At 43.6% G+C, this 60,948-nt stretch overlaps 1 long non-coding RNA gene across 1 annotated transcript; it reads right to left on the minus strand.

Annotated features, from left to right (window-relative positions):
• Positions 1 to 26,298: 26,298 nt before the first annotated feature.
• LOC311604781 lies at positions 26,299 to 60,667 on the minus strand. Its single transcript, XR_014781675.1, has 2 exons — positions 60,138 to 60,667; positions 26,299 to 27,738 (listed from the first exon to the last, which is right to left on the minus strand). It is a non-coding gene; the product is annotated as an uncharacterized lncRNA (long non-coding RNA).
• Between the last annotated feature and the right edge of the window lie 281 nt (positions 60,668 to 60,948).

A 60,948-nucleotide genomic window follows, 5' to 3' on the forward strand; every position in this document is an offset into this window, starting at 1 on the left:
AAGACAAGATCTCTGTGAGCAGCACGTTCCAGGCCTGCCAAGGCTACATAACCAATCCCTGTCTCAAAAATAAACAAACAGAAAACATCATGTGTGGTGGGGTGCTTGTACTAAGGGATGGAGAAGTGGGGAAAAGAAGGATTTCTTAGGTTCACTGGACAGTCAAACTAGCCAAGTCATTGAGTCCGTGACTACTCAGAGACCCCCATCTCAAAACCCAAAGTAGACCATTCTTGAGGAACCACACTCAATGTTGACTTCGGCTTAAACACAGGTTGAGGGGGGCAGGGGGTCCTTTAGTCCTTTCCTGGGATATTTTTTTCAAGAACTGAACCTCCGTACTTCTCCAGCAAAGAAGCTGTAAGGAAGCACTTAGAAGCCGGAAGCAGCTGGGGTCCACTCTTGTGGAAAGGCTGCACGTGGTGAGAAGCAGCGAGAGATGCAGGCATTGTGGTTCGCACTGAGAAACCTGCCAAGGACCCTGAAATCCCAGTCATTCTCAAAGCTCTTCTGTGTGCCGTGTTCTTCCAGTCCCCGAGTCATGCTGGTATCCCGGTATCCCTCTTGTGACCAGGCCTGTCAGGCAGCAAATGCTGCTTGTCCCTGAGGCTGTTTTTCATTATTGTCTGCCACTTGACAACGGGGGGGGGGGGGAACCCCAATATACACACTCTTCTGTTGTCTGATCTCCCTCGTTTAAAACTGTATCTGCTGCAGACAATGTCCACGTCACCGTCCATCTCCTGCTTCCTTTTCAGTGGTTAATGCTCCAGTGTCTGGATTAATGTTCATGACCTTCTCCTAGAGGCAGAAGCACAAAAGCTTTTTAAAATGAGAGAAAACTCATCAAGAAGTGCTATGGCCACATCAGGGGCGGATGACTGATATGCAAATGAGAGGTTGGCACGGACGAAGTTCAAGTGATACTTAATTCCCTAACCACCCACACAATATGCATTACACCTGCCTCCCAGCATTCATTATTTCCATCACCTACACAGAGGACCAAATACTATGCTGCTACACACTCCAGTTTGCCAGCACATTGAACATAGTGATCTTGACCTCATCTTCTCACTCAAAGGGTCTTTAAACCAGTTTGGGGGTAATTGAGGAGAGATGTTATTTGGGCTAGATGTTGGAGCCTGGGACCGTAGCTACAATCACCGATGGATTTAAATTTGTCTAAAGAGCCAATACTCCAAGTTCCCATCCTGTAGCTGCCAAAACGAGGAGCAAAGTGTACTAGAAGGTCAGATTTGAGTTTCGCCACCAAGTCTCAGTTGGCCCACTCACAAGCTATGGAAGCTTGGGTAACTTAGCTCCTGTAAGGCTCCTAAGCGTGAGGAGAGGGTGCAGAGAAACAGTAGGGGGTGGGGGCCTTTATCTAGTTGTAATTGCAGCATCCATGAGGCTAGATTATAAGGCAAGAGGATGACAAATTCAGAGGGCAGCTTGCACTACAAAGTGTGAGCCTATCTCCAAAAAACATAGAAGAATAATTAACAGGACTCAGCTCCTTGAGCAACTAGATAAGAAATTGCTCGGAAAGATCCTTTGGCTGGGGAGACCTATAGTAAGTGCTCAATACATGAAGATTAGCATCATCTTGATGCACAGTAAATTCGGCTGTCAAGGCTATATACTGTTTCTGCTTGGCAATTTCCTCAACTGCCAATGTGACTTTCAGAAACTGTTCTTCCTAAAGTTTCAGGAACACACATAAAAAGCTGGGTGCTGGCCAGAAAACATTTGGAAGCAAAAACAATCCTAAAAATAAGGAGAGGAGACATGCCTTTTAAAATGTTGAGTTTCTCTTTAAGAGCAAAATAATCCTGTGAGTAAAGATCAAAATGCATTCTTCCTGTGACCTTGTTCCAAAGTGAAGCTTATTGAAGCGTGATGCATGTCAGATGTTGTTCAGAGTGGCATATGCCCTTCCCAGGGCATGTTGAACACACATGGCACGTCTCAGGGAGGGGGTGGGTTCCAGCAGGTGTTTCAGGGTGAAAGAGGAAAAGGGATCCCACCTTCAGTGCATCCACAGTGCTCAAAACTGCCTTGGGTTATGGACTGCAGAGCACAAATAGGGACAAAAAGAGTGACAGCCTGAATCCATAAGGCAAATACTTTGCAAAACAGAATTCAACAGCCTTTCCCTGCCTGGTTCTGAGGCTTGGAAATCCAGACTAATTATTCATAGAAAACACACAAGAGGAAATCTTGCAGCTTGGATTGAGCTGCAATTTAACATCTTCCAGGAACCGGTTCCTTCTTATCATCCCCACAACTTACCTCTACGTCCACCACTACTTTACCTAGAGTGCATCCATGCAGCCGCAACTTGGCTGCACATCTCCTACAAGCTCTTGTTACAGACTGCCTTGCTGGCGACTTTGCTGCCTTCTGTGAGTCTCCTTCATAATCGCAATCATGTGGAGGGGCCGGAGAGATGGCTCAGCGGGTAAGAAAGACCTGAGTTGGGTTCCCAATACCCATGTCAGGTGGCTTACAACTGCTTGTCATTCTAGATTCTGGAGATCCAACAACCCTGTTCTGGCCCCACCAGCACTATACTCAGATGCACAGACACACACAGAGGCACGTAATTACAAATACAATAAATCTTAACAAGATAACAGTGGAAGCCAGGAACATTGGCATACACCTGTAATTCAGAACCCAGAAGGAGGATTTCAAGTCCAAGTCCAACCTGGGGCTACATAGAAGAATACTATCTAAAAGAAAGTCTAGGGGTTGGTACAATGGCACCCCGGTAAAGAGCACTGCTGCTCTTACAGAGGACCAGAAAACCCAGGTTCAATTCACAGCACCTACATGGTGGCTCATAACCATCTGTAACTGCAGCTCCAGAGGATCTAATGCTCTCTTCTGACCTCCCTGGGCACCATGCAAATACATGGGACACATACATACTTGGAGACAAAACACACACACATAATAAATAAAGGCGGCACTCAGAGGAAGGATAGCAGGCTACCAAGAAGAGACTTGATGCCCTATGAGCATATACAGGGGGAGGAGGTCCCCCTCAATGACAGTCATAGGGGAGGAGAGTAAGGGGAAAATGGGGGGGAGGGAGGAATGGGAAGATACAAGGGATGGGATAACAATTTAGATGCAATATGAATAAATTAATAAAATATATTAAATAAATAAATAAATGTCTTTATTTTTAAAAAAAAAGGAAGGAAGAAATAAAGAAAGTGTAGACTCGAATAGCTGACTCACAGACTCGGTGTTGTCCCCCCACACACACCTATCTGCTCCACTTTTACCAGAAACTGGGCCATTCCATTATGTCAACCCCAATGTCAAGCCCTCGACAGTGTCATAACAAATATCTGGAGATTTTAAGGAAAAGTCTATTTATTCAATAAATTTTGATCATGGCCTTTGGAAACTCAGTAAACATCTTTGCTAAGAAACTTTCCTTGCAAAGGTCAAAGACATCTTTATTTCCATGTAACCAAAAAGCATATTGATGTCTTGTCATCTACATCCTATAAAATGACTTGGTTGTCCGTTTCAGGAAAAAAAAAAGTGATAATTATAACAATTATCACTAATTGGATATATAATTGACCAGACTTAAGTAGGAAACTCAGAGCGAAAAAGAATAGAAGGGTCTTAAAAGTTCTATCTTACCCACCTGTATAGTCACACCTGAAAGCCAGAGTATGTCACAGGGAAGCTGGTGGCACTGTTCACCTTCTCAAAGCACCTTGTCTTAGTTGCCTTTCTGTCACTGTGAAGAGACATCACGACCAAGGCAACTTATAGAAGAAAGAGTTTACTGGGGCTCACAGTTGCAGAGAGTTGGTAGAGTCTGTAACCATCATGGCAGGGAGCATGGCAGCGAGCAGAGCAGCCTGGCGCTGCAACAGCAGCTGAGCTTTTTTACATCCTCACAGAAAGTAGAAGGCAGAGAAAGATAACCAGGAATAGCATGGGCTTTAAAACCTCAAAGTTGCACACCTCCTCCAACAAGGCCACGCCTCCTAATCCTTCTGAAGCAGTTCCACCAACTAGAGACCAAGATTTCAAATATATGAGCCCATGAATGCTATTGTTATTCAAGCACACACACACACACACACACACACACACACACACATACCTATAATATGGGGTTCTTCAAATTGTTCACTGAAAAAAAAAAACCCAAAAACTTCTATGACAATCTCTTTGCCAGAGCTAGTTAGCTTCAGCAGGGGATCCTGTGATACAGGGCATTGAATGGTTCAAATAAAGTTGTTTTTATCTGGGATGGAGTGATGACTCAGAGGTTAAGAGTATTAGCTGCTCTTCTAGAGGTCCTGAGTTCAATTCCCAGCAGCCACATGGTGGCTCACCACCATCTACAATGTGATCGATCTAATGCCCTCTTCTGGCATGCAGGTGTACACACAGATAGAGCATTCATATACATTAAATAAATAAATCTTTTTAAAATATGTTTTTATCCTATATTAACTGCTAACATATATGATTCTAAATTCTATCTGTTAAAAACATTCTGCTCCCTGATGGATGTCCCAAGCAAAACAGTTCCAGTAAGACAGTTTCATGGTTGAATTTATTAGCTGGGATAATCACAGGCAAAATTGCTTCGTTCTTCTAGCCAGTTTGCAAAAGTAGACACTTTATCTTCTTTTTCAGTTTTTTACTGTTATGGAATTTTCCCTACATGTATGTCTGTGTACCACTTTCATGCCACTATTAGATATCCCGGAACTGGAATTATAGGCAATCATGAGTCACCATGTGGATGCCATAAAACAAACCTGGGTCCTCTGCAAGAGCAGCCAGTGCTCTTAACCTCAGAGCCATCTCCCCAGTCTCTAGCCTCTTAATATACTGTCAAGCTTAAAAGACATTTGCCTGGGCATGGTTGCTTAATCTGAGGTAGATGGGTTGCCTCAAGCTCAAAGCTGGCTTGCACTACATAGTGGTTTCCAGTACAAGAAAAAGGCAGGGGGAGGGGTGGGGGTAATCAAAAGCAATTAGCTCAGTGCACCATCTATGAAAAAGAGATACTGGTACCCTGTTTATTCCTCCTTCCACACTGTAAGCATCCAGCCACCAGAAGATACTACGTCATCCCATCTAGGCTTGTGCAGATGAAGATCCCAGCCTTCTCAGTCATTTCTTCTACACAAAAGACATGACATACAGTGAGTCAGTGTCACATCACAACAGAATTGAACCAACTCTGTAGGAGATAGTTGTGAAGAGCAGAGCTACGGCAGTAGGGAAACCCAGGAGGAAAAAGCCACATTCTCCACAGGTGCACTAGAGGCGTGTGAAGGCCATATCTGTCCCTGGAATGGAAATGAAGAATTTCAAACTCATTGGCAGTCCCATCATGCTGGCGACTTACGCCCAACTGGGACTCTTCTAAAGGTAAAGTTTGTTCTGCCAGTGTTCTGGTTATAAAAGCAGCATATACTCAGGAAATATGCAGAATCCTGAAAATAAAAAATAAATAAATCTTCCATGACTCTACTACCCGGGGACAAGTTGCCATTTGCATTCGCTGTGTCTCCTCCGATTTTTAATTTACAGCTAGATAGACCTCAAACAGCTTCCACTTATATCTTATGTGTTTAATAATGTCACTTTTACCTTCAAGGGGAACTTGAAAGTACTGCTTTATTTATTTATCTGCATACCTTGCTTTTATTAGTGAAACTTGGGTTTTATTTATTGGGAATATGGAATGATGGACAACGAGTGGGCTGTAGGCACTGTCTGCTCACCACTCTTATTGGACACTTGACTCCTTCCCAGTGCTTGCTCCTCAAAGTAGGGCCTGATGGGAAAACTAGAGCACTGGAGGTTCTGTCCTGAAAAACTATTCTCTTCTCTTTTCTTCTCTTTTCTTCTCTTCTCTTCTCTTCTCTTCTCTCTCTCTCTCTCTCTCTGTCTCTCTCTCCCTCTCTCTCTCCCTCTCTCTTTCTCTCTCTCTCTCCCTCTCTCTCTCCCTCCCTCCCTCTCTCTCTCTTCCTCCCTGTTTCTTTCACTCTTTGTTTCTGTCTCTCTGTGTGCCTCTGTCTCTCTCAGTGTCTCTTTTTCTCTCTCCTTTCCTCCCTCTCCCTCTGTTTTTCTCTATTTCTCTCTCTCTCTGTTTTCCTCTGTGTTTCTCTGTCTCTCTGTCCCTGTCTCTCTTTCTCCCCTTCCTCCCCCTCCCCTTTCTCCTCCCCCCCCTTCCTCCCCTCCTCCTTCTCTGTCTCCCCCTCTTCCTCTCCATCCTCCTCCTCCCTCTCCCCCTCCCCCTCCTCTTCCCCCTCCCTCTCCTTCTTCTTCCTTACCACCATGAGATGGGCTGTTTTGCCACGCCTTTCCTACCATGCTGAAACCATGCACCAAAATACATGTCCCTCCTTTAACTTGGCTTTGTGGGACAATTATCTCAGCAGCAGCAGCAGCAACAACAAAATCTAGCTGACACAGTGTATAAGGTTCTAGATGGTTGATTATTCCACTCTAGTTGTTTGTCTGGCCCTGTGTGCTAATGTTCAACCCTTTAGAACATTAGTTCTAAACAGTGAGGTGGCTCAGCAGGTAAAGGCCCTTGGCGTGCAAGCCTCATAACCTGAGTACAATTCCCAGAGCTCTTTAAAGGTAAAACACACACACACACACACACACACACACACACACACACACACACACACACACACCATGGGTATGTACATAATAATAATCAAATTTGAAAACGTTTAAAGATGTTAAGTAAAATGTCAGTTATTGATAGAATAAAGCCACCTTCAAAATAAAACAAAAATTGGGAAAAATTAATATTTTTCATGTTTTTCTAAAATCTTTCTTCTTTGGGTAAGTAAATACTTACACTATGAGGACTAATCTCTAATTGCTTCTAATTAGATCAAATGCCCAACTCATCCTGGGCGTCTGGGAGCGTGACTAACACTTGCCTCACCTCAAGTGACTGCAGATGTAGCGTGGGTGAGGGTGTAAAGAGGGAGGATGGCACTCCACACTACCGCCTCTAACCTTACAGCTGAAGTCAGGTACCCACCAGCATCAGTGGGTCCCCAAGGCTCTTCCCAGAATGTGTGAGAGAGTCAGAGACGCTCAGCTATTGAGTCACTCTGAAAACAGATTGGAGAGGAAATAGCTTAGTGATCAGGAAGGAGTTCATGAGATCGCTGTGTTCCACAGAGGTGACACTTCTAACATAATCAGGGAATCCTGGGTGGCTTCCTCAGCTGCCAAGGAGAATGGGGGCGAGTGTAACTCAGATGGTCCTAAGGAGGATTCCGTGAGCTAATTCATAGAAAGCCCCAAACATATGCCCTGGAAAGTAAATAATCAAAAGTGTTAGCAACAGATATCCAACTCCACAGATAGACTTACATCAACAGCAAAGACTTATATATTCTAGACTGTCCATCAGATAAATATAATGGGCATCCAAAATTGAGCAAACCTAGTTTACATTTGAACCAAATACCAACAAGACTGAAAAGGAGATACCTTCTATCCTTGACTGAGCAGCATAGTAAATAAGTGATTTCTCAGAAGGGGAAGATATTTTACTCAAGGAAAGTGAGAGATAAAGAGAAGAGGCCAGCAGAGCATACACAGTAGCGTATACACTGAAGAAGACAACACGAAGCCTACAATAGTCTTAGGGCACAAATGAGATGGTGAAGGCAGCTAAGACTGTTTCAAATGCTAGTGTAGGTCCCCTTGCCCTCCCTTGGAAGCTATATCTGGGTCTCCTAAACAGGACATGTCCAAAAGGAAAGTGATGGAGCCAGTTCTAATGGCTCATAGGACCAGGGAATAGAGGCAGAGCTGATCCAAAGTCCAGATAATACCATCAATTAATGTTATAACAGTGCCCGCCCTTAGTGTTTATATTTGCACCAAGCACTTCATACACATCAGTAGCAACAGCTGATACTCACGGAGCACTTACTGCCTAGCAGTAAATACTAATGCATGCAATTTATAGATGCACTCTCATTTAACCTTCATCACAAGCCTCTGAAATAGCTCTCATGTGAGCCACACTATAAGAGTATTCAGATAAGGGAGGTGACTTGCCCAAGCAGGAACCGCTAGTAAGTTCAGGCTCCTTGGATCCTTCCCAGAGCTCATGTAAAAGCGGAAGAGGGCCAACCTCACAGAGTTGCCCTGTGTCCCAGATCCAAGGTCTCAACTCACCGCTAGACACCCAAACCTCCTACGATCTAGCATGTTCCTGATGATGCCTCAGTGCCCACCCTAGCCTTCAAACCAGCAGCTGGCTCTTCAGACTGTGCTGCCCACACAGCCGCAGGATATAAATTCGTACCAACCTCCTCAGAGTGGGCTGTGGTTGCGTGTTCCAATTTTAATCGTCGACAGCACTGGAGTTCTGGCCATTCAATCCACTTTGTCAGAGAAAAGGCAGGCGCGTTCTGTCAAAGCAAGTCCGGCGAACGCATGAAGGGAAGGGTAGGGAGCAGATGTGACCCCTGCTGGTAGCACCTCTCCCATAAGACCCGCCTCTAGAACATGAGGAGACCTGGGCTTCGATATAGTGGAGACCTTTCCCAGTTATCAACAACTGTTGCAAAATATCCTTGTGTTTTGAGTGTCTCCGTGCATCTTCGTTGCCCTGGCCCCATTAATTTAAGAAAGTGTATTGAAAGTAGCCCTGTTTCTAGCATCTCCATTCCCCTGAGTGAAGGACTTCTGTGTCACAAGCGAGCCAGAGGGACAACAAGATTTCAGGTTAGCTTCTGCCTTTTGGACGTGACTTTTGACCTTAGATGAGTTAATTGTCCCACTGGGAGTTCATTAAAGCAGAATGTCTGGCCCTTCCGGGTTGGCCCTCCACAAAAGAATCACCGAAGATAAACAGGAGAGATTTCACTCTGCCGCTGGGCTTCCTTGAGGTCTCTTGTGGAGAGCACGTCCTTTTGCAGCATTTACAAGACCATAGAAGGCTGACATTAAAGGCGGCACAGTGCACATTTTAGCTTTCCATTTCTTAAAATTCATTTCATCCTCCTAGAACACTTTGAAGAAATGAGTGCTGGCATTATTCCCACTTGACAAATAAGGAAACTGAGGCATAGAGCTTGCCTGGTTTGTGTGGTTGGAACCAGAACTGGGATCTCTGAGCTCCCCCAACAAATGCATAGCTGGCTGTACGTGTATATAAGATGATATAAGTCCCGGCTGTGAACTGTTACAAAAAATATTACAAGAGGGGCTTTAGGTAACTGAAATCTCATGTGAAAGCAAAAGAAACAGGCAAGAGGACTCTTGAGCTGAACTCAAAAGCCTATAATAATAATAATAATAATAATAATAATAATAATAATAATAATAATAATAATAATAATAGAAACAACCAGATGACACTCACTAAACATTTCCTGGCACCAAGCATAAGACCATAAACTTTATGCATGTACAGTCTTGCATTCGGCAGTTCGCCATGATTCTACGTGGTAGAGGATAGTATTCTCCCATCTCCCAGTTTGTCAACAATGATTGCAACATAAGATATTCCCTCCAGAAATTATATTGGAGCACCCATAAGATAGCCTTCAAATGTCCACAGGCAGGGGCTGGCTTTCTTGTTTAAGACAAGGGATCACATTCCATAGTGACTCTTCTTCCCAAACCTGGGTACTCTTGTCCTCAAAGCCATTACTGATCACCAGAATTCCAATGACACTTCTGGTAGTTAATAGACTGGGGAAAAGAAAGGCATTCCTTCTGTGTTTGTTTCTTTGAGGGAGCATCTCAGGTAACCCAGGATGGAGTTCTACCCACTATGTAGCCAAGGATGACCTTGAACTTTTGATGCTCCGGCTTCTACCTCCTGAGATAACAGGCATACAGAAGAAGGACATGTCTTGAAAAATAAATCACAGCTGGGCACAGTGGCACATGCCTTTAATTCCCAGCACTTGGCAGGCAGAGGCAGGCAGATCGCTTTGAGTTCGAGGCCAGCCTGGCCTACAAAGCAAGCCCAGGACAGCCAAGGCTACACAGAGAGACCCTGTCTCAAAAACAAACTAATAATAATAATAATAATAATAATTATTATTATTATTATTATTATTATTATTCAGTATTCTTAACCTTAAAATATTTTTTATTTCACAAGTCAAAAAGAAAATAAAAAATTCAAGGGACATTTAAATTACTGCTGATACTACATTCACATTGCTGTGTATGGAATGGTAGAGCAGTTAAGCAGCTGGCTGGCTTTGAACCATAGAATCCTAAGTTCCAGTTTCCACATCAGTGAGTGAAATGGGTATAACATAACTAAAGCACACTCTTGTTATACAACAGGCACTCAAAGGAAGACGGGTGCCACACAGCACAGCAACACAATGCTATTTCTGATAATAAATAGGAGAAAGGCCACTTAAGCAAAATATTTTGAGTTCATATTCTAACTTTTCTGTCTCTTCTGTTATAATAACAGTTTCTCATTGAGAGGTACTTTGAAGGTAGTTTCTTCCTTAAAAAAATAAAACTCTCATAGTTGAGACTTTTTTTGCTGAGGAAGGTTCTGGAGTCTTTCCACAGTGATGGTGGAAAGGTGTGATTTATTAGCTCTTGTTCTATTTGCTGAATCAGCCTGTGAAATCCAGATGTGCCAGATGAGGACCAGGTAGAAGATGCCAGCCTACTTTCACTTCAAACGTTGCACAGGAGCATCCACCAAAAGTATCTAAATCCTCAGCGATGAGGGTAGCTTTCTTGTTTAAGATGAGAAATGGTGATAAGGACAGGTGAGGAACAATTTAATACCCCCCCCCCCTTTTTTTCCCTTGAGACAGAGTTTCTCTGTGTAGCCTTGGCCATCCTGGACTCATTTTGTACACCAGGCTGACCTCAAATTCACAGAAATCTACCTGCTTCTGCCTCCCCAAGTGCTGGGATTACAAGTGTGTGCCACCACACCCACCTCACAATTTGATTTCTTAGCACCCCGAAGTATATAGAAAGAAACAGCAGCAGCTAAAGCTGGTTAGCTTCCTGGTGATCCCCTGTTGCGGATCAATGCTTTTGGAAATGTGTGGATCCCCAACACTTGTTGATACCCCTCAATATTCCAAACAGAAAGACATCACAGTATACCAATGCCTTGTCAGTGGTCACTGCAAGGAGCCAGGAATCTTATAAGCTTAAAATGTTCACACTCATCTCCGAGACATTGGCTTGCCAGTCTGTAAATTGCAGATAAGAGAAAAACCAGGTGCTGTTTAAAAATAACACATCTCTAAAGATATCAGAAGTGAGGCTCCTCCAACAATGTGGTGATGATATGGACCTGAAAGTTCTCTGATGCCTTAATTACCTAAAACATGGGAATAATTCTCTGCTGTCATTGTTTCCTCCATTTAGAGCCACGTTTTCCCAAGAGCCGAAACGTCTTCTATAAATGATGCCAATCCCATGAGATGCTCCCAGAAGGGAAGCTGGGCACCACCAAATTCTCTCAGCGATTCCCCAGGCACACGAGCAGATTAAAGCTTCTGAGAAAATGACGTCCCTCAGGAGAAGAAACTCTCTGGGTGATACCTCACTATCCCAGTCTTTGGTTCCTTGGGCCCCTTATCCATTACGATTCATTTAACCCCATGAAGCTATTGCTCCTGGATTCACCCCTTAGGATGATGCCTCCCTAACCTGCACACACATAACAGGGCAGAGCGCTGGGTCCTGTGCCAGCAAGTCCTCTACCACGCCCTTATACTGTGCACTCAGGGCCCATGCTTCACTCCCTTTGCCTTAACGAAGGCCCTGAAAGTTCTGCTTGCTTTAAGTCACTATATTCTAGATCTGTCTTCTATACAACAGTAGATAGCTAATATGCCAGCAGTGGGTTCTTGGGAAACTTTGCCTACCCTTTCAAAGTTTCCTAATTTGTGAAATTGGAAGAATATGTTTCGCGTGCTTATTTCAAAGATAAAAGGAACCATTTCGGGCAAATTCAGTCATGTAGCACTTCAACTCAGTGTGTCTATAATATCATGAGTAGACTCAGAAGCATGAGGTTATGTCAGCTTCCTGTTGTTGGGATGAAACAGTCCCAGAAAAGCTACTTCAGGGAGAGTTTGTTTTAGCTCAGCGTTCCAGGCATGTCACGGTAGGGAAGCAAGGAGCAGCCTGAAGCCGCGATCCGGAAGCAGCAATGGATGAATGCATGCTAGTCTTCAGTTAGCTTTCTGCACGCTGTACAGTCAAGGATACCCTGCCCAGGAAACTCCCTCCCTCCCTCCCTCAGGTGGGTCTCTGGAGACAGCAAGATGCACAGCAGGTGAAGCCGCTTGCCATTCAAACATCATGACCTGAATTTGGTCCCTGAAACCCTCAAAAAGATGGAAGGAAAGAACTGATCCCACCGACCTTCACATGTGCCCCTACCCAAAGCACACACACACACAATAATAACAATAAAATTTAAAATGTAACAAATTTTAAACGAGTCCTCATGTATCAATTAATGTAATCAAAATAATCCCCGACAGGCACACCCAGTGGCCTGTCTCCCAGGTGAGTCTAGATTCTGCCAAGTTGACAATTAGCACTGACTGTCACAGTCCAGATCCTAAGATTCTAAGTAGGGACAAGAGAGATGGTCCAGTGGAAAACAAGGCTTGCCACCAAGGCCTGAGTTAGGTCCCTAGGACCCACAAAGTGGAAGGAGAGAACTGACTCCTGAAAGTTCTTCATTGACCTCCATATACGCACCATGACATGTACACCACACACATACACAACACACACACACACACACACACACACACACACACACACAGAAATAAAGTTTTATTTTAAAACAGGATACCAGAGCAATATTGATTCCCCTCTCCCTCGGAACACTGGAAAGAACATGCTCTAGTCCTTGAATCAGTTTGCTTAGATGTCTTGCCAGGTTGCCTGTGAGCAAGCGGTTATGCTTTGGGCTACTATGTTAGCTACCATTAAGTTACGGGGTACTCACAAAGCATCCGGGCACCAGGCCAAGCACATCACATGCCAAGCAACCTCTGGGACACCTATGCAGCAAGCGACCCTCGTGTATAAGCTTCTTGTTCTGTCCCTGTGATAAAGAACCCTGACAAAAACAACTTCTGGAAAGAAGGATTTAATCTGTCTCACAGTTTAAAGGTACACGGTCCACCGTGGCAGGGAAGTCATGGTGGTGGGAGCCTGAGACAGGTGGCCATGCTGCATACATAGTCAGGAAGCAGAAGAGATGCTGTCTGGGACTCAAGCCCAGGGAACGGTGCAACTGCCCTTTAAGACTGTGTCTTCCCACTTCAAGTATATAATCATGATAGCCCCTCACAGGCAAGTCCAGAAACTAGTTTAATCTAAGTAGAGATGTGCCTGGTGATTTGTCTCCTAAGTGATGACTCTGCCAAACTGACACAAACCATCACACTTCACTGCCCCAAGTTATTCCCCCATTTGGCAGATAAGGACACTGAGACAGGCTTAGAACCAGTAAGCACTGTGGCTGAGGACTCGGCTGCAAGCACTGCTGCCGAGGTCTTCACTGCTCTCTCTCCCTGTACAGTCTGCCACTGGAGATAATGCTCCCAAGTCCAGTCTCGCCCTTGATTGGGCAAATGCTCTTTTCATTGCCTACAGTAAAATTCACATCTGGATGTGCTCGCCCAGAAGCGGTGTAGCTTATCATCCTTTAAGAAGTGAGTCCTTGCAAGGGTTTCTCCATCAATAATATGGATAGCAGGCTGACACTGAGTCAGCATGTTGAGTCTTACTGGTACCCTGCTCCATGCACGCGCTGAGTAAGAGCTTTGGCCTTGCTTTAATTCCCTCCCTGTGGCTTTCTGCAGGAGAATTGGCTTACTCTACTGCTGTAGGCTGATATACCAGCACAGAGCCACAGCCTTCTTGCTTGAAGGACTCTAATTTTTCAGTACCTTATGCGTCTCTTTCTGCCCTTGAGCGATAGCTTTGAGTTTCCACTTTAATGCACATTATCTCAAGAAATTCATGGCCAAAGGGAGATATTCCTCAAGGTCTGTCTCTGTGAAAGTGGAATAGGGTAGAAAATAGAAGAAGTGTGTGTGAGAGCTGTTTGCCCTCAGGAGACCAGATTTCCTTGCATACCTGGGCAGGGGATGGGGAGGATGCTTATTTTGGGAAGAGGCAATGCAATTTTTTTTTAATCTGGAATTTTTATTTATTGTATTTATTTATTCTGACATGGGTGTGGCACGCATGCCTTTAATCCCAGCACTCAGGTAGTCTACTCTACATAGCAAGTTCCCAGCTGACCAGGGCTATATAGTAAGACTCTGTCTGAATCAATCAATCAATCCATCTGATGTTTGCCAGACAGGATGGAACACGCACATGTGGAAGGGTCACAAGTTTGAGGCCAGCCTGAGCTGAGCAGAAAGACCCAATCTCAGAAAAGGAACAAACCAGCAAATGCAAAACCTGGTGTTTTCAAACAGACTTAGTATACACTCTGCTCTTTGTACCAAGGAAGCAAGAAGTCTATTGGGAGAAGAGGCTGCTGTCTTAATACAGGTTACTAAAATGTTGATAAACACACATCAGTTTTCTAAACACCCTTCATTTATCTTACATTCACTCTCTCTCTCTCCCTCTCTCTCTCTCTCTCTCTCTCTCTCTCTCTCTCTCTCTCTCCCTCTCTCTCTCTCCTAGGAGTTCAAGTTATTATAATACCTCCTTTTAAGTTTTAAAACCTCTCTGAAACTAGCCTCCTTAGTGGTTAATACTGTTTTGTTCTATTTTATTTTTATGAGATGGGCTATTGCTCTGTAGCCCAGGCTATCCCCCCTCATAACTCACTTGACCACGCCCCTGAGTGCTGGGATTATCAGCATATGCCACCATGTCCTGCCCTTATTTTAAGTCTTTGTACTAGATTCAGTTATTTTCTGACTTAATATACCCTTTCACATATCACTTCATCAATGTATTTTTATTTCCCAAAGCACATCACTAACTCGTATGCTATGGCTTAAATCCGGAATGTTCCTGAAGAGCCATGCTAAGGCTCGGTCCCCAGGGTGTCACTACTGGCATGAGACGGACACTAAGAGGCAGGGCCTAAGTGGGAACTTACTAGTACTGCTTAACTACACTGGCATAGCGTCGATTTGCCTTCTACATGTCTACATTTGTATCCATAGATGAAAGCTACTCTCAGCCCTAATCAGAGAGGTCATTCTTCACAGTGCGTGGTGGTGAGGGTAGAGACTATTGACTACCCAAGATGACAAAGATACTGGGCTGTGGAGGGCTCAGCCTTATACAACACATTTATTCCACTCTTGCCCTCTATGAGCACCTGCACTGCACAAGTGCATACATTCATGCAAACACACACACACACACACACACACACACACATACACACACACACACACTAAAATAAATCCTCTAGTGACAGAGACCAGCTCCACGAACGTCTTGAGTACAGGTGGACTACTGCTCTGATGGCAAGTAGCCTTGAACAGGCGGACTACTGCTCTGGTGGCAAGTAGCCTTAAGAAACGGGTGGACTATTGCTCCGGTGGCAAATAGCAATGGTTTATTTCTTAAGTACAGCTTTTATACTATTCTAAAGTAGCATATTCTGGCTTGGCACGTAACATTAGTCATTCATTAATATTACCAATAACAAACTTGGTTCTCATACCTAATAGACTAAACACATTCTGGGAATCAGTCAAGGGAGAAAATTTCACGAACAAGAAAGAAGATAGCTATAAGCCTTCCCTCACCTTGAACCAATAACTGTTTTAACTTTATCAAGAAGTTCTCAAGGAGTTACTGCCAAGACTTCTGGGAGCAGAGCCAGAGCCACCCAACCCTTCCAGGAGGGGCAGCCCCTGAGCTCTTCCCCAGAATCCTCAGTTAACCCTTTCAGGCTGATACTAAGTAGCAGTTCTCCTCACTCTAGACGTGTCACATGGCCCTTTTTCATTCTTAAATCTCTAGAGGGAATATGTATCATCTCTGGGCATCTAAATACCAGATCACTAAAATAGGGATAATTAAACTCCCAGTTACCAGTTTTGTAACCTTGGATCAATTGATCTTTGAGTATCTTATCTATGAACAGGAAATAAATTCTAAATTCTTTTTTCTAAACCTGGTTTATCTAATGATGCTATAATGAAGAGTAAATAAGATAAAACATGGTGAAGACCCATTATTGTGGGCACGGTGGCTCAGATCTATAATCCCAGCACTGGGAAGGCTCAAGAAAGAGACTCCCTGTACATTTGAGACTAGCCTGTGCTACATATTTAGGACATCCTGACCTAGAAAATAAAAGCTTATTTTTTTACAGCCTCTATTACAAAAGAGAACTATTACTATTGTCATCATTGTTTTCTTCTGCAACTATATCTGTAAAATAATTATTTCACCTAAAAAAATTGCCACAGATTCATTTGTTAGTACCCTGTGCCTTCCATTGTCTCTGGGTTTGAGATGAGCCAGATAGAGCTGTGCTAATTGGAAAAGATAAACAATGGAGCTTTGGTTTCTTCACTGTCATTTCAGAGGGGACTGGCATTGCCTTCTGGTTCTTTTAGTTGCATTTTGTCTTAAGTCTCATCTACAATCTGCTTTCTCAACCAAACCTATTAAAGAGTCAATACAGGTGAAGAGAAGCTAAAAAGTGGACTTGCCAATTCCAGGTACAACAACCCTTGTTTTTGCTTTGTTCTAACTTTAAAAAAAAAACCACAAAAAAAACCTCAACATCTGAAACATGGTTCTGAACATATTGTACAGAAGGGCGAGTTAAGAGTAGCAGCCTCTTATTGGAAAGTTTCCCACTGCCCACATTGCAGATTGGCATATAATCTGTTAAAGGATCCCAGGCCTTCTGTGGTTCTTTCCCTCCCCACACTGACATGTTTCAAGGACATCATCTCGTGAGCACTGTGCGGACTTCAATAGGTGCAGTGCCCTAGGTCACTTCCACAAAGGTCTACTGCAAAGCTCACCATCTAGTTTGTGATCTTCGCAGAGGACTTCTTTTGTGGCAGCCCAGGAGTCCTTCTGACAACTAACCAGATTTCTTACTCCCCCAAAATTCCCCCTTCCTCTTCCAAGGTCAAGGGTTTCATCAATACTGAATGAATTTGCAAACCGAAGTTTAAAGTTGACCCTTAAGACTGAGCATAGGCTGGGGGAGGGGGGGCGGAGTGGCGCACGCCTTTAATCCCAGCACCTGGGAGGCAGAGGCAGGTGGATCACTGTGAGTTCGAGGCCAGTCTGGTCTACAAAGTGAGTCCAGGACAGCCACGGCTACACAGACAGATCCTGTCTTTTAAAAAAAAAAAACTGAGCATTGGCACACAATCTATGTCTTCTCACACCCACAGACCCCGCACGCTGGCATCCAAAACATTACAGCCAAGAAGCTTTGAAAAGTAGTGTATCAAGCCAGGTGCGGTGGAGCACACCTTTAGTCCCAGCACTTGGGAGGCAGAGGCAGGCAGATCTGAGTTTGAGGCCAGCCTGATCTACAGAGAGAGTTTTCTGGGACAGCCAGGGCTGTTACACAGTTGCAGAAGGACTTGTGAACTGACCTAGTCAGCTGACAATGGACTTTTGTGATTCAGTGCTGGCTGAAAAATATCCAGGGTGATGCACATTTCACATTAAAAAGGGAGAGATAGGAGTTTTGTGTAAAATCTCTGATGACCAAAGGGGGTAAAATAATGGAATTTCCTAGTGGCATTAAAACTAGAAAGAATAAAAGTTTTAAAAGATGCAATCAGAGGGAACTGCAAGATATTTACCCCAATATTCTGATTTATGCTGTATCTTTTTTATATTTTAAAGAAGGTAACATGCTACCTGCCCACAGTGTTTGGATAGTAATGAAAACGTATAATCAATTTTGTAATGTACATCAAAAAGAGATGTCCCACTCTTTGCCCCTTGGCATCTGTTTGAAAAAGAACCTCTGTTAATATTTCATCCTGTAGTCTTCTAGATTACTCTGTGGGGGATGTGTGCATGCAGGTGTATTTATCTAAGCAGACTATACTATGTTTATTACTCCTTATTTTTTCTTCAATCCCCAAAATGTTAAGGCTGTGTTTTTTCTATTCATAAGAAATTTGTCAATTTCTAATTAGCCATGTGTCTATTAAGAAGCCATAATTTAACCTACCTATTATGAATAGCATTTAAGTCGATTCCAATAGTTTCTCATAACATTGATAGCATCGCATCTGTGTAATTGCAATAGAAAGATACCGTATAGCTATCCATATTTCTTCAGGAAATGTTAATCAAATCCCTAATATGGAATTGCTGACTCCAAAAGAATATCCACTAACATTTTGATATATAATAATAAAATTTGCTCTGAAAGTTAAAAGCTCAAGAGAAATATACAACCATAGTAGTCCAATCCATTGCCTTCTTTGAGCACCACAGGAAGTTCATCTTACCAATGCATTTTCATCTTGGCATTTATAGTCTCTTAGTAAACACTAAAAATGGGGTTTGAAGGGTGGGTCAGTGGGCAAGACCACTCACTTTGTAAGCATAGGGACCTGACTTAAAATCTCCAGCAATCACATAAAAAATCCAGAGCACAGAAGGACCACTGTGGATTGCTAACTGCCAGCCTAGCTCCACCCTAAGTGAGAGACCCCCATCTCAAGGAAATAAAGGTGGGGAGTGCTAGAACAGGACCCCTAAAATTCTCCTCTGCCCTTCACATGTGCATGGGCAAGCACATCCACATATGCACACACATTACACATATGTACCATACACAATCAAAGAAAAAAATTAAATCAATGGCACGTCTATTGCTTACAAGCAATGTAAAAACAGATGTAAAAGTTTTTATTTTTTTTACTTCAGTTAGTAAAATCGTCAAAACAGCAGTTTTGTTGTCCTTTCCTAAGCTGTATCCACTCCCAAATATTCGAAAGCTATGTAGGAATTCGGGTCCCTATTTCTGGCTGATGTCTGTACCTTGAGTGTTTGTGCTCACAATCCCACTCCCCTACCCCTGGCTTTTTGATGGTGGTGTCTTCTCTTTGGAGGGAGAAAAGCATGTTGTTTATCTTGCCCTTCCATGTTGCAGCCGATTTAGGATGGAGTGATAGGGAAGCAAAGAATTTAGTGCAGTCCTATACTGTGCATTAGCACTCAACGCCGATGCATTTCCAGCACAGAGCTCGCAGTGGCTTTCTAGACACCCCCAGAGACTCTGTGGACAGTTTCAGAAGCTACATACTTCAGCACCTGGACAGTTCCTCCACCCAAGGGATGTAGAGAGAGGGTGCTGGCAGTTTACTGAGCCCCCTAGCGGTAGCTTTACTTGTTGCACAATTATTCTTAAATTGCCCAGAGGGGGAAATCTCCAATGTTGTTAGAAAAGATAAAAGCATCCTTTAAGAATATACAGAGTATTTTTTTATTGTGAGCCTAGCCTCTAACAGCTGGCGATGGGGATATGGAGGAAGAGAGTACTGGGAAAGACAAATGGAACTGGAATGGGGATGCATTTCAGGGATGATGTAAAAATCTAGTGCTACAGAAATTCCCTGGAATCTATAAGTAACTCTAGTGAAAACTCCCAGCAATGGGGGGGTGGGGGGGTGGGATACAGAGTCTTAACTAGACATATCCTACTACCAGGTAAGGCTTCCAGCAGTGGATAGGACATCAACCCAGCCACAAAATCTTCAGCCTACAATCTGTCCTGCCTGCAATACGTGCTGGGGCAGCGGTGGTGTAAAACCGGTGAGAATGGTTAACCAATGACTGCTACTGTCGCGCCTCGCTTGACCGGCAAGAAAGACGCGACCACCGGTTCTTCTCCTAAGCAGCTTTATTCAGGCCTTTCTTCTTCGCTTCGGTGAAAATCCCCCCAAGCCACTCCCCTCACATTCATTTATAGCACTCAAACAGCCAATCACACTAAGACACGTCTCACGCTCTGATAGGCTGCATGCCCGGCGCCCTGTGGAGGCGGGGGTCCACAAAGGGCTCCGTGGCTCTCCACATGCTACAACTTGAGGCCCACTGCAAGAGGAAACGCATGCCTGACACGACACTGCCTGGATAGCCAGGACCCAGAGGCTTGATAGCCCAGAGACCTAGGATAGAACCAAAAACAATGGGGCAAAGATAACAGTCAATGAAATGTTTCTAATGATATTCTGCTGTACTCATAGATCTGTGTCTATCCCAATCATCAGAGAGGCTTTATCCAGCAACTGATGGGAGCAGATGCAGAGACCCACAGCCAAACACCAGGTGAGGCTTGGGGAACCCCACAGAAGAGGGGAGGGAGGATTATAGAAACCAGTGGGCTTGAGAACACAACCCACGGAAACAACTAAGCAGGGTCATGGGGGTCACAGAGACCAAAACAACAATCATGGAGCCTGCAAGGGTCTGAGCTAGGCCCTAGGCATATATGTGATGGTTGTGTAACTTGGAGTTCTTGTGGGACTCCGAACAGTGGGAGCGTTGGGTGCCTCTGACTCTTTCACCTGTTCTTGGGACCCTTTTCTTCCTCCTGCCCAGTCCTGACATGAGGGTTTGTGCCTAATATCACTGTAATTTGTTATGCCACTTTGATTTTGTATCCTTAAGAAGCCTGCTTTTTTTCTGAAAGGACGTGGAGGCAGAGTAGACATGGGAGAGAAAGGAGGTGGGTGGAATGGACAGAGAAGAGGCAGCAGTCATAATGTAATCTATGAGTGAAGAACGAATTTTTAAAAAGAACATGGAGGGAAAACATGCAAGTTCCCACAATTCTTTCCTCAGTGGTGATACTGACAACACAAATGTACCTGCACACATGTATACCTACATAACAACATCTTTTTTTAATTCTAGACACATTAGCCTTTTTAAAGATTTTTAAAGATATATTTATTTATTATGTATACAATATTCTGCCTGCAAGATGACTGATCGCAGCCAAGGCCAGTGTCTCGTTGGAGTGTAATTAGTCACTCACAGGTGTGTCTCAAGGCTTTTCTCCTAGAAGGTTCCAGGCTCCATCCAGCTGCCAATCAACACTGACCATCACAGCTCTGGCTGCCCTTAAACTTACAGAGATCTGCCTACCTGTGCCTCCTGGGTTTAAAGTCATGTGCCATGCTGCCCAGCAAAATAGATACTTAGATGTGGAGGAAAAAATGTCAGTCACTTTTCTAAAATGATGAGTTAGGAGAACCTGGACCTTTAAGTCATGTCATCATGGACCAGAGAAGGCCCCGTGAGGCCACCTCAGTCCTCCACAAAATTCTTTTGGTCTCCACAGTATGAGAGCCCTCATCTGCCTCTTCCTCCCAGGTCTCTGGTTTGTTTTTCCTCAGAGCAGACCACGTTATGGGTAGCCAGCCCTGTGTCATGGCTTCTATTAGCACACCTAGGAACACTGTGTGATGAGCCAGCCTGGGTGGTTACCAAGGCTAAATTATCGCCGCACACGTTCCAACAGAGCGGCAGCCAACTAACTCTGAGTGTCATGTTGAAAAGAATCAAAATGATGTATCTCATTCTTCTGAGGTGGAAGACAAGAAAGCTTTAGCACTGGAGCAAGGCAGTAGCCAACAGGGACACCTGGTAGCACCTTGTCTCCTGACGTCAGTAGTGTTGTGGATCCCCGTGGTGGGTGTCCAGTGACAACAGGACAAGCTTCACATCCACTCCCATTTTGTATGCATTAGAGTTGCACGTATGTGCACACACATAGAGAGACTAGAGGGCAATTTCAGGTGTCATTCCTAGGAACTATTGACCTTTAATTTTGAGTCGGGGGGAGGGGGAAGGGGTCTCTCACTGACCTTGGGATCGCCAAGTGGGCTCTGCTGGCTGGACAGCAAGCCCCAGAGATCCATTAGTCTCTACCTCCAAGATGTAATATCACAAACACATATAACTGCGCTGGCTTGTTTTTTTAATGTATGTTCTAGGAGGGATTAAATTCAGGTCTGCAAGGTTTCCAGACAAGGACCTTCCTGGCTGAGCCCTATATGTCCTTAACCCTCTTTTTAAATAACTTGGTTCTGTTTGGACAGTTGATAAGTATACACAGAATAATTCCAAAGTGATGAAATAGTATATACTCTTAGGTGCTAATTGGTATACACAAAATGTAACTTCATCCTCTCTGGCTATGTACTATTAAGGAGGCAAAGCTTTAAGAGGCTAAACTGTTTGCCCATGCCTCCTGGAGCCTGTGGAGGAGTGTTAGCACCGCGCTCATGTTTGGCGGCTCAGTCACTTAGCGGTTAGACTTCCCTGCTCCCAAAGGAAAGGAACATGGATGAGGGCAAATAAACCAGGAAGTGGGGAGAGGACAGCAGTTAAGAGTGCTGGCTGCCCAGAGAACCCGGGCTTAATTCTCAGCACCCACGTGATGGTTCACAACAACTTATGACTCCAGTGCCAGAGATCTGATGCCCACTTTTGGCCTCTATGGGCACCATGCATACACTGGTACAGAGGCATAAGGTAGGCAAAAGCACCCATATACATAAAGACAAATAAATCAAGAAAATCCGAAAGGAACAGACAGCATCCCCTAGCATGCAGGAAAGCATGCGCAAAAGTCCAAAGGTGGGAATAAGTCTAATACAAGATAAAAGAAAAGGAGGTAGCCAGGTGCAGTGGTGCACGCCTGTAAACCCAGCACTCTGGGAGGCAGAGGCAGGTGGATCTCTGTGAGTTCGAGGACAGTCTGGTATACAAAAATGAGTCCAGGACTTCCAAGGCTGAAGAAAAAAGAAAGAAAGAAAAAGAAGAAGGAAGGGAGGTGGGTGAGACTGACTAATAAGGAGTGAGAATTTAGTAGGAATTAGGAGCCACTGACTCTGGCCTTGAAATCATCCAGGAGGTTTGGAAAGTCTAAACAGACTGTGGTGAGCAACAGGGAGCCACAGGAGGCTTGGGACACGGACGTTAAACCAGAGGTCACTGCCTAGGACCTGGATGTGAAGGACACCCCTGTATCCAGCCCTGGGGAGGCAGAGGTAGGAAGATGTCAGGTTTAAGGCCAGCCTGTTGCTATGTTGTGAATCTGAGCCCCTTTCTATGACAGGAAAAAAAAAACAAGTCATAGTTTATTGCTGGTGTGTGTGTGTGTGTGTGTGTGTGTGTGTGTGTGTGTGTGTGTAACTAAACAATAGAGTGTATGCTAGTATTCAAAAGGCCCTATGTTCAACCCCAATGTCCAAAACAAGAGAAGTCAGTGTAGGGATGGAGAGATGAGCACAGATGCTCTTACAGAGGATCCAAGTCTGGTTCTCAATATCTATGGCAAGTAGTTCACAGTAACATATGACTCACGGTGTGTATGGATATTGTATTGTGTGCACATATGTGTGTAGCATATAAGTATATGTGCACTTGGGTGTGCAGATGGGGATCCACAAATATGTTGTGGGGTGGAGCACCTATCCCTACCCTCATCCTAGAGATAAAGATGCCAGCAGCCACACTCGGTTTGTTTTACAGTGTGTGCTGGCGATCTGAACTCAGCCCTGGCGCCTGCACAGAGGCATCACCCCAGGCCTTGTAATTAAGTTTTTATAGGCAAAAATTGTTTTTAATCTCTTTTGACCCAGCTAGAGAGTTCTTTGTGTTTAAATACCTTGGGTACATGCTCTCAGCTTCACCTGTCACCTGACTTCTCCCATGTAAAGCCAGGGACAGCTATTTAGATCACTGTCCCACATTTAAGTAAATATGATGAGGTCTCTTTGGAGACAGACCATTTTGATAAGAAATCTTCTTTATATGAATTTCCATCTTTCAAATTCGAAAGGGATCTAGAAAACAGTTCTGTTCAATCATCAATGTTTGCCTGGTTCCCCTTGCTATGTTTCCTCTGGAGACAAGTCTAAGCACAGATTGGAATTTTTCCTTTTAGTTCATAAATTGTATTTTTAAAGCAACAGCTGTGGCTGGAGAGATGGCTCAGCAGTTAGGAGCACTTTCAGAGAACCCAGGTCCAGGCCCAGTAGCTCATGACTGCCTGTAACTCCAGAGGTTTGGTTTGTTTGTTTGGTTGTTTAGTTGGTTGGTTGGTTTGGTTTGGTTTGTTTAAGCCTGCAAGATAGATCACCAGTAAAAGCTCTTGCCACCAAATGTGATGGTAACCTGAGTTCCATTTCTGGATCCCACATGGTGGAAAGTGGGAACTGATTCCTGCAAGTTTTCTTCTGACTTCTACATGTTCAACATGCCCGCCACACACACACACACTCTCTCTCTCTCCCCGTATTTACATAAATAAATAAATATCTTAAAACTTCCAATCAAGAGCCGGGCATGGTGGCACATGCCTTTAATCCCAGCATTCAGGGAGGCAGAGGCAGGTGGATCACTGTGAGTTTGGGGCCAGCCTGGTCTACAAAGTGAGTCCAGGACAGCCAAGGCTAACACAGAGAAACTCTGTCTCGAAAAACAAAAAACAAAACCAAAAAACCTCCCATCAAAAGGGGACTGGAGAAACAGCTCAGCGGTTAAGAGTGAGTGCTACTTTTTCAGACCTAAATTCAGTCCCCAGAGCACTTACGGAGCAGCTCACAACCCCGCTGTAACTCCAGTTCCAGGGGATCTGATGCCCTCTTCTGGCCTCTACAGGTACTGCATCCACCCACATGCACACTCACACATACAGTTTAAAACAACAGCAAACACTTTCCATCTAAGATTTTTTTTTCTCTAAGATCAACACAAAATTACAGGAGTTGCCTGTGAGCATGCTGATCACCATCCTTCCATGAACCCAGAGACCATCTCTTTCCCGTGTGAGATGTTGGCTCTGATATGATTCCTTTGTGTGTACTTGCCTTACCACTATGGCTGCTGAAGTGTAGCGACAGACACTTGACCTTGGCCATGTAAGCACCAATGGAAAGCTTTCCTCAGGACTTAAGGGTTAAAAATGAGTTTATTTCCCAACTACTTCGCATATGGGATTGCCAGACAAAAAATGTCTCCTGATATTGCAGGGGCAAAGTGTCGCCTTACTTAAGCAATCATAAAGTCAGTCGTAGCTGACCACCTTCCAGATTTGAATTCCCAAAAGCACATTTGAAGCATAAAGAAACTAGTTTGAAGGAAAATGTCTATCACTGAGTTGCTCACAGGCAGGTCTTGGTTATAGATATTTGTTATTAACAAACAAGCTGGTATTAGTATTTGTGTTGAAGATATGAGGGAAAAGTCCTAGAGAGGAGTACTGTGATAAATGATTGCTAAACCATGGGTCTTTAGTACCAACTCCTGGGCTGTTTTACCCCACCAGGGTTTCTTTCTTCTTATCCTGGGGATTCAACCTGAGGCTTTGCACATGCGAGGCAAGTGCTCTCCCCTTGAGCTACAGCCAATGCTGCTCTGTCCGGCTTATGCAACTTCTTTCCAGGCTCAGAAAACCTAAGAGTAACTTCATGAACTACAAGACATTTATCTTTTTGGCAAGGAACCAAACTCCTCAACAATTCCACTTCAGCCATTTGCCAGACAGATTAACAAAGGAGTATCCCTCAGGATGGAGTTGATGTGTCCACAAACTCCCCCTGGTTGAGAGACCTTGGCAGCATTTAGTCTCTGTTCAGTAAAGAGCCCCTTCCCATCTTCCCTTATAGTTTAGGAATCAAGGGTAGAAAATGTGAAAAGTGTGTGGCCCCTACCTGCCTCGGTCAAGCAAGAATGCATTAATGATTTCTTGTGCTTGCCACCTTCCCTACACAATTCAGGCTCAGCCTCAGACTCCTCCGGTTCAGTGTGCCATGACAGGCAAGCCAAGCAGCAGAAATTGGCAAGTAAGCTAGATCTGATGGGGTCCACCTGTAACCCCAGCACTCGGGGAAGAGGATTTGATGCAGAGCAGTCTCACGTTCCGGGCCAGCCTAGGTACATGGCGAGATTCCGGGTCCGATAGTCAAACAGCCAACAAACGAAAGATGACATTCACTTACCATTGCCGGTACTGGAAAACATTCTTTGTGCTTACTCTATGTGGCAGCCTTTCTTAATTAGTAAAATGTCTGATATGCTGAAATGTTTCCTAAAATAATAGCTCCCAAGTATACCCAGCTGGAATTCAAATAGTCTTATGTAAGTCAAAATTTAAGTCATAATCAAGAAGAATCTGTAATTAAACCAGAGTGTGGACTAAATAGGTGCTTGTGTTTGCTTTGAGTGTAACCATGGAAGCATCGAAGGCTACTTCCCAGAAATGAAATTATCCGAGAACTCAAATTGTTGTCTCCTTTTATTGAGCGTTGGGTCTTTAGTATACCAAAGGCAATCTAGAATCATCCAATTAACCAGAAGAGCTATTAAAGTCATCTGATTACAAATCTAGGAAGATTACATTTTCTCCTATTCAAAGGACATTTAATTTAAAAAAAATAAAAATAAAAGTTAGGTTCTCCAAATATAGACTCACAACTGGAAAGTGTGCAGAGTGAGAGACCTTGGAACACTCAGTTCTAAGTAGAATGTGTCCATCAACCCCCTTCCTTCAGGCCTCAGAGAACTCTGCAGAAGAGGAGGAAGACAGGTAAAAGCCAGGGTGGGTGGAGCACATCACAGGGAAAAGGCTTTCTAGATACAACAGGACTGATGCACCAATGAACTTATACAGTCTATGGCAGCATGCACAGGGCCTTCACAGGCCTGGCTACACTAAGCCAGATTGGGGGGGGGAGGTGAGGGGGTGTCCCAGGGCTAAGAGGGGAAGGGACATAAGCCTCCATCCTAACCTAAGCTAGCTCCAATTGATATATGATCATAAAGGAAAAATTAGTTTTCTCCAATGGAATCTTGTTGGGAAACAAAACACAGTTAAGGACAGGCCTCCTGCCCAGCATAGATGGCCAACACAAAACTAACTCAAATGTAATTGCAGGGGGCGGAGGGCAGTGTCTCATATGTTTTGTCTGGGCATTTTTTTTAACACTACAGGTCTTTTGTTTATATATTATGATCTCTGATTTTGTGTCTATATGGGGTTTCTGTATTTCTGCACCTACATATGTTTCTTGTGCTTTTTCTTTGGCTCTTTTTTTTTTTCTGTGTGTTTGTTTGTTTTTATCATATTTTTCTCTTTCTTTTCCTTTAGATGCTTGCTTATTTTCTAATGTGAGAGGGAAAAAAGGATGTAGATTTGGGTGGGAGGGAGGAGGGAAGGATCTGAGGGAAGTGGGGGAAGGGAAAACTGTAATCAGAATATATAGTATGAAAAAATATCTATTTTTAACTTTAAAAAGAAAGAAAAGACAGGTTCTCATGCAGCCCAGGCTAGCCTCGAACTTGCTACATAGCTGAAGATGGCCTTGAACTTCTAAGTTGCATGCATGAGTCACCATGTGCTGCTGGGGATTGAATGCAGAGCCTTATTCGTGCTAGCCCCACCAACATTGAGAACTTGGTTCATTCATGGAGTGCCGACTTCCTGGGGCTCCTGTTCTTCGAAGCTACACTGTTCTGTGCTGGAGACAGGTGGCAACAGTGACCATGGCAGAAAGGCTCTTACAGAGTTCAATTCACCAGTCTTCAGTCTTCTTCCTGCCCCTGGCTAGGGGTGCAGAGGAGGGTCACAGATTTCCAGAGTCGCTTGTTGTAGATGCTGCTGCGAACAGCTCCAGAAGCCTCCTGGTCTGACTTTTGAACAACGTGGAACATTTAGCAGCCAGACTGTTATGATTAAAGAGAGAAATGAATTCACTGATTAGTTCCGTGAATGCCATGCAATGCTTTGAAAGCATCTCTTTATGATGGTTGAGGGCAGCCGAGCATTATGCTTTAGATATGAAGTGCTGTGCCCTGCAATGGCTCGTGGTTTTGATGTTAGCCCCCAGAAGGTGGAGACAGAATTGGATCATGAGAGCTCTGACTTAAACAGTGAACTAATGCACTTCATGGAACTGCATAATTTGATGGCACTGGACAGTAACAGAGACTTTGAGACCTACAGCAATGGACCAAGCTGAAACCTCTGTATCTTTGAGCCAAAAATCAACCTTACCTTATTTTAGGTTAAACCAATTATTTTATAGCAGCAAAAGGCTGATAATATACAGACCCAAACCCACATACTTGAAACTGTGACCTCCACTTACTATAAAATCAAAATATGCAAACTTGGAAAAGGCAGAAATATATGTTTAAAATGGGGGGGGGGAACAAATAAGTTAGACTAACATGTATCACCATGACGCAGCATAGCACACGGCACAGAGCAGGCTCCTGATAAACATTTGATGAGCAAAAACATAAGTCAGTGAACAACTTGGAATTCTAGTGACTACATTTCACTTTCTATATTTATCACTCCCATTTTACTTCCTCGTCTGATTCTAAATCGCTTGCTTCTGTGCTTTTTATAACCTTTTCCATGTTTGTGCCAATTTCTCTAGGTGTTCCCAAGCTTAGGTGATTTCCTTTTCGACATTTCATGCTGTGATCGGGGAGAAAACCTTGGCTGTAGCTTTGAAGAATGCTATATCCTTGGCGATGCATTTCTATGTGCTGACTTCACAGTTTGGGCCTCTGAGAAGGAAAAGCCTAAGCCTACAAAGTGTAGTCGTGTCTCAGAACTCTGGCCTTCTGGGCATTGCCCTGGAGATTAAGAAACTGTAGAGTCAGAAGCTGTCCTAACTCCTGCCCACCCATTCGCTTGCACATCCAGTTTGTATGTGCACATCCTCTTTGTGTGTGCACATCCTCTTTGTGTGTGCACATCCTCTTTGTGTGTACACATCCTCTTTGTGTATGCACATCCTCTTTGTGTGTGCACATCCTCTTTGTGTGTGCACATCCTCTTTGTGTGTGCACATCCTCTTTGTGTGTGCACATCCTCTTTGTGTGTGCACATCCTCTTTGTGTGTGCACATCCTCTTTGTGTGTGCACATCCTCTTTGTGTGTGCACATCCTCTTTGTGTGCGCACATCCTCTTTGTGTGCGCACATCCTCTTTGTGTGCGCACATCCTCTTTGTGTGCGCACATCCTCTTTGTGTGCGCACATCCTCTTTGTGTGCGTACAACCTCTTTGTGTGTGCACATCCTCTTTGTGTGTGCACATCCTCTTTGTGTGTGCACAACCTCTTTGTGTGTACACATCCTCTTTTGTGTGCACATCCTCTTTGTGTGTGCACATCCTCTTTGTGTGCGCACATCCTCTTTGTGTGCGCACATCCTCTTTGTGTGTGCACATCCTCTTTGTGTGTGCACATCCTCTTTGTGTGCACACATCCTCTTTGTGTGCGCACATCCTCTTTGTGTGCGCACATCCTCTTTGTGTGTGCACATCCTCCCAGGAAGTAAAAGACTACTGTAGACTGAATGCAGAGTAGAACCCTGTAACTTACAGTAACGGAAAATGACTCTGGTAAGTGAAGTGAGCCAGGCACAGAGTGACAACTACTGTACAATTTCCCTGACATGTAGACTCTAGAACCGGATAATCTCACAGAGGTTGAGTAGAGTCACGTGTGTAGAGGGATAGGAACATGGTGATGTGTGAGTGCTAAGCTACAGTGGGACAGCAGTGAGATGGTCGGCAGCTCTGTTCCACAGGGTGCTGACTGTGATAATAATGTCCTGTGTTGCAGAAGGCTAGACAAAAGGATTTTGAAGATTTTTCTTTTGCCATAAAGAAAGGATGTGGTTGAGGAAACAAGTTTGTTTAACTTGATTTCAACTCTGTATAATTTGGTACTGGGGAGCTGGGCCAGTGATTAAGAGCACTGGCTGCTCTCCCAGAGGATTCTGTTTCAGTTCATAGCAAGCACTTGGCAACTCACAACCATCTGTACATCCAATTCCCTTCTTCTTACTTATGTGGACACCAGGCATACAAGTGAAACACGACACTGGAGCAATATCTGAAAGCTTACCCGAGAGAGAGAGAGAGAGAGAGAGAGAGAGAGAGAGAGAGAGAGAGAGGAGAAGAGAATGCCAACTGGGAGAGTTATGAGCTTTTTAAATCTCAAAGCCCACCCCTAGTGACACGCCTCTTCCAACTAGGCCACACCTCCTAATCCCTCCCAAACAGTTCCACTAACTGAGGAGCAATCAGTCAAACATATGAGCCTTTAGGAGTCATTATTCTCATTCAAACCTCCACAAGGCATATGGGCACTCACAGCAACGTGTTGATGCACAGCTTTCATTAGATGATTCAAGGAACAAGCTCTGATAGAGCAAGTAGCAGAGGTTTGAAAGACCGTGAGCCTCCAGGAAGCACACTCAACTCCCACGCATGAGGTCAGAGTCTACAAAACCAGCCCTGAAGATTTTAGGTCAGCTAGTAAAAGAAACCCTAGACAGAGAAGAAATAGTCAAAGCTGTAAGGTGAGAGGGTAACCTTCAGATTTGGAGCAGAGAAAAGGCAGAGGAGGTGTTCTGCTTCTTTTTTTTTAAACGCTTGACGCAAGTTAAAGTTATTTCACAAAAAGGGAATCTCAACAGAGAAATGTGTCCATCAGATTGGCCTGTGGGCATATCTGTAGAGCATTTTCTCAATTAATGATTGGTAAGGGAGGACCCAGTCCACTGTGAATGGTGCTACTCCTGGGCAGGTGGTTCTGGGTTCTATGAAAACATCAAGCTAAGTGAGCCAGAGAATGGCACAGCCATGTCTAGTGGGAACAGTGAAAGGCATAAAGCCAGCACAGCTGCTTGACAAAGCTCCAGCAAAGCAAAGCTGAGTGGTGCAATCACTATGATGCAGTCTCCCACTTTTTGGCCTTGATCTCTGCATGTGGCATGCTTGGGGGGGGTGGGTCTTTTATTATTTGTACAACTTGGGTATAGCACATTGATGGGAGTTTTCTTAAGAATCATTTATTCCCTCTCCCAGGAATGCTACTTCTAAGTTTCCCCAGGAATGGCCTGACCGTACTGTCCCTCCTGCTTTTAGGGAGATATCCTTATCTGGCCCTACTTAAAAGTATTCCTGGCCCTGGAGGTTGTGACACAAATAAAGATGCCAGAGACATCCTACTGAGGCCCTGACTCAGAGATGCTCTTACCACATCTGCCCCTGCACTTACTCAGGAACAAGATAATCAGAATAAAGTAAATTTAAGAAGGTAAACAAGATCCAGTAATCTAGAGAAGTTGTCAGCAGAGCAAAATTAAAAGCCTCTTCCTTAAAATGATGGACAAAGGTGCTCTGGATAAATGATAAAATTATATAGGGTCACTATGGTGTATGACCAAGAAACAAATAAAAAATACCAAAATTACACATAATAAATAAACTATACAAAAATATAAAATATAAATGTTGTATTATGCCAGAAATGAATAATAACTGTGGTAATTTTGGCCTGAAGATTTTCTTGGGCCTAATGACAATTAGCATTCTAACTATTAAAAGTTGATAATACACAGCCTGCCTAGGCTGGCTTGGAGATTTCCTGTCTAGTGCCCTTAAAACCACAAGAACTGCCAGCCTGAGATCACACTTTGTCAAAATGTGTCCTTGAAACTACAAGACTGCTAAAAGTTGACTTGTGGGGTTAATGAGGGAAAGTGGTTGAAAAAAAAATAGTAATTCTGTTCTGTCACAGTGTATCACTGATGACTAAACTTATGACCAAAAGGAAGTTAAAACACGTGTCCAGGGACAAAAAAAAATGATATGATCTATGTTTCGGAACAACACGCATCGCTCTGTGCCCACTAACATTCTGTGTAAACAAGGAAGCACTTTGACTGCACCCAATCCACATGCCCGACTCACTCCTCCCTCACCGTTCTTGTATCTGCCCTTCTTCAGCAGACAACCCTGCCTGAGGCTGGACCCGGCGATGGAGAGCAAGGCAGTGGGCAGTGTTCTTCCATAACCTCTGCTTCTGTTCCCACATCCAGCTTCCAGCCTGGGTTTCCCCCCATGGTGGACTGTGACCAGGATATGTAAGGCAAATAACCCCTTTCCATTTCACAAATGTAAACTAGGAAGGGAGCTTGAGGAAAAGGGTTTTGGGACAATTTATTAATGCTGCATCAAATAGTATAGTGGCAAGTCTGAAGGAAGAAGTTTCAGTCCCACCAGACAGAGCAAGGCGTCTACTCCAGGGGAACATCCTGCACCATGAGAAAGAAGGCATAGATAACATGGGACTATATTATATGGCCAAACCATGGTGTTGAAATGGGCATGCTGTCCTTGCCTAGTTTTATGTCAACTTGACACAAGCTAGAGTTATCTAAATGGGGAGGACCTCAATTGAGAAACTGCCTCCATAAAAGCCAGGTGTAAGTGTTCTTAATTCATGATTGATGGAGGAGGGCCCAGCCCATGGTGGGTTGTGTCATCCCTGGGCTCCTCCTGGGTTCTATAGGAAAGCAGACTGGCTGGACATGGTGGCTCACATCTTTAATCCCAGCACTTGGGAGGCAGAGGCAGAGGCAGGTGGATCGCTGTGAGTTTGAGGCCAGCCTGCTCTACAAAGCAAGTCCAGGACAGGCAAGGCTACACAGAGAAACCCTGTCTCAAAGAAAGAAAGAAAGAAAGAAAGAAAGAAAGAAAGAAAGAAAGAAAGAAAGAAAGAAAGAAAGAAAGAATGAAGGCAGTCTGAGCAGATCAGGGGAGCAAGTCAGTCAGCGGCACCCCTCCATGGCCTCTGCATCAGCTCCTGCCATTTGAGTTCCTGTGCTGACTTCCTTCAATGAGGAACAGTGCTGTGGAAGTATAAGCAAAAGAAACCCTTTCTTCCAGAAGTTTCTTTGGTCATGGTGTTTCACCGCAGAAATCATAACCCCAAAATACATGTCTTAGTCTACATGACAGGGGCCACTTTTTTCTTTGGATACAGAGTGAGTCCTGATTAATCCATGACCTATAGGATATGACAGCAGTGAGACAGCCTCTGACCTCTATGAGGTGGTATGGAAAAGCTGGGTCCTGCCCTGCTCATAGCAGAAGGGGTCTAGGGTGTTTGTACCCTGATTGCAGATGTAAGGGACAGAGGACTCTCATAGTAGTCAGCTACATTGGTGTGGTGAAAAGGCAGAAATATCTACTTGGAGAGAAACACCAGAGATGAAGACACAGACATAGGTAAGAGGTGACACCGTGGAGTGTTGCCCTATAATTTTATCAAGGTGAATTGTAACTGTGAGGGTACACTGCAAGGCTGGAGAGATGGCTCAGGGGTTAAGAGCACTGGCTGTACTTTCAGAGATCCTGAGTTTAATTCCCAGCAACTACTTGGTGGCTAACAAAAATCTATAATGAGATCTGGTGCCCTCTTCTGGAGTGCAGGTGTACATGAAGGCAGAACACTGTATACATAATAAATAAATAAAATCTTTTTTAAAGAGTACATTGCAATATTAAAATCATATAAAAAATCATATAAGGAGAGGGAGTAGAGAGCTGACTCAATGGCCAAGAGCACATTCTGCTCTTGTAAAGGACCTAAATTTGGTTCCCAACACCCTCCTCAAGCTACCTGTAACTCCAACTACAAGAAGATCTGATGACCCAGGCCTCTGTGGGCATCTGCACTCATGTGGACATACCCACACAGGTAACATAGCCACATGCATTCACATAATTTAAAAATGAAAATCATTTTAAAGTCATACTAGGGAAACCAGGCCTAGAACTTCTTGAACACACTGGAAGAAGGAGAGACATAAATCCCTCACCTGGACCCCTTACAGAGGTGAACACTTATCCACAAGATGGCAACAGCCCACACTGACCTGTCAACTCACCACTCAGTATATGTATCAAGAACTAAAAGGCAAAGTACTCCCAACTATCCCTGGAGCTTCAACTCAACTTGGTTGGTGCTGGTGACACAGAGTACTCAAATTTCTTTCTTCCGGTCCTACTCTTTGCACCTTCTGGATCTGCCACACATACACTTATTCCTTCCTTCCCATTGGGCCATCCTGCCACTTGACATAGAACTCAACTCTATTCCTTTGCTTCCAAACTTGTGGCTCACAGAGCTCGACTCACAACCATCAGCCATCACAGCTTCTCCAGCTCCATTCCAGCATTGGCTTCTTAGGTCTCCTTGAAACTCCTTGCTACTTTACCTTTTTACAGCTACTCCATAACTTAGACAGATAGACTTGCTGTGGCATGTGTAGTCTGTCACCTGAGAGTTAATACTGAGATAGGCTCTACGGTGTCCTGTGGGCTAGTCACATAGCACAGTCAGCCACACCCCTGAATGAATAAGCAGCTCTCTGGCTGAGCCAAGGGAGCTTGCATAAGGCATATGGACTCCTTACTGGCTCAGCCCATGGTGTCCTCAAAACTGGCTGGCTCCAGAAAGAATTACCACAATCTCCATAGAGTTCATGCCATGGACCCATAAGACCATGAGTCAAGCTCCCCTGGAACCCCTGCCACTCTCAGGAAGTTTTCTCATCCCCCTTAATAAATCTGTGGTTGTCTGCTCACTGTCCATGTTTCCTCATTCTTCCTGGGCATGACACAATGAGCATGGAAGCCACTGGCTCGGGGTTCTTTCCATGTCCATGACCATCAGGCACCTCAGTTTTCCAAGTGAGGTTCACCAAGAGCCGAGATAGTCTCTCATTAAAAACAAACAAACAAACAAATAACTCTACTAATTAAAAGTAAAGAAGCCTGTTTACCTTGGCCAAATTTACCAAGAAAAGTATATATGACAGAATTACTGCCGTTGAAACCACTGTATCCTGTGAATTTACTGTTATCCAATACATTCTGATGTTGTAGGAAGACGCAAATGTGGCAGGGCAGTGGTGATGCACGCCTTTAGTCCCAGCACTCGAGAGGCAGAGTTAGGAGGATCTCTGAACTCCAGAATAGCCAGGGCTACACAGGGAAAACATAATCAGTAACACCCAGGACAATATGTTTCCAATAGAACCCAGCAACCCTATCACACCAGGCTCTGCATATTCCAACATAGTTGAAACACAAGAAAAGGACCTTAAAACAGTCTTTATGAATATGATAGAGATCGTTAAAGGGGAAATTAATGAATGCCTTTTAAAAATATATAAAAACACAGACATTGAAAGGAAATTAATAAAATGGTTCAAGACGTGAACATGAAAATAGAATCAATAAAGAAAACCCAAACTGAGAGAAACCTGGAAGTGAAAAATTTAGGAACTCAGAAAAGAACCACAGAGGCAAGCCTCGACAACAAAATACAATAGTAAAAAGAATCTCAGTCACTGAAGATGTGATAGAAGAAATAGATGCATTGGTCAAATAAAAGGCTAAATCTTAAAAACTTGTGGCACAAAACATCCAAGAAATTTAGAACATTATGAAGAGACCAAAATCTAGGAAAATAGGAATAGAGGAAAGGAAAGGAACCCAGTTCAATAGCATAGAAAATATGTTCAATGAAATCATAGAAGAAATTTTTTTCTAACCTAAAAAAAGAGATGCCTCTCTAGGTACAAGAAACAGACAGAACACCAAAAGGATCGGACCAGAAAAGAAAGTTCCCTAAGCACACAATAAAACACTACTATACCCAGCAAAACTTTCAACCACCATAGATGGAGAAAATAAGTCACTCAATGATTAAAAGCTAAATTTAAGCAGTATCTATCTACAAACACAGCCATACAGAAGGCACTAGAAGGAAAACTCTAACCTAAAAAAGTAAACTATACCCAAGGAAACACACACACACACACAAATACACACACACACACACACACACACACACACACACACACACACACACGCAAACAACCCAAACAACAAAAACATAACAGGAATTAACAAACGCTGTTCATTGATATCTCTCATCATCAATGGTCTTAATTCCCCAATAAAAAGATACAGACTAATAGAATGGATGCAAAAAACAGGTCCCATCCTGCTTCATCCAAGAAATAAATTGTAGCATCAAAGATAGCCATTACCTAGGGCAAAAAGGATGGAAAAATATATTCTAAGCAAATGGACCTAAGAAGCAAGGTGGTGGTGTCATTTTAATATCTGACAAAATAAACTCAAACAAAAACTAATCAGAAGAAATAGGAAAGGACACTACATACTCAAAGAAAAACTCCACCAAGAAGACATATTATTCTTAACATCTGTTCACAAGGGGCACCCAAGCTCATAAAAGAAACACTGCTGCAGCTCAAATTGCATATTGACCCTCACACCCTGATAGTGGGAGGTTTTAATACCCTACCCACCAGTAGATGGATCATCCAAACAAAAACTAAACAGAAAAATGCTGGCACTAAGCTAACTGATCTTATAAACCAGATGGGCCTAACAGATATTTACAGGAAATTGCAGCCAGACACAAAAGAATACACTTTATTCTCAGCACCTCATAGAACTTTCTCCAAAATTGGCCACATACTTGGACACAAAGCAAGAGAGAGAGAGAGAGAGAGAGAGAGAGAGAGAGAGAGAGAGAGAGAGAGAGAGAGAGAGAGAGGTAACACCCTGTATCCTATCTGACCACCACAGATTAAGCCTGGAAATCAACAACAAAAAGCTTACAAACAACTAGTGGAAACTGAATAACTCACTACTGCATGAAAAATAGGTAAAGAAATTAAAGACTTTCTAGAATTGAATGAAAATGACTACACAAAATACCAAAATTTAGAGGACATAATGAAGGCAGTTCTAAGAGACAAGTTTAAAGCACTAAATACCTACCTAAAATATTGGGAAGACAAGTATTAATAACTCAAAAGCATACCTGAAAGCTCTAGAACAAAAAGAAGAAGTCATACCTAAAGGAGTAGATGAGAAGAAACAATCAAACCCAAGGGTGAAATCAATAAAATAGAAACAATATAAAGAATGAATAAACAATAAGATTGACAAACCCTTATCCAAATTAACTAAAAGGCAGAGAGAGAGAGAAATCCAAATTAACAAAATTAGAAACTAACAGGGGGACATAACAACAGACACCAAAGAAATCCAGAAAATCTTAAGTATATTTTTAAAAAATTTATACTCCACCAAATTGAAAAATCTGAAAGAAGTGGATTATTTCCTTGATACATATCACTTACCAATGTCAAATCAAGGGCCGACAAGCAATTTAAACAGACCTATAATCACTAGTGAAATTGAAGCAGCCATTAAAGTCTCCTGTCTTAGTTAGGGTTTCTATTGCTGCAACAAAGCAACATGACTAATAAGCAAGTTGGGGAGGAAAGGATTTATTTGGCTTACACTTCTGTACCACTGTTCATTATGGAAGTAAGTCAGGACAGAAACCCAAGCAGGGCAGGAACCTGGAGGCAGAAGCTGATGCAGAGACCATGGAAGGGTGCTGTTTATGGGGTTGCTTTCCATGGCTTACTCAGCCTGATTTTTGTTTGTTTGCTTGCTTTTTTTGTTTGTTTTATAGAATCCAGGGCCACCAGCCCAAGAATGCACCACCCACAATGGGCTGGGTCTGCCTTCATCAGTCACTAATTAAGAAAATGACCTACAGCTGGGTTTTATGGATACATGTTCTCAACTGAGGTTCCCTTCATTCAGATAACTCTAGTGTATATCAAATTAACATAAAACCAGCCAGCACATCTCCCAACCGAAAAGCCCAAGGCCAGATGGGTTGATGCAGAGTTCTACTAGACTTTTCAAGAAGAGTTTATGCCAACTTCCCTCAAATCATCCCACAAAATAGAAACAGAACATTGTCCAACTCATTTTATGTGGCCACAGTCACCATGATACCCAAACCACATACAGACACATCAAATAAAGTGAATTACAAACCAGTTTCCCTCATGAACATAAAAGAATTTCTCTGTGTAGCGTTGGCTGTTCTGGATTTGTAGACCAGGCTGGCCTTAAACTCACAGAGTTGCTTGCCTCTGCCTCCCAGAGTGCTGAGATTAGAGGCGTGCGCCACCACACCCAGCTGATGCAAACATTCTTAATAAAATACTTGCAAACCAAAACCAAGAGCACATCAAAAAGATCATCCACCGTGATCAAGTAAGCTTCATCCCAAAGATGTAGAAATGATTCAACATACATAAATCGATAAATGCAATCTACCATACAAAGAAACGGAAAGACAAAACCACATGTTTATCTCATTAGATGCAGAAAAGGCCTTTGGCAAAAGTTCAACACTCCTTAATGATAAAGTCCTGGAGAGATCAGGGACACAAGGGGCATATTTCACCATCATAAAGAAAGCTGGTAGCCAACATCAACTTACGTGGAAAGAAACTCAAAGCAATTCCACTAAAACCAGGAACAAGACAAGGCTGTTCACGATCTCCATACCCATTCAGTATAAGTCTTGAAGTCTCAGCTAAAGCAATAAGACAACTGAAGGAGATGGAGGAGATACAAATAGGAGAGGAAGAAGTCAAATATCTTTATTTGTAGGTGATATGATAGTATATATAAGTGACACTAAAAATCAACCTTATTCAACAAAGTAGTTGGATACAAAATTATCTCACAAAAAGCAGTAGCCCTTCTATATACAAAAACAAATAGACTGAGAGAGAAATCAGGGAAACAACACCTTTCATAGTAGCCTCAAATAATATAAAATATCTTGGGGTAGGTCTAACCAAGCAAATGTATTATAAACACTTCAACACATTGAAGAAAGAAAATGTCAGAAAATGGAAAGATCACCCATGCTCCTGGATCAGCAGAATTAGTATAGTAAATATGGCCACTAGACCAAAAGCAATCTACAGATTCATTGCAATCCTCATCAAAATTCCAAAGTAATTCTTCACATATCTTTCAAGGACTATTTTTCAGCTTTATACTGAAACACACAAAACCTAGGATAGCTAAAAAACAATCCTAAATGAGAAAATACTGTAGGAAGTACCACTATCCCCAATTTCAACTTGTATTACAGAGCATACTACTGGCACAAAAACAAACACATTGATCAGTGAAATCTATTGAAGATGCAGACATAAATCCATACACCTAATTTTGTGTGGACATCTAATTTTGATAAAGACAACAGAAACACTGGGGAAAAAATACACCATATTCCACAAATGGTGTAGTGTAACTGAATGGCCACATGTAGAAGAATACCCATAGATCCATACTTATCACTCTGCACAAAATTTAAGTCCAAGTGGATCAAAGACATCAACAGAAAACCAGACACACTGAACCTGAACAGGAAAAGACTTTCTGAACAGAATATTATTAGCAGGACTAAGATCAATAGTTAGTAAATGGGACCTCATGAAACTGAAAAGCTTCTGCCAAACAAAAGACACTATTATTCAGACAAAACAGCAGCCTACAGAACTGGAAGAGATTTTTGCCAGCTATATATGCATTACAGGGCTAATAGCCAAAATATATAAAGAACCCAAGTCAAGAAAACAAATAACCCAATTAAAAGCGAGGAACAGATCTAAACAGAAATCTCAAAGGAGGACACTCAAATGGCTGAGAAGCACTTAAAGGAATGTTCAGCATCCTTAACCATCAGGGAAATGCAAATCTAAAAACTTTGGGGTTTTATCTTATACCCATCAGAATGGATAAGACCAATAAAACAAGTCATGCTGATGAAGATACAGAGTAAGGCAAACACTCATCCATTGCTGATGGGAGTGCAAATGTGTACATCCACATCTTAGTTAGGATTTCCATTGCTGTGAAGAGACATCATGACCAAAGCAACTATTATAAAAGGAAACATTTAATTGGGGCTGGCTTACAGTTTCAGAGGTTTAATCCATTATCATCATGGCGGAAAGCATGGCAGCAGGCAGGCAGACATGGTGTTAGAGGAGCTGAGAGTTCTATGTTGAAGGTTGGTCTGATATACTTTGCTAATTACTGCCTATTGTCTCTGTACCCCAAGGTTGCTATGTAGCCTTGCCTCAGGAACTTCCGGTTTTGCCAATAAAGGGCCATCACACCTGGGCATGGCAAATAGGATAGATGTGGCTAAGGCTCCTAGGCTTTGGGAGAGAGAAAGAATCTTGGGAAAGAAAGAGACTTGGGAGAGGAGGAGAATAACAAGGCTTCGCCAAGGGTTAGAGGAAAGCACATGCCCGTGTGGATGGAGATTTGGTCCAGATGATGATAATTAGCAAGAATTTGGGATTATAGATGGGAGGTAGCTCAATAGAAATTATTAGAAGCAGATGACATGGGATTGGGGCAGGTATCCCATACCTGCCACAATATGGGATGTAGATTAGGGGATTAATATCTGCCCTACCCCAGGTTAACTAAGACTATTTTAAAATATAGTGTGTGTGTGTGTGTGTGTGTGTGTGTGTGTGTGTGTGTGTGTGTGTGTCTTGACTGACTGCTAGCAGGTTAGAAAATACTGTTGTAATAATAATTATAGGCCTGATAATAAACAGTATTAGGCCATACTGATAAATTAACCACAACAGTTCTACATCTTGATCTTCAGGCAACAAGGAGAAGACTGGAATTCTACAGTGGGCAGAGCTTGAGCATATATATCACCTCAAAGGCCTGCCTCCACAGCGACACACTTTCTCTAACAAGGCCATACCTCCTCCAATAAGGCCATACCTCGTCCAACAAGGCCATAGCTCCTAATAGTGCCACTCCCTATGGGCCATGCATTCAAACATATGAATCTGTAGGGGCCAAGTCTATTCAAACCACCACAATCCACTATGGAAATTAGTGTGGCAGTGCCTCAGTAGGTGGAAATTTATATACCTCAAAATCTACTCTTGGGCACATATCCAAAGGATGCTTCACCTTACCACAACCATGTTCATTACTGTTTTATTTACAGGAACCAGAAAACGGAAACAACCTAGATGTCCCTGAACAGAAGAGTGGATTTTTTTTTAAAAAAACTTTTTAAAAATCCACTCCAAGTAAATGAATGGACCTAGAAAATAAATCATCCTGAGTAAGGTATCCCAGACCCCAAAAGACAAATATGCTATGTATTCACTTATATGTGGATCTTAGCTGTGAAGTCAATGATAACCAAGCTACAGACCCACAATGATAAACAAGTTACAGAACCACAGAGGTTAGGTATAAAGTAAGGGACAAGTGGGTACAGGTAGATCTCGTTATGAAAGGGAAATAGAATAGATAGTTATGGATAGATGGGGGGGCTAGAATGAAAGGATCAAGGCAGGGGGTGAGAGGAAAGGGGGAATATGTAGAGGGGAGACAGCTGCAATTAAGGACCATTTGAGGGGTAGTGTGGAAACCTAATACAGTAGAAAGTTTATATACATATGTGAAGGCAATCTAAATGAAATCATCAAATAACAGGGGTCCAAGTCCTACCTACCCATCTTTTGTCACCAAATGAAGCTTCCTGTACTGGAAATATGTTACATCCAATGGAGTTGTGGGCCAAAGAAGTAGCCATAAAAGTCCCCAAATGACCCAGGCTTTGGCCAAGACTATAGGTTGCTCTCCACAAACTGACAGAAAGGTCCATTGCTGAAGGCAATATCTATACAATTCATTGAACATGGAGAAGTTGAGCTTGTGCCTACATAAAGACTTCACCTCTATGGTCTAACATCTTTGGTACAGGAAGGTACCCTGCACGTTACCAAAAGAGAAACATAAGCCAGCCACAAACCCTTTGGTATACAATGGTGTCCTACCTAGAAGGTATGCAAGAGCAATGGTGTCACAAACTTGTAGGAGTAGCCAACCAAAATCTGGTTTGACTTCAGGCCCACTCCATGAGATGGAACCCATACAAGGTACTGCTTTGGTGATGAAGAACTACAGAATAGATAGGCCAGGGTCGTAGGGCAAAACCCAAATACTGCTGTTCTATAAACAACAAAACCAAACAAAACCCCACAGCAATAAAGTGACTCCTAGGGCATTCTGCTATTGCTTAGACCAGTGCCTCGCTCAGCCATCATCAAAGAAGCTTCCAGGCATTACAGAGAGAGTGAGGAACCTTGGAACATTTAGCCCTAAGTGGGATGTCTTTATCTTATCTCTCCCCTTGAGGCTCAGAGAACCCCCAAGGAAGAGGAGGCAGAAATAGTATAAAAGCCAGAGAGGATGGGAAACACCAAGAAAACAATGCCCTCCAAATCAACAGGATCACAGCTCATATGAACTCACAGGGACGGAGGCAGCATGCACACGGCCTGCACAGGTCTGCAGCTGGTCCTCTGCATATATAGAATGACCTCCAGTGCAGTGGGTTTCTTGGGAACTCCTGCGTGTGGGAATGAGTGAGTCTCTGGTTCTTGTGCCTTCTCTTGGACTTTTCTCCTTCTGTTTACTTGTCATGTCCAACTCTGCAGTGTTAGTTTTTGTGTTATCTTATTATATTTTATTTTTACCATATTTTTATTATTATCCCTTAGAAAGTTTGTTTGTTTTCTAAGGAGAGGCAGAAAAGTAGATCTGGATGGGAGGGCTGAGAAGGAATTGGGAGGAGTAAAGGAAGGGGAAACTATAATGAGGGTATAGAATGTGAGGGAAAAGATCTATTTTCAATATAAGGGAAAGCATGTATGAGGAAGGCTTGGAGGAACATGCAGCGAGGCACTATTCAGTGGAGACTGTAACATGAGTGAATCCTGAAAATACTAGGCTATGGAATAAGGCCATTGCCAGGAGACAAGCAGCTTTTGTGACCTATTCAGGTGAGTCTGTAGAGAGAACACAGACAGCTTGGAACCAGGGGTCAAAGGAAGACAGCAGACACTGCTCCATAGTAAGGGCTTTTCCTTTGGAGAAATAGAACTGTTTTGCAATCAGATTGAGGTATTGGCCACACAGACTGCGAGTGTAACTAATGCCACTGAGTTGTTCACCCTGCACTGGCTAATTATGTTACAAGAACTTCACGTCAATAAGTCTCACAATTAAAATACAAAAATTTTTTATTTTTTTAAAGGTTTGTTTATTTATTATTTATATAGTATACTGCCTGCATGTGAGCTGGAAGAGGGCACAGGATCTCACTATAGATGGTTGTGAGGTACCATGTGGTTGCTGGGAATTGAACTCAGGACCTTTGAAAGAACAACCAGTGCTCTTAACCTCTGAGCCATCTCTCCAGCCCACAAAACTTTTTTAAAAAGCACCTCAAGGAAACCTTCCTATGAATTTGCTGTTTCAAAAGATACCTTATTAAACATTTATATGAATGCAAAAAATGAATCCCAAATTAAATAATTTCTCTTGGAAAAGGGCCCAGGAAAGAAATATAGAACTGTGTATGACGTATTAACTTGCAGATAGGCTGCATCTCTGCCAGGGCTTTGGAGTAATGTAATTCCACTGAGTGCTTGGTTCATTGGGAGCTATTTTTCCAGGCTAGTGGACGCTTTTCACAGAGTGACTTTTCACAGAGTATTTATAGTTAAACGTCCATCTTTGTCTTTCAGTTTCTGTGAAGACTTCCTTTCTGAAAGCCTCAATTTGTGGCTCATGAAACTGGAGGATCCTTAGGATGTGTCTCATTGATGTGTGAAATTTACCTCCCCAGCCTGTTTCCTGGGGGCTTTCATCACAAAATACTAGGGCTTCGATAGCTTACAAAGCAGAAGTTTAAAACCCCCTGGGGCCAAAAGCCCAAGGTCAAGGCATTGGCAGCTTTGCTTCTCTGAGACATCTGTCCGCAGCCTGCAAATGGCACGTTCATCTCTGGAGGTTCTTCTGTTTCAATCTCCTCTTCTGCTAAGGGCACCAGTAGGTTGGACGGAGGCCTTTTTAACTTAATTACTTCTACAAACGTTCTTGTCAATCACACAAGGTAACATTCTGAGGTACCGGTCAGGTAGAGCCTCAGCCTATAAGCTTTGAGAGAACACAGTTCAGCCTGTCGCGAGCAATTTCTAAGGAGACTAGGAGAGAGGGAAAGAGCAATGCGATGTATGTGAGTGAAGGCAGAACGGAAGTTCTACTTCAAGGGAGGAAGGCAAGCAGTAAGGATGAGGGTGGTCAGAGGGCCAACTAAGAGGAAAGAGTGACAAACGCATTCTATGTATGCATGGATACATTGCATTTTTAGTTAGATGGTTGATAATCAGTTGATTTGGGGGAAGCATAGCTAGACTACCAGTCTGGAGATTCACTTTGGTAACCTGAAGCCGGAACTGACGTCATTGGCTTGCCTGGAAAGTCACGGAGATAGTGTAAAATAGCAGCGGTTCTACTCTAATTAATGGTGAAACGATGAGTACAACAAAGTGCAGCAAAGGTGATATAGTTACATGAGAAATAAGTTTAAAACAGAAGAGCTTCTCAAGGCATGCATTGCCAGCTCAGTCAAATTTGCATACGCTACTTATGAGTGCGGAAACTTACCTATGCGCCATTCAGCAAGCTACTCCTCTCATTGGCTGAGAAAGATCCGGAGGAGTGGGGTTAGGAGGGGAAGAAAACCACACTGTCCTTTTTCTCCCTTTTATGTATGCATTTTTTTTTCATGAATGTGTTTGCTCTCAATCAACGCTCATTTTGTGAAATGTGTGAAGAGAAGGGAATTTGGGTACTAGCACGTGTCTATGGCAACACAGCCATCTAAGGAGTGTCAGAGAGTGCCAATCTGCTACAGATGCCGCCTGGAGAGAGGAGGCAGTCAGCTTTAGTTTGTCTTGTTTGTCTTCTGTAGAGAAGGATTTTCTTTCTTTCAATGGAGGTTTGAAGTTTTTTTTAATTTTTTGCCTTTCCTATCTGCACAAGCAGAGCTGAGTCAAACAATTCATAATTATTTTCTTTTCTCTCTCGTTAGTTGCACATTGTGAACACTGCAGGAAGGCAGAATTGTTAATGCTAATTATTTTCATCCTGACATATTATTCAGCTTTGGAATTGTCAGCCTCTCTGTGTCTCTTCCTCTACACTTGACTTTAGAGGTTATAGGTAAAATAAAGATTCATGTGTCAAAAATGTCCATAAACATCTAGTTTTAATTTTATATAGCCTCTTCAAGAGACTTTTTAATTCACTTTACAGCCTAATCAAGCCCCCTCCTCTCCTCCTATTCCCACACTCACACCCTTCCCTCCATCCCTCCTCCTGTTCTCCTCAGAGAAGGGGAGGCCACCATGGGTACCAACCCACCCTGTTACATCAAGTCACAGCAGAACTAAGAACATTCTCTCCCACTGAGACCAGAGAAGGCAGCCCAGCTATGGGAAAGGGATCCAAAGGCAGGCAACTGTGGAGAGCTGCGAGGTGCGCACCTTAACAAGGCGCAGGCTTCCGCCATCCCGACGGCGAGCGCTCTCTAAGATAAACAAGTCCTTATATGGCAAAAGGCTGTGCAAGGGTAACTGGTGATCTGATGACGAGCAGTCCTGCTCTGACGTGGACCTATGAGGAGGTGGCACCTGGCATGAGCTGATTGGCCCTTGAGTTGTACTTAAGCTTGGCCCTTCCCTTCTTCGGGGCCATTCCCACTGAGCTTAATCCTGAGTAAAGATCTCAAGAAGAAGTCTGGTTGTTGGTGTCTTATTTCCACTGGACGGTGCGGCGCCGACAGGCAACAGAGTCAGAGACTATCCCACCCTCACCAACCCACTCCAATTGTTAGGGGACGCACATGAAGACCAAGCTGCACATTTGCTACATATGTGTATGGGGCCTAGGCCCAGTCCATGTATGCTCTCGGTTGGTGGTTCAGTCTCTGTGAGACCCCATGGGCCCAGGGTAGTTTACTCTGTAAGTCTTCTTATGGTGTCCTTGAACCCTCTGGCTCCCTCAATCCTTTCCCCAATTCTTCCACAAGACCACCCCAGCTCCACCTATTGTTTGGCTGTGGGTCTCTACCTTTGTTTCCACCAACTGCTAGATGAAGCCTCTCAGAAGACATTACGCTAGGGTCCTGTCTGCAAGGATAGCATAATATCATTAATATTGTCAGGGGCTGGCTCTCTCCCATGGGTAGGTCTCAAATTGGGCTAGCCATCGGTTAGCCATTCCCTCAATCTCTGTCCTATCTTTATCCCTGTACTTCTTACAGGCAGGACAAATTTTGGGTGGAAGGTTTTGTGGGTAGGTTGGTGCCCCTCCCTCCACTGGAACTTTTAAAAGGAAAAGTAAGGCTCTATGCTGGTTAATTATTTGTCTACTTGACACAAACTGGGGTCATTTAGGAAAAAGGAACTATTGCTGGTGTTTGCTACTTTATGGGTTCCTTACTCTCTTCCATCTTTATTCCACTTTTCCAACCCCCCAACATTAGGTAGGAGAGAAAGAGGGAAAGTAGGGGGAACGAGCATCATTATTGTTTGACTACTTCCTGCTAACTAGGGGCATCCGGTTCCTTTGGACAAAGTTGTTCTTCACAATCAAGTATTTAATTTCTTCTCATTTCTTTGTATACAACTAATTAACGAACAGCATCAAACCACAAACCAGCCAACAACCGCCACCAGAAACCAGAAAACAGCTGCTAGAAATCAACAGCAGCCACAACCATTGCTGCCACCACTTCTGCCACAGCCACTCTTGAGGGCTCTTGTATTTATATACCCTCTCAAGAATCCCCAGAATTCCAAATGCCATACACTTGCAGAACTATCTGCATCTGGCAAAATCACACCCCTACTAGAAGACAAGGCAAATCATAGCTAGCTGCTGTAGACAATCTGAAGTGGCCCCATATCCCACACCTGGGATTAAAACAAAAACATATTCCCATAATATTTTGGGGGGAGTTGTTTGCTTTCTATTGTTTTGGGATTTGTTTATTTGTTTGGTTGGCTGGTTGGTTGAGTTTTGGTTTTTTGAGACAGGGTTTCTCTGTGTAGCCTTGGCTGTCCTGGACTCGCTTTGTAGACCAGGCTGGCCTCAAACTCAGAGATCCGCCTGTCTCTGCCTCCCAAGTAGTGGGATTAAAAGCATGCACCACCACTCCTGACTCATTTTTGTGTTTTTGAAGAAACCAAAAATTCTTACTGTAAGGAACTGAGGGCAGTCACCCCTGAGTGGGTAGGAAGCATGCTTAGCAAGCCAGTAAGCAGCATTCTGCCATGGTCTCTGCTTCAGTTCCTGCCTCCAGTTTCCTCCCTGCAGTCTGCCTTTGTCTTTCTTCAATGATGAACTGTAGTCAGGATATGTAAACTCCTTCCTCTCCAAGTTGCTTTTGGTCATGGTGCTCATCACAGCAGTGAAAACAAACTAGAACAGGCTCAAATCATTTTATAAAGTTCATTTAACCTCAGTATGAGAACAAGATTAAAGGAATACAAGAAAGGAAAATTCCAAGCCAATTATCACCATGTACACCAAAAGAAGAAAAGGCATATGTAGGGAATGGTAGTGTACTCCAAACATCATGCATATGCATTATGACCAATATGTTTATATGAAAACATAAGTTGCTCTAATGTTAGAAAAATGCATTAGTATCCTTATGAAATTTATAGATCAAAAGTAAGAAAAACAAATTAATCCAATAGATTGAAGAAAAAAAGAGTTTGATAAAATTAGCATAACAAAAATTTTCATCAGTGTCTTAAGGAAATGAGCTTTTTTTAACTCAAAAGGATAAGTCCAGGTGTGGTGGCGCATACCTTTAGTCCCAGCACTCGGGAGGCAGAGGCAGGAGGATCACTTTGAGTTCAAGGTTAGCCTGGTCTACAAAGTGAGTCCAGGACAGGCAAGGTCATGCAGAGAAACCCTGTCTCGAAAAACCAAAAACAAACAAACAAACAAATAAACTCAAAGGGATAAATATAATACATCTCTGGCAAACATCATCCATAATGGTGAAACACTGAGCTTCCCTGTAAAAACAAGACGGACATTTGTCTTCCCAGCATTGGCAATCTCTCATTACACCTGTGATCCTTTCTAAAAGTTAGCTAAAGAAAGGGAAGACACTAAGGGAGGTAAGGATAGTAACATATAGGTAAAATGAAGGCGAGGTTGGGGAATAAAGACAGACACACTCAAGCAGGGAGAAGGGTGGGGGTTGGGAACAGAGGAGACAGGAGGCGGGTTAGACAAAACAATCTGTGTATGGTAAAGATATGTAGAAACTTACAACCTCGTAATCCAAGTAAAAGGTAAAATAAGAGAAGACAATAGACTGCTGGAGGTATGAAAGAGCAGGATGAGGAATACAGAAGGAGGTTAAAGGTTTAAGTGGGATGGGGAAGCAAAAGTGGGAAAAGTAGGGGATGAGAGGATTAACCCAAACTAGGGATGTGTAGAGAAGCTTTATGAAATCCCACTAATTTGTAAAAAGAGGAGTTTGAACAGAGGTCCCATTCATGGGTGGACAATACTTTCCCAGAAGCCATGACTTTTTCAATGAACACTTCAGAAGCAGGCATGGGTTGTATCTCTCTGAGTTACTGGTCATAGAGGCTCCATAAGTACCCCCCAAACAGCATAGCTATCACTCTTGCTCTTGGTTTCCTGTCATAACTAGATGATAAGCCCCTATTGGAGAAGATACCACACACTCTGGGTTGCAGTAGGCATAGAAACCAATCTTGAACTAACCAGAAAAACCTCTCTCCTTGCTGGATAGATTTCATAGTGCCAGAAAAATGTTATGCCGAACACTAAGGGAGAAATGATCTTACCCAGTGCTGAACACTACTGCTAAAATATCAACATAATAGGCAAGAGGTGTCCACTGGTACAATAACAGCATAAACAGCATAAGAGTTACCAACAGCTTTCTGATTTTTTCACAGCAGAGAATTTACTCTTGATACTGTAAATCTGTCAGGAGGGCATGGAGAGGTAGTTTGGATGGGTATCCAGTTGTGAGCCTGTTTGGACAGGCTTAGCAGGTATGGCCTTGCTGGAGGAAGTACGTCACGGAGGGGTGTTTTAAGAACTTAAAGAACTGGTTGTGGTGGCCTGATTCCAGCACATGAGGAGACAGAAGCAGGCAGATTTCTGTAGACCAGCCTGGTCTACAAAGTGAATCCAAGACAGCCAAGGTTACACAGAGAAACTCTATCTCAAACCATAACCCCGCCCCCCCCCCAAAAAAAACAGAAACAAAACTTAAAGACTTGCAGGCACAGATAGAGAAGTTTCTTTTTGTAGTAGTTAGTGGGTAACGCAGAAATCGGTAACTGCTCAAAATGGGGTGAACAGGTGCCTTTAAGTGCACATCCATACATGGGACCTCTGCATCACTCCCCCTCTCTGGCAAGAACCATGGAACATTACAGAAGAGGGAGCAAAAAAGCATAAAAGCTGGAAGATGGGAGAGAGTGGTATGAAATGCTGCCTGCTGAACATGGCAAAGCTCAGAGCAGCTGTGGTACCCACACAAGATCAAACCAGAATCTACTGATGAATCACTGAAACTAGTCTAATAAGAGATACCAGTAACAATCACCTAATATTGTTTAAGGAAGATGGTATAGAAGCAGAAGCCACTGTGAAAATACCATCTGTAAAGCCAAAAACTATGAGAGACTTATAAGTAAGTCCAGAAAATGTGTGCATCTTTATGAACAAAATAATATTTAAGACATTTGTAAAAAGATTCAAGTGAAATGGTATTCCCTACTCATGGGTAGGAAGACTATGCCATAAAGCATTCAGTTCATCAACATGATTGTAACTAGAGACACTGACACGCTGGTGTTAAAATAGAGAGAGGAAGGCTGGAAAGACAGTTCAGTGGTTAAGAACACTTACTGCTCTTCCAGAGGACCTGAGTTCCAGCAACCACATGGGGGCTCACAACCATCTATAATGTGATCTGATTCCCTCTCTGGCATATAGATGTACATGCAGGCAGAGCACTGTATATATACTAAAAAAATAAATATTTTTAAAAATAAAATAAAATAGAGAGAGGAGAAAAAAGCCTTCCAAGACATAAAGACTTGCCTGGGTATCAAGACTTGCCTGAAGACTTAAATCGTCAATAATCAATTAAGACAATGAGATTGTCTTAAGCAAAATATAGTATACTTTGGGGAAAAGAACTATGCCCCAACACATATTAAACCTTGATGCTTGATAAAATGGCTTTAAAGTTCAAGAGAACCCAGATTCACACCATACATTAAAAAAAAAAAAAAACCAACTAGATCAAAGATTAGATATGAAAACCTAACTTGGAAATTTCCTACAAGATGAGATAATATATACAAACAATAAAAGAAATATTATATCTTTCACTGTACTAATATATGAACCTGTGATAACAAATACATGATGAAGAAGAAGAAAGTAAATCCAGATGTGGTGGTAGATACCTGCCACTTCAGACCTTGGCAGATGAATCAGTTCAAATTCATTCTCAGCTAAGTATTGAGGTCAAGGTCAGCCTGGGTACATGAGACCTTGCCTCCCACCAGGGGGAAGGGGGGGGGAAGCAAGAAGGAAGCAGGGAGGAAACTGGTACGTTAGCACATGCCTGTGAAGCTGAGCTAGGAAGATTGCCTGGAAGACGCCTGGTCTACAAAGCGAGACCCCCATCTCACAAACCAAAGAGACCCCAGGATGTTGGAGGTACTGATACAGTGGGATAGTTGCCTAGAATCAGGTGTGGGGATGAACTGGCCCAAGATAGATCAAGAATTACCTAGGATACAAATCTCTGGCACATCTGTGATGGTGGTTCTAGATTGGGTTAGCTGAAGTGGATGTCCCAACTAAGTACCATTCCTTAGGACCTGGGACTTATTAAAAAGGAGGAAGTGAATACAACATTAGCCCCTGACCCCCCTTCTCTCCCTCCTCCTCCTCCTTCTTTCTCTCTCCCTCCCTCTCATCTTCCTTCTCCTCCTTCCTCTGTCTCTGTCTCTCTCTGTCTCTATCTCTCTGTCTCTCTGCTTCTGTCTCTCTTTGTCTCTCTGTCTCTCTGTGTCTCTCTCTGCGCCTCTCTCTCTCTCTCTCTCTCTCTCTCTCTGTCTCTCTCTCTCTCTCTCTCTGTCTCTCTGTCTCTCTCTCTCTGTCTCTCTCTCTCTCTCTCTCTCTCTCTCTCTCTCTCTCTCTCTCTCTCTCTCTCTCTCTCTCTCTCTCTCTCCTATGTATGCAATGGCCAACTGCCTCACAACATACTGCATCCTCAAAGTGTACGCCGAAACAAACCCTTCATTTCTAAACCTGGTTTTGTCAGGAATTTTGCCACAGTGATGAGAAAAGTAGCTAATACTTTTTGAATGAGGCCATGAGTTGGGCAACTGATATAATTAATCTTGACCATGTGCTCCTTGGGCCTTTGAAACTAGTTTACAGAAGGAATGTAGAAGAGTTTGGAGCTTAAAGGGTCATTTTGTTGAGCATTTGGAGAAGTAAACAAAAGCTCTAGATTGAGGCCGTTCATGTTGTATCCTAGAGAAGATTGTGTCTTCATTCTGCCCGTGTCCTGAGAAGCTAACTGAGGCTGAACTCAATAGATATGGGCTACTTGGTCTGGCAGAAGAAATATCAAGACAGGACAACATTCAGGCTGTATAACAGTTACTGCTCACTGCTCTTAGCCAAGTCTGCAGGGAAGGAGGGCACAAATGGAGCAAAGACAAGCTGAAAGCTGTGCTGTTTGCTGGGGAAAAGGAGAGAGTATAAAGCCGAGGACAAGGCTGGTCTGAGAAGGCAGCTTTAATTCATCAAAAAGTTATCACCAGTAAAGGGACTCTCCTGTGGCACTGGGACAATAGGCAAGGCACCCTGAATGCAAAACTACTCATTGAAAGCTCTATCTTGTGAAAACTGAAATTCATTTCTAAGGAGAGAATCTTAACTAAGAATGCTACTGAAAGGATTCCCTAGGGGTAGGAGGGAGCGAGAATACTTGCAGCTTTGGTTCAAGGGGATGACACTACATACTGAGTTGGCAACAGAACTTTTCAGAATCATCCACACGGTACTGGTTTTGTAAGTATAATAGTTTAAGACTGAAGGAACCATGGAGTGTGCCACTAAGATTCCAGAGACCATCAGGGCTGGAGAGATGGCTCAGTGGTTAAGAGCACTAACTGTTCTTCCAGAGGTCCTGAGTTCAATTCCCAGCAACCACATGGTGGCTCACAACCATCTACAATGTGATATAATGCCCTCTTCTGAATAAATAAATAAATCTTAAAAAAAAAAAAAGGTTCCAGAGACCTTCTATAGCTGAGCAGTGTATGGCAGGGTCAGAGTCCCTCAAAGAGATCTTAAGAGGCCATTTTATTAAGCTAAAGAGGTGGAGCCTCTCAGCAGACAGCTAGCTTGGCTCATGTCTGCAAGCACAGCAGAGTATCATTAATAGTGACAGGAGGTGGGTCTCTCCCATGAGGTAGGTCTCAAGTTGGGCCAGTCATTGGTTGGCCGTTTCCTCAAATTCTGGTACATCTTTATCCCTGTGCATCTTGTAGGCAAGGTAAATTTTGGGTCAAAAGTTTTGTGGGTGGGTTGGTGTCCTTCTTCCTCCATTAGGAGTCCTTCCTGGTCATAGGTGTGACCACTTCAGTCTTCATATACCCCGCTGCTAGGATTCTCAGCTAGAGTCACTCTGAGAGGCCATCCAGTGGATTAAAACAGATGCTGAGACCCACAGCCAAACATTAGACAGAGATCTGGGATTAAAGGTGTGCACCACCACTGCCCAGCTTTTTAAATTTTTTTCTCATTGCCCACTTTTTTGTTTTGTTTTGTTTGTTTGTTTGTTTGTTTTGAGACAGGGTTTCTCTGTGTAGCTTTCACTGTCCTGGAATTGCTTTGTAGACCAGGCTGGCCCCGAACAGTGATCTGCCTGCCTCTGCCTTCCAAGTGCTGGGATTAAAGGCGTGTGCCACCACGCCCAGCACTCACTGCCCACTTTTAAAGCCCTTTTATCAATCCAAATTGTTCCCTCTGGCCTAAGGGAGGAAGGTAGAGGCAGCAGGGCGCTGGTAAGTCCCACCAAGGGAAATCTGCTTCATTCTGGTAAAGCATGGCTATTTTATAGATTTTTAAACTTTTCTTTAATTCCCTCTGTGCTTACACACACAGAGACACATGATTAAAAATAATCTTAAGAAAGTAAAATAAACACTACATTGGGCCTTATTTGTAAGTTCATATGATTTGGGGAGAGTCTTTTTGAAAAGTAATTTTCTCCACTGCCCACTTTTATTTTGTTTGTTTTCTTTTTGTTTTTCCGAGACAGCAGGGTTTCTCTGTGTAGCCCTGGCTGTCAACCAGGCTGCCCTCAAACTCACAGATTGCCTACCTTGCAGAAGGTTCTAGCTGGACTGAAAGGCCCAGCACTGACTAAAATGAAAAGAGGCAAAGAGGAAGGAGAGAAGGAGAGAGAGGGGGGGGAGAGAGAGAGAGAGAGAGAGAGAGAGAGAGAGAGAGAGAGAGAGAGAGAGAGAGAGAGAGAGAGAATATATGTGATTTGCTTTTGGAGCAACCATAACGTGGAAAATGAAGACATAATTTATACATGACTACAATACATGGCACTGAAGCTTGGTAAGGCACACCTTTTATCCTCAGCACTCAGGAAGCAGAGACAGGTGGACCTCTATGAGTTCAAGGTCAGCCTGGTAGACCTAGTAATTTTCAGACTACCTGGAGCTATACCTACTGATATCTGGACACTATGTCATTTGCCAACAAAAGGGGAGGGCTCAGGAGATGGTTCCACAGTTAGGAGTGCCTACTGCTGTTGTAAAGGACCCGAGTTCCATTCCCAGCACTCACATCTGGTAGCTTACAATCTCCTGTAAATCCAGTTCCAGGAGACCCAACGTATTCTGAGGGTACCCACACTCATCACCTGCACAGAGACACACACACTACAGGGCTGACGACAGAAAGCCTGTGCACACAGTCTCCCCTGTGCAGAAAGATGCTGCCATCATGCCTCTCATTAAAGGACCTTCTGTAGAAGTCAGGCTCCTCTTCCTTTTCTTTTCCTATAGCCTCAGCCCATCTTGACGTAATACATGAGGTTAAAAATAGTAAAGAATGTACAGTCTACTCACCAGCCCCAGCCTCAGGCCACCATTGAGCTCTGTGATCCTATTTAATACAACTCTACAGTAGCAAAATATGCAAGGGATTTCTTCTTCTATGGCCTGGCATTTATTCCTGGCCCATAGTATATGCTCAGGAAAAGGAATCCTCAGTTCATACTATGTAGGAAGGGTTGTTCTCATCAAAGGACGTTTGAACTTTTTCTCCCTTCTCGTGTCAGCATCAAAAGTACTGTACCATCACAGGTTGTAAAGGGAAGTAGAAAATTGTACTTCTGATCCTCCAAACACCTTGTTCAAATCCTGAATAGATTTTTTTTCCATCATAAGCAAGAACCCTTCCAAACTTTCATTGCATCAACCATCTCTGTAAAGCAGAAAATCCTGAAGCTATCGCTAGGTTTTTATATTACTATTTGGGTTTGCCTGGCACTCTCCGTATAGCCCAAGCTGGCACTGGAGTCACAGCAGTCTTCCTGCCTCAGACTCCCAAATGCTAGGATTATAGGCATGGACCACCAAGCCTGGCTTACTGGCTTAACTATCTGATTGTTTGCATTTTTAATCACGTGTGTGTGTGTGTGTGTGTGTGTGTGTGATATGGAACTCAGGACATCAGGCTTGGCCACAAGGACTGCCTGGACCCCCCTGAACCATCTCAACTGTCCATTGAACAGTTTTGTTTTAGTCTGTGTTCAAGATTACTATGATCAAATTCCTTTTTCCAATCCAGTGATATCTTCAGAAATAAAGTTAGATAATTGTTGCTGGGCTGTATCTCATGCCTTCAAAAGTTTAGCGAAGCTATCAAGAGTATGCATGTCGCCTTCATGAAGTGCAAAATAAAATGTCAAGTTGAACTGCCATGAGTCTCTCTGATAGACTGAAACCTGTTCTAGTCAGTGCTTCCAAGTGCCGTTGTGAAGTGGCCAGTTTTTCAAATGTTTCTAAGATGGGGGTGGGGTGGGGGAGGGAGGGAAGGGGAGCCATCTGGTGCATCGTCTTGTGAACCCTGGGGTCTCTGAGTTCTCCAAGCCCTTCCCAGGGAACACTAGGAAAGGTGGTTGGCCGAGAAATGTGTCATTGCCAGTGAGAAGGAGTAAGCAAGATCTGTCACGAATCTCTGTGGAAGTCACTGTAGACAGTGTAGACATCCAACAGTGAGCAGAAGAGGAGAGAGAGCTGCATTTGGGGGGGGGGGCAGGGAGAGGAGACACAGGAGAGGAGGCTCGGGGTCTAACCTGGGCAGTGTGAGGCAGGCATACTGTGGTCAAACTGAGAAAGACCAACTGGGGACTGTATGTTAACATTCCTGAAAATTGTAGGGGGGGGGGCAGGTAGGGGGGTGAGGGAGCCGGGACCCAGCAATCCTCCCTAATATTCATCCCTTCAAAATCTAATGCCAAGTTCTACTGTTGTCTCATTTTGTAGGGAAAGAAACGGACACTCGCAGGAGCCAGTTAACTCTTCCAGTACCTGTGGCACGATATTTGATCCCATTGAGATTGTAAATGATAAAAACCTGTTTCTTGTGTGGCTCTCAACCCCAGCACACACCTTTAATCCAAAGCTTTCTGTACACAGGATTAGATAAAGTTAATCCTAAATCAAGAGGTGGAGCAAGAAACCAGCTGACAAAGATGAAACAGAAAGGAGGGACATGTGAGGTGGGTATTTAAGACAGCTGGGACGAGGGGGAGGAGGAGGGCCTTTTCCTTCTGGGACTCAAGCAGAGTAGAAGCAACTTTTTCCTCAGGGATGTCTGCTGAGTAGGAAGGCCAGCTGGATGCGTTCTCTGACTCTCTGAGCTAGCAGATTTTCACCCCAATATCTGGCTCCTGGTTCTTCATTAGTAAGAAGCAAATGGCTCGGACTTTTATTTAAAACAACAGGTACCACACAGCAAAATTTGCTGAGGAGCAGGCAGTCTGTTTAATCAGAGCTGCATTCTGGCTTCTGGGTCTTAGTCATGCAAAGAAAGCAGCCAATTGAAAGTAATATGGGGAGTGGGGTGGGCGGGAGAGGGAGTAGGGAGACACAGAGAAAAATACTCTGGAAAAATCGCAGTCATTTGCTGAGTGGGAAATACTGCAGCGTCAGTGTCAGTGTCTGCGGCAGCCATAGCAACTTGTCCTTGGCTGGCATTCTGCAGGGTGGTGTGAAGTGAGTGTAGCTCCTGCCTAGAGGAACACGTTTATAATCTCAGCACTCCCATGGCACAGGGGATCTGAAGTTCTACATGGAGAGTTGGAAACCAGCCAGCCGGGACTACGTAAAGCTCTGCTTCAGAGAGAGAGAGAGAGAGAGAGAGAGAGAGAGAGAGGGAGGGAGGGAGAGAGAGAAGGGAGGGAGGGAGGAAAGAAAGAAGGAAAGAAAGAAAGAAAAAGAAACCAGGGGCTGTCAAGATGGGTCAGCAGGCCAAGGTGCTTGTGGCCAAAACTAAGTATATGAGTTCTATTACTGGAACCCAAATGATGGATGGAGAGAACCAACTCCCTAAGTAGTCCTCTGGCCCCCACACACTTGCTGTGTGGTACATATGTGCTCACATTCACACATATACCCTGATATAAACACTATCAATCAATCAATCAATAAATAAAGTAAATTTAATAGATGGCTTTTTTGTTTTGTTTTGTTTTGTTTTGTTTTTAAAACCAACTAGGTGCAGCTATGGGAGGAGAGTCCCTGCCTTTTCTGTCCTTTGGAGACAGTGAACCAGAGAAAGATGCTAACATCTGTTGGAGACTGGACACTCACCCATTACAAGTTAGTTAACTCATCCTTGAGCACCAGGCCCTGTTTCTCTCTGCTCTGGATATGAGTAAACACTGCGGCTGCCTGCAGGCCAGTGTGAACCCAGTACAGCCACCCCCCCGAGGATAACATAAATAATCAAAGGCAACCAAATTCCCCCAAGGAGTTCTCTGGTTCTTTCTTTGATGTCTCAAAACAATGCTCTGGGGCTTTGTAGCAGGGAATTTGCTTAAGGATGACAATTTTAAAAATCAAGAGGTATGGTGGCATGCTCCTTTAATCCCAGCACTGAGGAAGCAGAGGCAGGTGGATCTCTGTGAGTTAGAATCTACACAGTGAGTTCCAGGGCAGCCAGAGTTGCACAAATAAGACTCTGCCTTAAAAAAAGAAAAAGAAAAAGAAAAAAAAAAGTCTAGCAAAATATCAGGATCTTAAGAAATTTCATATGAGGACATTCATTTATGGGAGCCAAACTTCAACAACTAGTTCAGACACTCAACTATCATGAGAATGAGGGGTCCACTTAACAATTAAGTTGCAACCCCCCCCCCCAAGCTCAAGCCCTAAGTTGCAGAGGGTAGAAGTGAGACTTGACTCCTATCTGACTCCCGTACGTGCTCTGTGGCACATGCACTACTTCCAAAACAAATGCAATTTTTAAAAAAAAAAAACCGGTTTGTGCAGGGCAGTAGGCTCATGGGGGCTGAAGAGTTAGGGGCATTTGCAGCTCTTCCAGAGGACCCTGGGTCAGGTCCCAGTGTTCACATGGCAGCTCAAGAGCATCCCAGCCCCCAGGGATCTGGTGCTCTCCTCTGGTAGCAGGCAGGCACATGGTACACATATGTGTATAAGGCGCGTGTGTATGAGGCCAACACATACATAAACTCAAAATACCTTTTCAAAAACAACATACTTGTATTAAAATGCTATAATGAAGCTACATTACTTTGTGTTAGCTTTAAAAAGTTTTTTTTTTTTAAGCAGAAAAGAATTAACGTGTGCTTCATTAATGAAGTGCTTGTAAAAACGAGCTTACCAGTTTAGGACATGACCTCCAAAGCCCCAGAAAGGGTTCCAATTCTCTCTCATTTTCTATTTTCTGTGTTAACCGCAGAAAACCACAACTCCTCAGCTGAAAGAAGTTTGCTCTGTGAAGGTTTCCACATGGCACTTTGTTAGAGGGCGTTGGTGCTATGCTGCCATCTGCTGTGTTGTGTCAAAATCAGGTTCAATATCACCCACGTCGGTGGTGGCTCCCGAAGAGTGAGAATCACATACGAGAAGCCTGTGTGGCTTTGCTTTGTGAGGCTTGAGCGCAGAAGAAACACATATGCAGTCGTATGCTTCAATATACATGAGGAGTAAGGGGGGAGGCTTATGTGTGGTTTTCAAAATATGATAAATTTGAAGAACCAAAAAAAAAAAAAAAAAAAAAAAAGCAAAGTAACGTAACAAGACTTATGCCTTCACCATCTTTACAGAACAGTGAACGTCCATGGACTCTTCCTGGACTTTTCTCTCTGGTCTTATTGTCACCATTCCCATGCCAAACATTTTCCCCTCCTGGACATCACATCTGTCGCCGATGTTTGTAGCACCAAAACCACGCTGTCTCAATACTACAGGCGTATGGGGGGGTGAGGCTAACCAGTCCTTTGATGGTGTTTTCCTTCCACATGCCATTGGCCAGTCTTCAAACACGACGGACCTCAAACTTCCTAATGCTGTGACCCTCGAATACAGTTCTCCATGGTGTGGTGACCGCCACTTAAGATTATTTTCATTGCTATTTCATAACTGTAATTTTGCTACTGTTACGAATTGCAATGTAAATATTTGTGTTTTCCAGTGGTCTTGGGTGACCCCTGTGAAAGGGTGGTTTGACCCTCCTCCCGCCTCACCCCAAGGAGTTGCAACCCACAGGTTGAGAACCACTGTGCATCTGCCAGGTTTTTTACGGCTTCTGGTGGAGGACAGTAACAGCTGCTGCCGTCCTGTTCATGGTGGTTGGTTTGGGGGCCAGGATCTCAGTGTACAGCTAGGCTAGCTTTGAACTAGAAATCCTCCTGCTTCAGCTCAAGGGCTGAGATTACAGGCATGAGCTACCATGCTTCAGCGGGGGTGGGGGAGGTGGGGGAGGTAGGGGCATTGGGAGGTGGTTAACAGGCGCCATATGGGGCCAAGCGAGTTGGCACACACCTTTAATCCCAGCACTCTGGGAGGCAGAGGCAGGTAGACCACTGTGAGTTCAAGGCAACCTGGCCTATAAAGTGAGTCCAGGCCAGCCAGTACTATTACACAGAGAAACCCTGTCTCAAAAAAACAAAACAAATCATACACAAAAAATTTTTTTACCCAAAACAAGGGCGATATATGAGCCTGCTTTTCCCTCAGATCACATTATGTCTGAGCCACCCCAGAAGATTCTTTCCACACGTGGGGAAGGTCTTCCACTCTCCATTAATCCTTTCAGGAACTACAGATCAGCTCAAAACAGTGCTGCTGTCTGTGGTGTGTGTGTGTGTGTGTGTGTGTGTGTGTGTGTGTGTGTGTGTGTGTGTGTGTGTGTACCAATGAGTTTTATTAGGGATGTTTACAGGAATGTGGGTGAGAGGCTACTGCCGTTGGAGCAGAAATGACTCAAAGACAGCTGCGTCATAAAAGCTCACCCCAACATGGATCACAGCTCACCAAAGCTGGAGCAGACTGCACATGCTGCAGGGAGCTCAAAGCTTTCAGAGTCCTTTCTAGGTAACTAGTAGGTGTAAGCCTCTTTAAGGCAGCTCATCTGGTCTTTGTTGCATCTATGCTGTTCACTGGGCCTCTGCTTCTTCCAGGCTGCTTGTGTGGTCTGTGATGCTTCCGGGGCTTATCTGAGATACTTCTTTGGAGCTTGGCATTTCTGAGAGTTGACTCTCAGCAGTCTACTTTCTATATACTTTTGGTCGGGGTAGGGGAGAGGTCAGTTTCGGGGACTTCCTGAAGTGATTTTGAATTGTTTACTTCCTATCTTTATTGAAGAATAAAGTTTTTCTTCCCCTTAGAGCATTCTGTCATTTTACATATTTGTAAACATCTCACCTTAAAATCCCCTGCTGTTTTACTTCACTTTTAAAAACTTTTTATGGGGCCAGGCACAGTGGTGCACACCTTTAATACCAGCACTCTGGGAGGCAGAGGCAGGCAGATCACTGTGAGTTCCAGGCCAGCCTGGTCTACAAAAGGAGTTCAGGACAGTCAAGTCTACACAGAGAAACCTTGTGTCAAAGAAAAAAAAAAACTTTTTATAATCTTTTTGTGAATTTCATATCACGTACCTCAACCACACTCATCTCCCCATCCTTTCGTTTCCACCCTTCCCCCTTGCAACCTCCCACCCAAAAGAAAATAAAAAACAAAAACAAAAAATAAAAACATCTTCTCATAGAAGCTATAGTGTGTGATAGTTTGTCCCACAGTATATTCGTTTGTCCATGCATCTTTACTTACAAGTGTTCATTGCAATTGGGCTGGTTCGAGGCCTCTGGCTTCGGCTACACTCTCAATACTGGATCCTCACTGGGACTCCTCCTGGATGTCCTGTTGTTGTCCTGTGTCATGGAGGTCCTCAGCATTGGATCTGCAGAACCACCCCCTTCACATGCTCCAGCAGATCATCGATGGAGTAGATGTCGGGGTGGGCCAACCCAAAGTCCTGGATCTGGACCTGAGAAGTGGCTGAGTTGGTCAGCCTGCCGGCTCTCCCCAATGCACACCACCAAGGCCAGATCTCCAGCACAGGCCAGGTCAGCTCACTCAGTCCTGCAGCTGACAAGAGGCAAGGCCAGCTCTCCTGCTCTCATGGCCTCAAGCAGCTCACCGGTGCCTGCCCACTACAGCAGTGCGCACTCTACTCCTGCTGCCCAGGCCAGGTGAGGTGTGGGGCCAGTCTCCTGAGAGTGCTTTAGCCTTGAGAGGCAGACCCATTTGTATCTTAACTGCCTCCCAAAGGCCCATCCTCTGGTAGCTTTGCTGTAAGCCTGTAGTGCTATTAGGGGCTGCTGGAAGTTATGGCTTTGGATGGGGGTGGTCCTCAAAGGGGATGATGGGAGCTTGGCCCCGCCTCTTCATCTCCCATTGCTGTCTTCTTGCTTAGAGAGCCTAACCTTTAAAGCTATCCTGATGCTGGCTATAGTTTGCCGTTGCTGTTTGTATGTGTGTGCACAGTCTAACAACGTGAGGCAGTTCCCCTCTCTGAGGGATTTTAAGTGGTAGAAAATATAAAGAGACTTGCATTTTGAAAACCCTGCTGGCCTCAGAG

Source organism: Acomys minous (assembly GCF_964271855.1).
Source record: "Acomys minous genome assembly, chromosome: 9".
NCBI classification, from domain to species: domain Eukaryota; kingdom Metazoa; phylum Chordata; class Mammalia; order Rodentia; family Muridae; genus Acomys; species Acomys minous.